Source organism: Myotis daubentonii, chromosome 13 (genome assembly GCF_963259705.1).
Source record: "Myotis daubentonii chromosome 13, mMyoDau2.1, whole genome shotgun sequence".
NCBI lineage: Eukaryota > Metazoa > Chordata > Mammalia > Chiroptera > Vespertilionidae > Myotis > Myotis daubentonii.
This window is the reverse complement of record NC_081852.1, coordinates 23,267,015-23,319,414: the sequence shown is the minus strand read 5'-3', so window position 1 is coordinate 23,319,414 and position 52,400 is coordinate 23,267,015. Positions and strand designations below refer to the sequence as shown.

The 52,400-nt window shown below is 39.9% G+C and overlaps 3 protein-coding genes and 1 pseudogene across 4 annotated transcripts in view; 3 read left to right on the top strand and 1 right to left on the bottom strand.

The window, feature by feature from the left end:
- DDX21 (DExD-box helicase 21) overlaps positions 1 to 4,507 on the top strand; it is a 25,526-nt gene extending 21,019 nt beyond the window's left edge. Inside the window, exons 14-15 of the mRNA XM_059662520.1 lie at positions 902 to 946; positions 1,774 to 4,507. Of these exons, the coding sequence (XP_059518503.1) occupies positions 902 to 946; positions 1,774 to 2,040 (312 nt within the window). The 3' untranslated portion in view covers positions 2,041 to 4,507. The remainder of the gene's footprint in view (positions 1 to 901; positions 947 to 1,773) is intronic.
- A 2,804-nt stretch (positions 4,508 to 7,311) lies between these two features.
- On the bottom strand, positions 7,312 to 7,856 carry LOC132214649 (cell division control protein 42 homolog; annotated as a pseudogene).
- A 1,772-nt stretch (positions 7,857 to 9,628) lies between these two features.
- On the top strand, positions 9,629 to 41,523 carry KIFBP (kinesin family binding protein). Of its 2 annotated transcripts, XM_059662517.1 has the most exons (7): positions 9,632 to 10,138; positions 14,060 to 14,158; positions 19,365 to 19,444; positions 19,744 to 19,927; positions 22,855 to 22,939; positions 34,143 to 34,258; positions 40,009 to 41,523. In XM_059662517.1, the coding sequence occupies exons 1-7, from the start codon at positions 9,707 to 9,709 to the stop codon at positions 40,882 to 40,884; spliced, it is 1,872 nt and encodes a 623-aa protein (XP_059518500.1). In that variant the 5' UTR covers positions 9,632 to 9,706; the 3' UTR covers positions 40,885 to 41,523. The 2 variants fall into 2 exon arrangements, with proteins under 2 accessions (XP_059518501.1, XP_059518500.1); XM_059662518.1 differs by lacking the exons at positions 19,744 to 19,927; positions 34,143 to 34,258 and having other exon boundaries at positions 9,629 to 10,138.
- Positions 15,091 to 18,295, top strand: LOC132214890 (prothymosin alpha-like). The gene has a single exon (XM_059662519.1). It carries the CDS (start codon positions 17,789 to 17,791, stop codon positions 18,095 to 18,097), a length of 309 nt encoding a protein of 102 aa, XP_059518502.1. The 5' UTR covers positions 15,091 to 17,788; the 3' UTR covers positions 18,098 to 18,295.
- Positions 41,524 to 52,400: the final 10,877 nt, after the last annotated feature.

Genomic DNA, 52,400 nt, shown 5'->3' with positions numbered 1-52,400 from the left:
TATAGTGTCCTGAATTTAATTTTTTAGAAAACTTCATAGGAGGCTGAATTATAAAAATACTAGATTAATCATAGGTCATTTATTTTTCTGCTTTAGTTCGGCCATCTTGAATAGTTGACACTCTTTCTGATGAAAGGCAGTGTTTTAGACTATAAGTTTTGGAGCCATACTGACCAGAGTTCTCAAACCTACTCTACTTACCAGCTGTGGGGTCCTAGGCCAGTCAGTTAGCCTATCCAGTCTTCTGTTTCCTCAGCCATAAATGTAGCTAATAGTTACTTGAGGATGAGCACAGTGCGATAGCTAAGAATGACCTCTACTCAGTTCTAAATAGTTTTTGAGTCATATATATATATCCTTAGCTTTTTGCTATTGTGCTTTGGGAGGTACAGTGTAGTGTGTTGGTCTTCGTCTAAAGTTTACCTTAAATTAATACTTTTTTTTGACTCGATAATGACAAATTTATTACTTTCCATGGCTTCATTTCTGTGGACACTTAAAAGAAAAAAGTCTAGTACACTCCAAACTATGCATTTAATTTTTTTTCAAGCATTTAAAATATCTTGCTTAGGTACATAATATTTATCCCTTCCAGAGTTTTCCTGTCCATTATTATCTTAGTAAATAACAAGAAATATGAAAAGCTATAAAGAGATAATAAAAATAGAGGACACAAGAAGCATTTCAGAACATTATTGATGGCAAAAAAGAGGCCATTTATAAACAGTATTTGCTGGTTATACAATTTTTAAATATCTTAATGCGAAATGTGATATTCCTTTTTTTAAAAAATATCTTCTTTTTAAAAAAAAACAATACCTGGTTATTCGGTGTATTACTTAATGTGCATTTTATAATTCAGGTCAAAGGCTGGATTAACTGCTTTTGTTTTGATTTCTAGGGTGTTTGCTTTGATGTCCGTACTGAAGCAGTCACAGGAATACAGGTATTCTTTTTCTTGGATTTTGAAGTTAACATATCTAAATTGTAGAATGTTTGTTATTGAAAATACAGAATAATAGAAAGGAAACAATAGCTCTAGGCCCTTCACTAAAAGACAATTAAGAATTTTAGGATTTTTCTCTCCTAACATTTTATTCTGATATATTTTTTTGGTCAGCCTGCTTGTTTTTTTTTCCTACAGAGTATATCCAGACTCCCCTATATATGTTACATGAGGTTTACATAAACTTTTTTAATTTCTATATCTTTCTTTATTCACTACTGCTGTGAGAAACATGTTTGTACAAGGTATATTTATGTTTTACTGCCTGAGAGCTTTGGATACCTATAGTAATTGAATTGAATAAATGATACTGTGATGATGCTATACTATGAGGCTACTTCTCTCTCTTTTTAAAAAATATATTTTTATTGATTTCAGAGAGAAAGGAGAGAGAGAAAGGTAGAGACATCAATGATGAGAGAGAATCGTTGATCAGCTGCCTCTTGGGGATCAGCCCGCAACATGGGCATGTGCCTTGACGGGGCATCGAACCATTACCTCCCGGTTCTTTGGTTGCTGCTCAACCACTGAGCCTTGCTGGCCAGGCTTTGAGGGTACTTTTCATAGTGAAAGTTATTTTTCCACCCTTCAGTGACTCTGGCTTTTGGGCCATGAAGGTTAGTATTTTTGACCAGTGACCTTTTACGCACTTAGGTTATCAATCTAGTTTTTCTCTTTGAGAAAGGGCAAAAAATGTCTTTCTCGTGTCTTTTTAAACCAAATTCAGTAAAAATAAAAGAGGAAAAAACAAAAGCATCTCTCAACAGGAAAAATGGCATGATTCCCGGCGCTGGCAACTCTCTGTGGCCACGGAGCAACCGGAGCTGGAAGGACCGCGGGAAGGATTCCGAAGCTTCAGGGGACAGCGGGAAGGCAATCGAGGCTTCCGGGGACAGCGGGACGGAAGCAGAAACTTCAGGGGACAGCGGGACGGAAATAGAAACTTCAGGGGACAGCGATCAGGCGGTGGCAACAGAAATAACAGATTCCAGAACAAAGGCCAGAAACGGAGTTTCAGTAAAGCGTTTGGTTAGTAATTGAAGTAGACGATTTATATGGCAAAACAGAACTATGTTTGGCAACATGGAACTGAACTTTTTTTTCCCATGCAAGGTTAAAAGCACATTGTGTTTCCTTCCTGACCACTTGCCCTGGCCCATCTCTCCCAGAGAGATAAGCTTCATGTAAATCACTTCATCTGATTGTCATTTATAACTTTATTGCTACTTCTGTATCAGGTTTTCCTTTTGAAAAGGTATATGAATTCATTGCATTTTATTCTAATGCATTTTTTATATATTATAAGATAAGGTCAAGGATGTATCTGCCTATACTTTTAAGTTGACCAGTCTTTATACTTTAAAGCAGTGGTTCTCAACCTTCCTAATGCCCCGAGCCTTTAATACAGTTCCTCATGTTGTGGTGACCCCCAATTTCATTGTTACAAATTGAACATAATTAAAGCATAGTGATTAATCACAAAAATAATCTGTAATTATATATGTTTTCCGATGGTCTTAGGCAACCCCTGTGAAAGGGTCATTCGACCCCCAAAGGGGTCGCGACCCACAGGTTGAGAACCGCTGCTTTAAAGTATCTCTGAATAGTGTTCTTCCCTAAGTACCTATGCAGAATGCAGCAGTCTCTGACAAGCGCTTTCTTCTGTAACTGGCATTCCTCAGCCACCTCCTAACGATTCCTCCTGTGATCCTGTAACACGTCTTCTGAGAATTAACACAGCGATGTTTTGAAGTAAGATTTCAAACAGCTTGATGTAATAGTGTTTATGCCAGCATATGCTATAGATTTGGAGGATAGTGATACATATGATAGAAGACAGTATGTAGATTAGCCATCATTTTGTGCACTTTGATACATTTTTAGCTTCTCAATATAGAGTGATTTGTGCTTCAGTGAATTCTTCATAGATTTTATACATCTATAAATCTCTATATATAACAAAATGTTTTTAATAGAGAGCAAGTGTCTCTAAGGAATTCTAAATGTATGAGATGGCTCCATAACTTTCTTTGTAAGTAAGGAGGTTGGATATATGGGCCTTGGTGACAGTGTATTACACTTCCTATTTACCAAGAAGGAGTTAAGGGAATAGGGGGCAGAGATTTGCATTGCTGAAAAATCAAAACAAAACAAAGCCACTGAAAATACTTTTCATATGCAAGAAGGAAACATCTGTTAAGAGCAAAGAGAAGAGCAAGTGAAGATAAAGTATCTTTAATTGGTAGAAACTTAATGGGTCATTAATGTTTCTGGCAGTTAATGTCTAATGGGCAAACTGGAATTTTTAGGTAGAATGATCTGGTTTAGTTTCTCAAAAAAGCCTATTCCTATATCCACAGTATAGGAATCTTTATTAAACTGCTACTCCATTGGGAGGTTTTAAAGACAAGCTATGTGATTATTTTAAGTTGTTGCTTTGAGGGAATTGGAGAACTTGACATAGCCTCTGGCCAGGTAGTTAACTGAGTTCTCAAATATTACTTCTCTGAGAAACCTTCTGCATGGTCCAGGAGCTTAAGAATGGCATTGTCTTCTCGCCTTCATTCCTAGAAAATCTGTACTGGGAATCTCAGGGAATAAACTATGATGGGAGAAGTTAAACTGCGTGGCCTATCTTGTTTTCATTTAATTATTTTGAATAACTGAACTCTTTCTAGGACCTGGTTTTTCTCACTTAGTAGTGTCTTTGTATCTAACTGCCTTTTACTTGGTCACTTTGCAATAAGGGGCTCAGATAGCCACCTCACCCCTGATTCTCCAGGCTATGTCCTTTTTCTATTTGGGCTGCAGTTCCCTCTGCATCCTGACCGGATGTTTCTCAGTTCTCAGTTTTATTTCTTGATCCACTTGTCAGTGTTACCACTTTTCCTCCTGTTCCTCGTGGCTACCTGTCAAACCACAGGAGTTTAGGGGAAGGTGTTTGGTGACAGAGAACTCATGTGCCTTGTGGATTATAATTAATAAGAAATAAGACATTTCATAGTTTAGATAGAAACGGGTACTTTATCAAGCAGATTAAAAGGACATAGTACTTGTCCTTTATTAAAACCTTGATGTGGATTAGCCTAAAGAAAAATAATCAGACCTAAATCAAGAATAAGGGGAAAATTATTGGATATTTCACTTTACACAACTTAATTTTAAGGAAAGCATGGCTATGGCTGTTTTAGTAAATGAAACTAAAGTCTCTTCTGGATCCTAGAATTCAAACTATATTTATAAATGTATAATTCAGCTACTGCTCGGTTGAAATGGGCTTTTGCGCTAGCCTGGGGAATGTTACCACTTTTACTATTTTCTACAGAGAAAATATTTTCTAATTTATGAACTCAATGAACTTTTAAAAGCCAGCCCATTTTTACATTGGTGTTATCTATGCAGTGGTTTCTTTACAATTGTACATAAAATGTTTTTATTATAAAATTGCGTTAATGTATAAAATATTGCTTTATGCCATAATAAAGGTATTAGTACTTTTTATGTTTTTGGTGACTTTTTTCCTAAAATTGAAAATAGCTTGAAATTTTTATTTTAAAAATAAATGGTGCGTATAAAAGTTCAAACATAGAAGAAAAAACCTAACAGTCACCTCATATCTAACATTTTTGTGAGCATTTCTTCCAGGAATTCATGTACAAAATTGGAACCATTTTCATTCAATTTTGTGAGTTGCTCTCCCTGCCTCAACATGTAGTGCACACTTCAGAAAGTATAGATGTATGACATTTTGAGACTACGTATTATCTCACTGTATATTTAGATGGCTATGTTGGTTATTTGTAAGTTTTCTCTATTGTACACACCCTAAAATGAGTGCCCTCGTGTAAATCTTTGCCTACTTGTCTGATTGTCAGTTTAGGACAAATCTTCTAAAGGAATTTCGGGGTCAAAGTGAACATTTATTAAGCTCTGGTGCAAGTTGCTTGTCGATGCGGTACCAGTTTACAGTTCCACCCTACAATGAATGAGAACCTGTTTCCCCACATCAAGGGGGCCCTGGATTTTGGCTTCCTTTTGTCAGTTTGCTAGGCGCAAAATACCATTTTTATTTCAATCTCTTAATTGAGTGGGGGGTAATATTTCCTATTTATTGACAATTAGCATTAAAAAATTACCATATATATTTGTCTTTTTTTCTACTGGTGTCTGCCTCTTGTTGATAAGTTCTTTGTTTATTAGTAGTGATTGTATGTAGCAAATACTCTTGAAAATTTTTTTGTCTTTTAATTGTGTGGGATGTTTTGACAAAGTTTTTATGCAATTGTAACTATCAATCTATTATCATTTCTGGCTATATCTAATGCTTAGAAAAGTATTCCCCACCCCCAAGGTTATACTAGTAAAAGTTTCATTTTCTTCTAGAATTCTAACTTAATCTTTACACTAAATCCAAGATTAATTATAGACTGAAAATTTGATTTTTTAAAAAATATAGTTTTCTTACTGATTTCAGAGAGGAAGGGAGAGAGAGAGATAAAGAAACATCAGTGATCAGAGAGAATCATTGATTGGCTGCCTCCTGCTTGCCCCACACTCGGGATCGAGCCTGCAACCTGGGCATGTGCCCTGACCAGGAATCAAACCGTGATATGGTTCATAGGTAGACGCTCAACCACTCAGCTATGTCAGCGTGGCTCTCATTGATGTTTCTATCTCTCCCTTGCTCTCCCTCTAAAAACCAATGAAAACATATTTTCTTAAAATGTATTCAAATAGTACAGAGTTTTGTATACTCCACTCAGTTTCTACCAATGTTAATATTTTTAAGACAATATATATTTGATTTTTTACAGAGAGGAAGGGAGAGGGATAGAGAGTTAGAAACATCCATGAGAGAGAAACATCGATAGCTGCCTCCTGCACACCTCCTACTGGGGATGTGCCCGCAACCAAGGTACATGCCCTTGACCGGAGTTGAACCTGGGACCTTTCAGTCCACAGGCCGATGCTCTATCCACTGAGCCAAATCAGTTAGGGCCCAATGTTAATATTTTATATAACCATAGTACAATGATCAAAACCAGGATATTAAGATGAAGGGTGTCATTCTATAGGTACTGCTTTGCATTCCTTCACAGAATACCCTGGAATCACTCCACATTGGTTCATAGAAACCTTACTCTGTGCATCATACTCCATTGTGTGGGTATAACATAGTTTATTCAACCTTTTTCTTATTTCTTATGTAAGCAAAATAGATTTCCTATAGTTTGCAGTTACAGACAATGCTGCAGTAAGGAATCTTGTGTGTCTGTTTCATACTGTTGAAGGTATATTTTCAGGGTAGATTCCTAGAAGTGGGATGGCTTGGTTAAAAGGTAAGTGAATATGTAGTATTTTTATTTATTGACAAATTCCCCTATAGAGGGGTACTTTTTTCCTTGCAATTTAGTTTTTGAAGAAGCCAAGTCATTTGTTTTTCATTGTTACTGTTAATTATTTATCAATTTGTAGATTTTTTAAATTTAAATTATTGCTGAAAGAAGTATTATGTGTCTCCTTTCTCCGCCATTGACCTCTCCCGGCTGCTCCACCCTTCTACTGTCTGTGTCCATTGGTTATGCTTATATGCATGCATACAAGTCCTTTGATCACTAAATTTGTAGGTTTTAACATGTGATATACTTTAACCTATTGCAGTTATTTCATCCTCCAATTGTCCATCTCCTCTTTGAACAGCAAGCGCCTACTCCCCCTCTCCCCAAGATAGTGATTTATTTTCATAGTTTTTGTTTATTCAAGACCCTAGATCGGCTGAAGCAGTCCCTCCAGGAATTGCCCCTCCAGAGGCCGTGACAATAGGTCTTCTGTGGAGGGAAATGCTGGGAGAGCGGTCAGCTTTAGTAAAGGCAGCTCAGAGAAAGCGGGAGTTGAGGGGCCGGCTGCCAAGATTTTAATAAATTGCTTCAGATATTCTCTCTTGTGGACAAGGACCTCTTTTATTGCAAAAATGAATTTTAATGTTTATCTTGAGTTTGATTTAAACATTGCTTTTATTTATTTATTTTTTTAAATATATTTTGAGTTTTTTTTTTACAGAGAGGAAGGGAGAGAGATAGAGTTAGAAACATCGATGAGAGAGAAACATCGATCAGCTGCCTCCTGCACATCTCCCACTGGGGATGTGCCCTCAACCCAGGCACATGCCCTTGACCAGAATCGAACCTGGGACCTTTCAGTCCGCAGGCCGACGCTCTATCCACTGAGCCAAACCGGTTTCGGCTAAACATTGCTTTTATATGATGCCGACACCAGCTGTGCAGAAAGGGCTCTGGAGAGATGTTTTATGAACACAGCAACACACACCTGCAGCTCTTCTGTTCTGGGGGCTCCAGGGCAGCCAATTTGCTTCATCAAATACGTTCTTCAGGCCTTTTTGGCTGAGTGCAGAACGCTCCACATATTTGACGGCCTTCAGGTCACGGGCCAGCTTTTCAGCAGTCTGGAATGATAGGCTTTTGTTTGTTCTTGGCAACTTTCTCAATAGTAGAGGGGTCATCTCAGATCAATTTGGGTCCCAACAAGCAAGGAAGGAGTCTATGGACAGTGAGTTATTTCAGGCACCCTAATGAGGATGGAGAGACCACTGAAAAACAGACTAGAAATACATCTGCTTGTGGATAACTCAGCAGTCAAAATCTTGTCATATTCTCTTGCCCTGCTGTATCAAAAAGTCTAAGAGTATATGGCTCTCCACCAATCACAATTGTGACTACATAGTTGTCAAAAACAGTTGGTACATAGTCAGATGGAAATTTGCTTATTGTGTTAGGAGACATGTTTTACCAATGGCACCATCGCCCACAATAATGCACTTAATTGTCTGCATTGCTGAAACAGTTTTCTACCCAATTTAAGTATTTCAAGTCTGATGATGACCTCAGCTTCTCCGCCAGGGTGTTGGCAGCACTGCCCAAGAACCTCTTTTTAAGTTGGCACCATTTCAATTCTTTTGAACTGACCCTTCTAGTCTTTGACGGTTTCTTTGATTTCTGGTGTGACAAGATAGCCAGACTCATCCTGTCCCAGGACCAGAATTAGCATTTTTTTTTTTTGAAGGAACTGGGTTTCCTTATAATTTAGGTAATGCTGTTTAGGGCTTACCATCTGGGAAATAAGACTTAAGTCTTATATTCTTATTTTTATTTCACTAAAATGGTTAAGTTTATGCTAGATATTTGTTGATGTTACTATTATGAAAGTGGTCTTTTTCTCCATTGCATCTTTCCTCCAATGAAAGGTTGTTGATTTTTATACCTTTATTTGTGACCCGCCTGTTTACTAAACTTTTTTTTACTTTTTCTGTTTAGTTGTTTTACTTTGCTTTTTCAGGAAGACAATCAATCATACCATCTGTAAAAAATGATTTTTCCATCTTCCCAATCATCATACTTATTTGTTCAAAAGAATGTCCAATTGCATTTTCCGGCACTTTCAGATCAATATTATATACTACAGATGATGATTACCCTGCTCTTAATTAATGAGTTTTCCATTAAGTTGGCTCCCTGGTGTAAAGACAAATTAGTGCTCTTCTTAGTATCTTATTTTTACTGGAGTGAACATAAATGATAGACACTAGCTGTGCTCTGGCCAAACAAGTTAACTCCGTTTCATCACAACATGCCTTATACTTTCCCCTCTCTTCTAATTACCATCCACGAGCTTGATCTCGGGTCACTGCATTGCTCTGTATACCACTCACTGGACAAATTCCACAGGGACTGCTTTATGACATCTCACAGGGAACATCCCATGACCTTCAATACTCAAAATACTGGTGTAAAAAGAAGGCCAGGAGAGGAAATATTGTCAGCTAGAACTCTTCCATCTCAAGTTTCCTAGTCTGATGTCTTGATTAGGTGTGTGTCTGTGTAAGGATTTTTCAGAAATCTCTATTTTAGTTTTCACCTGGCTGTTCTACCAGCTAGATCTTTAGAGGTCAGCACCATGTGTCATGGTGGTTTATGTATTGAGCTCCTACTAGGAGACAGTATAGCATAATAATTAAAAGTGCTCTCCCCCTTCCCCTCAGTCCGCCCTGAATTTGGCTAGTTTAGGAAGGTGTGTAGTGGAAAAAGTGTCTGAGGTGCCTGCCACAGCTCTGGGATTTAACTCGTGTTACTTTGGGAAGTTGTGCACATCCCTACAACCTGCATTTCAGGGTTGAAGTGCTTTTTACGTTCATAGCTTTCACTCAGGCTATACAGTAATAATAACCCGATCCTTGTTATATTTTTATGGTGATGGACTAAGTTACACACTAATGCCAAAAGAGTTATGCCTTTCGGCTTATATCAATTAACAAGAGTAGTTAGTAGATATGTTCGTTAACAATATTTCCATATGTTATATTAAAGTCAGCCGGTAGTTTTATATCAATATAACTTTTACCGGGCCAAGCGAGAGAGATGAATTCACCATTACGGAGGGCGGGGCTGGGAGGTGGGGCCATCCTCTTTGGCAGCTTCGTTTCCATGACAACGGTTGCTACGGTAAGCACTGCGCCTTCCCATTGGTCACTGCTGAGCATATTGCGGTTCCCTTGGCGGACCTCATTGGTTATAGTGATGCAGTGCCCGGACCTATCAGGGGCCGTAAGTGAAGTGTCGTAAAGCAGAAAGGAAGGCGGGAGTCCGGATTGGAAACATTAGGGAAACCTGAGCAGCGGAGGCCGCTATGGCGAACGGCGCGTGGGCCGAGATTCGTGAGAAATTCCAGGCCGCGCTGGCTCTGTCGCGGGTAGAACTGCATAAAAACCCCGAGAAGGAGCCGTACAAGTCCAAGTACGGCGCCCGAGTTCTGCTGGAGGAGGTCAGAGCGCTGCTGGGCCCCGCGCCCGAGGACGAGGACGACGACGAGCGGCCTCAGGCCGAGGACGACGTGGGCGCGGGGGACTCCGCCCCGGGGCTGCCGGCCGAGCGGGTGGCGGTCGAGGGGCCCGTGGCCCAGGGCGCCGTGAGGCTGGCGGTGATTGAGTTCCACCTGGGGCTGAACCACCTCGACACGGAGGAGCTGTCGGCGGGGGAGGAGCACCTGATGAAATGCCTGCGGCTGGTGCGCAGGTACCGGCTGGCGCCCGACTGCGTCTCGCTGTACATCCAGGCGCAGGTGAGAGCCGGCTGCCGGGGCGAGGGGCGGCCGGGGCGGGCGGGGCGGGCCCCGACTCTGCCAGGGCCGAGGGCACAGGTCACGGGGCACAGTCTGTCCCACGGCTTGGAAGCTTCGGGATGAACGGCCGGGAAACCCCCACCCTCGTCGCCCTCTTCAACGTCGCTTGCTGCTCGCTTAGTCGTGGTCGTTGCCTGGGTTTCGCCCCCTTGTAATCGTAAATACCTTTTTCAGCTCTTCTCCACCAGTTCTGATCCTGTCCATTCTATTAAGAAAAAAAATCTAAAGTAATTTTAACCTTAATTTAAGGTTGACCCATTTGTCCTCAATTTGCTAAAATTTTGTTAACGTTTTTTGTATCTATGTTCATGAAGGGTATCAGTCTGTAGTTTTCTTGTTATGTCTTTGATTTGGTATGAGATGGGAGGTGTTCTTTCCTTATTTTTCCAGAAGAGTTTGTGTAGAGTTGGTATTATTTCTTCCTTACGTGTTTGGTAGAATTCACCAGTAGTAGTACTTTTTTAGCTGTTTTTATTTTATATTCAGCTTTTTTCCCTACCTGGTCTGATGCTCTGTGAATGATACAATAGTTTCTGTTGTGTTGTAGGATTTATATTATACTTAAAAAACAATTCATGTAGAATGTCAATAGTAGTTATTTCTGTGGAGTTAAAAATCAAATCAATTCTAGGTCTTTTGCTCAACTCACCATTAAACTCTAGGGTTTCTAAACATTTTTTGTGGCATATTGCAGTCTAGTGAAGCCTGTCCTATATAATAAAAGGTTAATATACAAATTGTCCCCTCCACTGGGAGTTGACAGGGAGTTCACCAGGGGGCAGAGTGGCTGGCCAATACCTGTGGCCCCTCCCCCCAGCCCGCCCACCCAGTGGCCCTCATCAGGGTGGGGGGCTGGACCCCACCCCGCACACGAATTCATGCCCCAGGCCTCTAGTATTGCATAAAACAGGAATGATTTTAAACGTATAAAATAAAATGTAAAAGAATATTAAAGGAACCAGTAATATAAAAGTTATCAACACACATATATATTTTAATCCTCACCTAAGGATATGTTTTCATTTATTTAGAGAAAGAGAGAGAGAGAAACATTGATATGAGAGAGAAACATCAATTGTTATGCACTGCAACCAGGAATCAAACCCACAACCTAAGTATGTGCCCTGACCAGGAATTGAACTCATAACTTTTTGGTGTATGGAACAACACTCCAACCATCTGAGCAATCCAGCTAGGGATCAAAATATTTTTTTAAAACAAATGTATGATGTAGTAATATGTGTGCTTCTTTATTAATATGTTAAACAACATCTAATGATATGTCTAATGTCCATAATTTTATTTTATTTTTTAATATATTTTTATTTCAGAGAGGAAGGGAAAGGGAGAGAGAGAGAGAGAGAAACATCAGTGATGAGAGAGAATCATTGATTGGCTGTCTCCTGCACACCCCACACTGGGAATTGGACCATGACCTCCTGGTTCATAGGTTGAAGCCATGCGGGCTGGGCAATGTTCATAATTTTAAAATAGTAATGAATATAAATATTTTGAGATCAGCAAATTGTAACATTAAGATTTTTCTCACTTTTATAGGTCACAAAATCTCAGGTACTATAATACTGCTGCTTATTTGTTGTTGTTAATCTTCACCCAAGGATATTTTTCCATTGATTTTTTAGAGAAAGTGGAAGGGAGGGAGGAAAGGAAGGAGGGGGGGTGGGGAAAGGAGAGGGGGGGGGGAGAGAGAGAGAGAGAGAGAGAGAGAGAGAGAGAGAGAGAGAGAGATACCGATACCGATTGGTTACCTCCTGCACATACCCTGACCTGGGCAGGGATGAACCTGCAACCCAGGTTTGTGCCCTTGACCAGAACTCGAACCCACGACCCTTCGGTCCTCAGGCCGATGCTCTGACCACAGAGCCACACCCCCCAGAGCATATTGTTGCATTTTTTTCCCTGCTTTCATAATTAAAAGAAATGCTAAATTTTAGTAGAACATAGTGAAAATAAATTGAAATGATTTTTCCATCCATATTCTTAGACTCTGAATTCTATTAATGGGTACCTTGTGGTTCTGTGGACCACAGGTTAATCTGCATTAAAAACTCTTTGTGCCCGGCTGGTGTAGCTCAGTGGTTGAGCATCGAACCAGGAACTAAGAGGCCACCAGTTCAATTCCCAGTCAGGGCACATGCCCGGGTTGTGGATTTGATCCCCTGTGGGGAGCATGCAGAAGGCAGCTGATCCATGATGTTTCTTTTTCATCGATGTTTCTATCTCTCCCTCTCCCTTCCTCTCTCTAAAAAATCAATAAAATGTATTTAAAAACACACACACATCAAAAACCTCTTTCTTTATCCTGTGCCCCTCCCTAGGGAAGTAAGCAGAAGGTGGTAGAAACCCAGCCTCAGAAGTTTCCTTGTGCCTGAAGGACTATCCCACTATCCCATGGGGTGGGAGGCAGTCTAACCCTGTTTTCTAAAGGTTAGCTAGGCATCCAGTCTTGAGTTTTGACCATCTAAACAGTCCTGATTTGCTCTGTACAGCGCCTGACAGAGTCACATGCCAGGGGACAAACTGGCTTAGTTTTAAAAATGTTATTTAGCATTTTACCCCAAATCTAATCAATTTCTTAGCACCTTCATGGTAGCAGAAGGAAGTTCGTGCTATGGAAATCAAAAGGAAGTGATCGATACAAGAAAAGACACTACAAATGAAGAATTTTTAGTTGACTAGATATAATTACAAAGCTATATAATTTTAAGAACTCTGGAAAGTACAAACATGTTTCATTGTTTGAAATGGTAAACATTGGGAATCTGACTTAACTGATGAGTAAAGGCATATAGCATCTTCAGAGTCTTCATAACATAATTTGAATAATTGGAATTTGAGAGCTCACCTCCCTTTCTTCAGGCTTGAACCAAACAATAACTGTTAAGAGGACTCTGGAGATTGTAGATACTTGAAAACATGTTTCTGGCTCATCTTTGTCTCGATGTATACTACCTATTGCTATGTAAAATTTTACCCCCAAAGTTAGGATCTTGAAGAAACAACTTTTATTTCAGGAATCTAGGCATGGTTTAGCCGGTCGCCTCTGCCTCAAGGTCTCTCATCCCATTGTTGGCCTGTTGAGGCTGCACTTGAAGGTTCAACTGAGGGAGGATCTTCCTAACGCTCTCATGGGATTGTTGGCAGGTTTCAGTTCCTTACAGGGTGTTGGTCCAAGGGCTTCAGTTGACCTTGCTCAGTTCCTTGCCGTGCGAGTCTATGCACAGCCACCACATCGCAGTGGACTTCCCTCAGAGAGAATGGGAGAGGAGCACCTCAGATGGAACAGTGTTCTGTAACTTAATCTGGGAAGAGACCTTCTATCGCTGTTGCCATATTCCAGTGATGGCGAACCTATGACACGGTGTGTCAGAGGGGACATGCGAACTCATTTTTTTGGTTGATTTTGTTGTTGTTGTTAAATGGTATTTAAATATATAAAATAAATATAAAAAATATAAGTCTTTGTTTTACTATGGTTGCAAATATCAAAAAATTTCTATATGTGACACGGCACCAGAGTTAAGTTAGGGTTTTTCAAAATGCCAACACACCGAGCTCAAAAGGTTCACCATCACTGCCATATTCTGTTTGTTAGAAGCAAGCCACTAAATCCAGCCCATACTTACAGGGAAAAGATTATACAACAAGGTCATGAATACCAGGAGGCGGGGATCATTAGGGGTCCATCAGTAGCTGTTTACCACTACATAAGGACAATGTTGGGAATAATTCATTGTTAATCAGACTCCAGTACTGTTTGGTAGGTAAATTTTGACTTTGAAACTAAAAGTTACTGTTACTAGATGATTTATATTGTCATTATTTCTCTTTATTTTCCAGAATAATCTGGGTATTTTGTGGTCTGAAAGAGAAGAAATTGAAACAGCACAAGCTTACCTAGACTCATCAGAAGCACTATATCTTCGGTATATGAAAGAGGTATGTTGCATGTCAGATAAATTTTAACATTTCATTGAAACTAGTGAAGAACTGATGTTAAGAATTCCTTACTCATAATATGTGTATGACTCCTCAGTATACTTAGGGACCTCTCTATAGAGCTGTCTAGGTGGTCACCTAATAGCTGTACTTGCAGACACTGTTAAAAGTGATTTACAAATTTTAACTCATTTAATCCTCACGGCAATTTCTGAGGTGGGTACTTTTATTATTCTTAATTTAGAGGTGAGAAAACAGATCACAAGGAATTAAGTTACTTGTCTCCACACACTAGTAAATTGTGAAGTTGGGATTATAATCCACACAATGTGATTCCAGAACCCGTACTTTTAACCTAGACTCTGCTGCCTCACTTAGTAGTTGGACTTAGTGTAGAACACAAGTGCTCAGTGCTCCTTTAAGAACAGTGTAGTGTCATAATGATGATAGCAGATAGAAGCAATGCACTGTAAGCAGAATGCACAGATTGAGCATTCCTATTTGCTTTGTAATTTATAATTATTATTATTATTATTTTCATGGGGTGGGGAGAGCACAGACTTTGTATACATATCTGAGTTTGAATCCTGAACCTATTAACCGTATAGCTTTCTGATAAGTCACTCTACTTCTCTGGGCCTTAGATTCCTCATATGTGAAATGGAAATAATGATACTTGCACCCTGTAGCATTGGTCAAAGAATGAACTAACATAGGTATAAGATGGTACTTGGCACATAGTAGGTGCTCAACTAAAACTGGTTTTACTCTCCTTCCTGCTCTCTTTTTAAAAAAATTTATCTTTATTGTTGAAAGTATTAGATACACCCCCCCCCCCATTAACTCCCTCTACCCTACTCCTGTTCCTTCCCCAGTCCTTCACTGCACTATTGTCTGTGTCCATGCATATCTATATGTATAAAAGGCTGTATCCCTCTGACCGTCCGACTGGTAGCTATGATGTGCACTGACTACCAGGGGCCAGACGCTTAACACAGGAGCTGCCATGACATGCACTGGCTGGCACCACGGACCTGGCGCCGACACACCAACACTCGGCTTCCCCCAAGTGGGACACAGGCCCCGCCACCACCCCAAAGTGACACTCCACCAAATTGCAGCCAATGCTGCCAAGACCCCATGGCGCAAAATGCAGCCCATAGCCCAGCCCAGCCCGGAAACGATTGCTGTGGGTGCTAAGTAATGACGTCAAGTAGCAACACCCGGCTTCCTCTCCCTAGTGACTAGCCTCCTTGGAGTTTCTTCAGCCCAGGAACACGACTTGCTTTATAGCCAGGTGCAAACATTTTACACTTTAACCAAATGTTTGTGAAGAGTTTTCCCATGCCTCATCTCATTTGATCCTCACAGTCTGCTTCGTGTTGATATTTACTGCTGTGTTGCTGACAATTACTTGAAAGAGAAGTTGGGGTGCTTCACTGAGCTGGAAAAAGTTTAGCTAAATCAGAAAGTAGGTCTAATTAAGCAAGTTTATTCTATATATATAAAAGGCTAAGTTGACTCACACATGCATGATACATATAAAGCTCTTGCAGGCACCAATAGCACACATGTGTTTCGATCTGTCATTGTCGATTGTGAGTTTGGTTGACACTTATATTATAGAGAAAGGGCGAATAGTGATATTAAAATATTTCTTCTAATTAATTTCCTTTCAATGTGCATGAATCCATGCAACAGGCCTCTAGTATGCATATAAGTTCTTTGGTTAATTTCTCCCATCCCTCCTTTTCCCTCTGAAATGCATCAGTCTATTGCATGCTTCAATGTCTCTGGGTCTGTTTTATTCAGTTTATTTTGTTCATTAGATTCCACATATAAATGAGATCATGTGATACTTGTTTCTCTGACTGGCTTATTTCACTTAGCATAATACTCTCTAGGTCCCTCCATGCTCTTAAAAGGTAAGAGATCCTTCTTTTTTACACCTGCATAGTATTCCTTTGTGTAAATGTAGCACAGCTTTTTTACCCACTCATCTACTGATGGGCACTTGGGCTGTTTCCAGATCTTAGCTATTGTAAATTGTGCTGCTGTGAACATAGGGGTACATATATTCTTTGTCATGGCTCTTCTACCTTGGTGTTATAACTTTCCTCCTTAAGAACTAAGAAGAGCAGAGAACCACAAAGCCAAATTGAGATGTTAATCTCTGTTTATGATTTTAGGCTCACTCTTAATATATGAATTTGTTAAATTAAAATGTAAAGATACCAAAAACCTATAATATTTCATTCAAAACTAGTATTAATAAGGAAACATAAAACATGTAGCAAAACACTGTGTACTTAAATAAATGTATGTATTGATTCAAGAGAGAGAGGAGGGATAAGGGGAAGAGAGAGAAACATCAATCACTTGCCTTCTGCACACCCCCTGCTAGGGATCGAGCCTGCAACCCAGGCATGTGCCCTGAGAATGGAACCAGCGACTTTTTTGGTGCATACGATGACACCCCACCAACTGAGCCACACAATTCAGGCCACTCTATTTTTATGCCTCTGTTTTAGTTAAGAGACTGATTTAACTGCCAGTGTTACACATAAAGTGTGATAGTCATAACAGTGAAGTATGTACATAAAATAATACATTGACTAATTCCCCTCATTAAGACAGGGGTAAGCATACTAAACAGCCCTTAAAATTGTTGAGATGGTCTTTGCAGAATTAATTAAAAATCTATTGTGTTTGCCTTTGGCCTTGCTTCCTATCTTAGTCATTTTTACTTTCTATGAATTCTATGACCCCAAGTCATGATGCTTTTATTGTTTGCATACAAAATGTAAGATTTTTTTTTTCACGGGAAGTATTGTTGCTATTTGGAGTTTAGTGAATTCAGTTTAAAGTATGGATGGGCTTGTAGATGAAACTGTTCTCAAACAAGTAGAATTAGGCAGAGGTTAAGTAGCTGGTTTTTTTGGAAGACTTAAGATGGGGTTGTAAGTGACTTACACATATTAACTCACTGAATCCTCCTAGCATCCTTATGAGGTAGGTACACTTTTATCGTTTTTACCGAGGAGGAAGCAGAAGCTCAAGGCAATAAACAGTGGAATCACTGTTTTGTTGTTTTATAAAATATATATTTTATTGATTTCAGAGAGGAAGGGAGAGGGAGAGAGATATAGAAACATCAGTGATGAGGGAGAATCATAGATTGGCTGCCTCCTGCACACCCACACTAGAGATCGAGCCCACAGCCCAGACACCTGACCTGACCGGGAATTGAACTGTGACCTCCTTGTTCATAGGTCAGTACTCAACCACTGAGCCGTGCAGGCCGGGCAAGAATAACTGTTTTTAATGTCCCTGTATTGAAAGAGGGTAATCAGCCCTGGCCTGCTCAGCTGGTCAGAGCATCGTCCCAATACCTCAAGGTTTGGGATTCGATCCCCAGTCAGGGCACATACAAGAATCAACCAATGAAACTGGCTGCTCTGAAAAGCCATCTTTGCATTGTTCTGTGGCTGCCTCTCCGCTGGCTACAGCTACCTCAACCACGCGCCTCCTCTGCCACTTTGGACTCCAGCAACTTCTACGCCAGAGTCCTCCAATTCTCATTTTTTTAAAAAAAAAATTGGCTGCATCGGATCACTGGCGTGCCCCACCATGTCAGACACGGCTGTGGACACCAGCTCCAAGATCACCACCAGGGACTTAAAGAAGGATGTTGTAAAGGCAGAAAATGGAAGAGATGCACCTGCGAATGGAAACGCTAATGAAAATGGAGAGCCCGAGGCTGACAATGAGGTAGAAGAAGGAGGAGAGGAGAAAGAGGAAGGTGATGGTGAGGAAGAGGGTGGAGATGAAGATAAGGAGGCTGAGGCATCTACGGGCACACGGGCAGCTGAAGATGATGAGGATGACTCGACAGCAAAAAAGGAAAAGTTACACTTAAAAGAAAAAAGGACTCCGTGACCTATTCTCCCTCCACTTCCCATCTCAGAATCTCAACATGGTCACCTTCAAGTAGAGGCTCCTGCCTGCCGGCCCAACTCGGGCAGCGCCACCTGCAGGTGACATGCACTCTTCACCACCCAACCAAAACCACAACGTGAATTTGCAACGGGAGGAAAAAAAGAACCAGAACTTCCAAGGCCCTGCTTTTTTTTTTTTTTTTTTTTTTAAGTACTTTAAAAAGGAAAATTTGTATTTTTTATTTACATTTCATATTTCTGTACATATTGTTGGGTTCGCCATTTTTAATGATCTTGGGATGACTAAACTAGCCTTTGGATCATTCTCTGTCCTTTTTTTTCCTTTTTCTTTCTGTCCTACTTCTGACTTTACTTGTGGTGTGAAAAAAACCTTGTAAAAAAAAGCAACAACAAAAACAGTCTTATTCCGAGCATTCCAGTAACTTTTTGTGTATCTACTTAGCTGCACTCTAAGTAGTTGGTTTATATGAGATGGTTAAAAAGGTTTCTTTCCCCCCTTTTTTTTGTCTATAAAGTTGCTATTTTTTTTGGCTTGTTTTGATGTATGTGTGAAACAATGTTGTCCAACAATAAACGGCAATTTTATTTTGCTGAGTTGTTCTAACAACAAAAATCAACCAATGAATGCAAAAATAAGCGGTACAACAAATTGATGTTTCTCTAAATCAATAAAAATTTTAAAAAGAGGGTAATCTATATACTTGTTTCCTTGAGAAAAAAAATATTAGAAAAATTGTTTAAAGCTTTGATTTTTCATTAGTGGTCAGGTTAGAACAATATTACTCTAAGGATGTATACATTTTTTCTATTTGTCATGCTTATGTAGGTTTTAAAAGAATATCAGACAGAATTAAGACAAAATACCTAGCAGGTCTGGAGGGGCACGGTGGAAGGAAAAAAGGGCACATCTGTAATATTTTCAACAATAAAGATAAATTAAAAATAAAGACTTAAAATACCTAAAAATTATTTATCTAAAATCAGGGTGGGTTTTTTTTAGTTTATTTGAAGTTCACCTGAAACAGCCATTAAAATTTTGTCAAGCGTGAGCTTGTAGGAAATCTTTTAATTCTTTGACTCTTTTAGATTTTATGGGTTAAGAAAATTACTTCTTGGGTAAAATGAAAGTGAATTAGTGAAAAACGAAGTGGTGTATTGGGCTTTTAAATTTTGATTTCTCCAGTCCTTCCAGAAGAGGGCGCTTGGTGTTTACAGTGAAATTTAGAGTTGTTTTTCTTTGATTGTAGATTGGGAGTCCTCCTCTTGATCCTACTGAGCATTTTCTTCCTGAAGAAGAGAAACTTACTGAACAAGAGAGATCAAAAAGGTGAGTAGGTATAGAAATCAGCCCTCACAGACATTTTCACATAGTGTAGATGATTGTTAAACACATTTTCTCTTTCAAGGCACTCATAAAAGTTCTAGAATGTGGATTCTGAAACGAATTAAAACCTTCATTTGCCACTTACTTAGATATGTGACTGTTCATATCTAAGGATCAGTTTCCTTATCTGTCAAATAGCCATTCCCGACTTAAAGGGTTGGTGAGAGGATTAAGGTACATATATATGAAAGTTCTGTATAAATTGTAAACCATTATGCAAATATTGGTTTTTTTCTTCATAGATTTGAGAAGGTTTATACTCATAACCTGTATTACCTGGCTCAAGTCTACCAACATAAGGAAGTGTTTGAGAAGGCTGCTCATTATTGCCACAGTACCCTAAAACGCCAGCTTGAGCACAATGCCTACCATCCTATAGAGTGGGCTATTAATGCTGCTACCTTGTCACAATTTTACATCAATAAGGTAAGCCTTTTGAAGTTGTTATCTAACAAAGTTACCGATAGAGTATATGAAATATAGAACAATAAATAGTACCTTGAAAATATAATCTTTTAAAACTCGGTAGCTTAGGGACATCTGTAATAGAATTCAACGACGACAACAGAAGCATATCCACACAACTGGCATCCAGCTAGAATGGCATGGGCCTTTCTGATAGTTTTAACCAAAAAATGGGATATAAAGAAGCCAACCAGTAGCCCATACTCTCATCTCAACAGCAGTAACAATAAGAATTTATAATTAAACCTTGAAAAAAATAGGTAGCTTATATTTTGATGTAAACTAGAGAGAAAAATATAGCCCGGTTTGCCAGTGTGCTAAAATTTTTAAACTTTTGTTGCATTAATCTATTAAATCTTAAAATACTGAGTTTTATCATTATCTTACATGTTTCTAGCCTCTAAAATTACGTTACCTAAGACCAAATCTTTTTTGTTAGAAGCATGCTATCTCAATTCATTTTAGTGAGATGTTACCTTAACTTGCAGATTTTGTAGATATAACTTTATCTTTAGACAATTGTAATCTGCTAGCTATGAGAATTTGAGGAAGTTGACTGTTAAATGTGGGCTTTGATAAAAGCATGTGATGCATTTCAGTTATTTAGAATTTCTTTATAATAATTTCTCTATATTGGGAATATCTCTGCTCAGTTCCAGAGTTCCAGGTCTTTAAGATATACTTCACAGGGACTTTTAGCTTTTTAGTTGTTTATCAAAATTATTAAGAATCATGTATACTTTTGACTTATTTGTTCCTCTATTCAAGATCTTGTTTTTAATGCTAAAACACTTTTAAGCCACCTTTCCCAGCTAGATATTTTGTTAATCCTCAGTCAGATATCTCAGCAATAGAAATTACTTTTATTTGTATTTCTGATTCACAAGTATTTCTGAAGTTTTGGTAATTTTTGCTTATCAGAGTTCCTTCTTAGATCTCTGGTTGCCTGCTGCGATATCCTTATTGGGCCTTTATCCTTTCTAAGATTTTTGTTAGTGCTGATTCTGTAAATGCACCCTATGTTTAAAGCATCGTCCCACAGAATTTCATTCAGAAAAGCTATTAGTAGGAGAGAAGGGGCTGTGGTGACTGCAGCACTGCGTCTAGGACTATGGTCTAAGTAAGTAATGCTGCTGCATATATCAGAGCATTCAGTTTAATCTAACTCATGCAACCATTTCATTGTGGCCATCATCAAAAAGTGTTATCTTGTGCCTCTGCTTGTGGCACCATTTTTATAACTTCTGGGCACCTCTTATTTTTTTTGTTTAAAGTTACATATTCACTGTGATTTTGATTTATCACTTAAAACAATGTTGGTATTGATAATACTTAGATATCAAAATGTAATTTAAAATATAAAGTTGTTAAACATTGCTTATGTGGAGCATGCAGTAGTTTTCATGAGTACCTCCACTACCTTGTGCTTTTATTTTTTTACCAAGATGGTTTATAAGTTTTTGTTACAGCTGGTTAAGTTGTACTGCAAAGAGAGAGATTTGAACCATGTTTTTAAAAAAGCAGCTGTCATTTATATCATCCTCATCTTCATCTGGTTCCAGAGGTGAGGTTTTGCTACCTGGTGAGTCCCTACCTGGCAGGTGCTAACGTCCCACATTTAGCAGCCACCTAGAGGGCACAAAGCAAGACACTCACTGTTCTAGTGGTTGCTCACAGGAACCAAGCTGGGGAAGGCTGAAGTGGTAATGAAGGCTGAGAGATTGTGGAAGGACAAGTAAAGCTGTTTATGTAAACGAACTTTTGGTTTTTTGAGGTTTAACACTAACACTTTGATCTGTAGATGTTGCTGGGCTAATACTACACATGGTCCCCAGATAGTCTCAAGATGGCTCCTGAATTTGCCATTAGGGAGGGCTACATTCAATGTTGAGATTTTAAAGTCATAGCTATTAAAAATCTTAGCAAAATCAGGTAGGTATATCTAACATGAAATAGACATATTTATGAGGATGGCTTTCATCTAAAAATTGGACTTGAACTTAGTACTTTTGCTGGGTGGTCCCGTGACTTACATGATAAATGCAAAGTGTTCACATTAACAAAGAGATCTTCTCCAAGCATTTGAGAAGTTTACTATGCCCAGATTTGAATTATGAAGTCTTCAAATGTGTTGATAAAGCAGTTTTATAAAATTTGTCTGTGGAAAGTCGTTGAGAAAGTGGTGGGAATTCTCATAAATTTGAAGATTTTTAGAAGACAGGAATCTCTTATCATTATTTTTGCCTTTGAATGGTAGGACATAAAAGGGATCTCTAAACCTAAAAAACATCAAATCTTTAAGTCCTCTGACAGAATGTAAATGGTCTAAGACAGTGGTTCTCAACCTTCTGGCCCTTTAAATACAGTCCCTCATGTTGTGACCCAACCAGAAAATTATTTTCATTGCTACTTCATAACTGTAATGTTGCTACTGTTATGAATCGTAATGTAAATATCTGATATGCAGGATGGTCTTAGGTGACCTCTGTGAAAGAGTCGTTCGACCGCCCAAGGGGTCGCGACCCGCAGGTTGAGAACCGCTGGTCTAAGAAGTTGTGCACTTTGGCTATTTGGGCAGAACCTAAAGATGATCTGAGGCACTTTGAGTCTATGATGATAGCTATTGTTGTATACTTACTGATTACCTGAGGAGAGCCAACTCAGTCAGCAGCTGTCTTCCAGTCAGTTTGGCTTTTTAAGAGTTTGGGGGCATTGTACTTCTTTGAGGCAGCCTTGTAACTTGATAATACCATAACATGTCTTCTTAATGTTCGGCGACTATACCGGGTCTCCTTAGTGGTTTTTACTGATTTTAATAGCTTTTCCCATATCAATTACAAATAAGGCTGTGGGACAGTTGCATTTACTCTTGTTTATTTCCTTAACAGCAATGCTTTATGGAGGCCAGGCACTGTTTATCAGCTGCTAATGTCATTTTTGGTCAAACTGGAAAGAACCCAACCACAGAAGACAGTAAGTTTATATGTACATGTTTTATTATATATAGCTTTTTAAAACTTTATTTTAAATAATTTAACTTTAGAAAATTCAAGAACAAAACAAAAAACTACCCACTACTATTATATGACCTTCTAAATTCACCTGTTTTTAATATTTGCCTCATTTGCAGTCATATTTTATTTTTGTTTCTGAACCATTTGACAGAAGATTGCATACATTAGACTTCTTTACCCCTTAATACTTAAATGTGTATTTCTTAAGGATAAGGATGTTTTATGTAATCATAGAAAAAGAAATGATACAATTCTCTTATCTGTAATGCATATTTCTATTTCATTAATTGTCCTCATAATGTCCTTTATAGTAGTTCTTTTCTAGTACCAGAATATCCAGTTCAAGATTGCATATTGCGTTTAGTTTTCACACCTCTTTAGTCTTTTTAAATCTGGAATGTTCCTCAACCTCTCTGTCTTTCATCATATGGACATTTTTGAAAAATACAGGCCAGTCATTTCATAGAATTTTCATCAGTTGGTATGTTGATGTTTTCTTACACTAAGATTCAGATTACAATAGTACCCCCTTACCTACAGGGGATATGTCCCAAGACCCCCAGTGGATGCCTGAAACTGTGGTTAGTATTGAACTCTACATCTACTGTGTTTTTTTTCTTGTTTATATATACCTACTACAAAGTTTAAACTGCTCTTGTGCTTTGGGGCCATTATTAAAATGAGGGTTACTTGCACACAAGCACTGTGATACCAGCAGCAATCAATCTAGGTGACTACTAAGTGACTAACAGCAGGTCATGTTTACACAGCGTGGGTACACTGGACAAAGGGATGGAATAGGACAGTATGAGATGTCATCACACTACTAAGAATGTCATGCGATTTTAAAACTTATGAGTTATTTCTGGAATTTTCCATTTAATATTTCCAGACCATTGTTGAACTTGGGGAACTGAAACCATGGAAAGCAAGACCACAGAAAAGGTGGCACTGCTATATATACTTTTGGTTGGAATACTACATAAATGATGTGTCCAAATAGCTAGTTTTTTAATTACAGTGTTTTAGTCTTAAAAACCACAGTTAACATTTATATCTCACACTTGTTAGATCAAAAAGTCATGAAATAAGTGTTGGTGAGGATGTGGAGAAAGGGGACCCTTGTGTACTTTTGTACAAATTGGTTCCACCTCTGTGGGAAAACAGTATGGAGGTTCCTCAAAAAATAAAAATAGAGCTACCTTATGAACCAGCAATTCCACTTCTGGGTATATATCCAAAGGAAAGGAAAACACTAACCCAAAAAGTATCTGCCCTGCAGCAGTATTTATAATAGCCAAGATTGGAAGCAACCCCAGTATCTATCCGTGGGTGAATGGATAATGAAAATGTAGCGTACATATACAGTGGAATATTATTTAGAAGGAAATATTTTTTTGGAGAAAGGTACAGACTTCCAGTTTTAAAATAATTACATTATGGAGTTGTAATATATAGCATGGTTAACTGTATTACCTATTTGGAAGTTGCTAAGAGTAAATCTTAAAAGTCCTCGTCACAAGAAAAAATATTTTGTGGCTGTGTGGTGATGGATATTAACTAGACTTGTGATCATTTTGCAATATGCAAATATCAAATCACATACATCTGAAGCTAATCCTATATAATAAAGGGGTAATATGCAAATTAACCCTCATGCCCTCACAAGATGGCTGCCTACAACCGGGCCGGCAGGGGGGTTAGTGAGGGACAACCAAGTGACTGAACAAGCAGGCTGCGTGGGGCAACTAGGCTGGTGGGGTGCAGTTGGGAGCAACCAGGCGGGCAGGGGGGGCAGTAAGGAGTGACTAGGCCGGCAGGGAGGGGGCAATTGGGGGTGATCAGGCCAGCAAGGGGGGGCAGTTAGGGGTGACCAGGCAGGTGAGCAATTAGGAACCAGTGTTCCAGGATTGTGAGAGGGATATCTGACTGCCAGTTTAGGCCCGGGGATCGGGCCTAAACTGGCAGTCAGACATCCCCCAAGGGGTTCCCCCCGCATGAATTTTGTTCACCGGCCTCTAGTATAATAATATATGTCAATAATACCTCAATTAAAAAAACTTCCCAGTATAAAATCTGTGACATGCTTACACAGGTCTCTGAACACATTTTCGTAAGGTATCGATCCAGTAACTTTTACTTTCAAACCTTAAGGAATTCAAGAACCCATTTCTGTAGAGGAAAGATTAAGGACTTCATATCTAAGTGCAGGTTCCAAAGTACAGTCAATCCTCATCATTTGTGGATTTCATATTTGGGAATTCACCTACTTGCTACAATTTACTTGTAACCCCCAAATCAGTGCTCAAGGCACTTCTGCAGTCATTTGCAGACATGTGCAGAATAGCAAAGAATTTGAATTGTTCAAGGTGCACATTCCCCAGTTGAGGTTTCAGCTCTCATACTGTAAAACAAGTGTCCTTTTTGTGGTCTATTTAGTGTGACATTTTTGTGCTTTTTGTTGGTGATTTCATTATTTATAATAGCCCCCAGATGTAGTGCTGAAGTGCTGTCTAGTTTCCTCAGTACATGAAGGCCTTATGGAGAAAATACAGTGTGAAATAAGCTTCATTCAGACACAAGTGTATAGTGCTGTTGGCCATGAATTCAATGTTAATGTATATTAAATAAGGTGTCTTTAAATAAACACTTGTATGATGAGGTTATATATTGATCAGTTGACAAAAATGTGACCAGAAGCTCATAGGAACCTAACCCTGTATTTCCTGTAGGAGCAATGTTTCAGTATTTGCTCATTTATTGTTCACAGTGAGAATCAACTGTTTTCTTAAAAGAGAATTCAGGTAGAAAGCTTTACCATTTAAAAATCCCTTTTTCTATTGAAACGAATGTTCATCTGAAGGAGACAATCCAAGCCACTGGTAACTTACATCAGTGCCACCTTCTGTGTCGCTTAGAGGAGAGTTGATTCTCTCCCTGTAGAACTGGTCAGTGCTTCTGTTGTACTGGGCATTGGTGGTGTTGATGGCACACCCTTATTGATGGAAACTACAGAGGAAAGTATGTGGATTAATAACTATACTGTTATTTCATGTTATAAAGGGTTTTGTAAAATACTAGTGAAAACCAACATAATTTAAACCAAATTTATTTATAATTTTAAGTTTTTCCTTGTAAAAGGGAATACCTTCCACAAATGTAACAATATTTTGGTAAAGCTGGACATAGGACTCATGTTACAAAATTAAATAATTGGCCCTTTATTAAACTGCCACTATCATTCTGAACATTATTTTGGAGGATGCTTTCCACTAAGGGATACTTTTAATTCATTAGAAATCTATTTCAATTTGGATTCCCCTAATTTGGAATTTTTGATAAGTTGGTTAGGAGCTATGCTAACCTTCACTTGTTTAGCACTATTTCTTCATTAACAGAGACCACAGCATAGGGAAGATGGTAAAAGCAAATGTTTAAATAATTAAAGGAAACTGCTTTCCAACTACCTCATAAGGATTCACTTATAGACATGAAATACAGAATTCATATTTTTATTAAAGTAGGTATTCTAAAAACCTGTATGAGTGATGCTTTTCTTAGTCCAATTTTATTAATAATGATGTTGAGCACCTGCATGTACCATATCCTGTCCTACATTCTTTGTGGGTATCATTTCATTACATCCTCATAGCAATACTCTCTGACAGTCACTGTTACATTCTGTACTTTACAGGTAGGGAACTGGAGCACAGAGAGCTCCAACAGCTGTGCAGTGTCACATAGTAAGGGGCAGAGGTGGCATTCAGATGCAAGCAGGATGGTTCCAAGTCCAGAACTCCATTGCTTGAGCCAAAAGACCACTAACTTGACCCTTCCCTACCTCATGCCCCTCCAACCTCCTCCACTGGCTGGAGATGAAAAAGCTTCTCTCTGGAGAGTTGGGGATGGGGCGTGGGGGACTCTGCAACCTTGGGAAGGCTTGGAATTAAGGCTCAGATGAAATTAAACATAGGCCCTGGCCAGTGTGGCTCAGTCGGTAGGAGTATCATCCTGTACACCAAAAGGTTTTGGGTTCGATTCCTGGTCAGAGTACATACCTGGGTTGCTGTTTCAATCCCCGGTCCCAGTCCAGGTGCTTATGGGAGGCAACCGATCAATGTTTCTCTTATGTATGTTTTTCTCCCTCCTCCCCACCTCCTCTCAAAAAATCAATGAAAATGTCCTCGGGTGAGAATTTCAAAAAAACTTATACTCAATATTAAGTTTTGGAACAAGTCTGTGATCATGATAATAAACATTCGTTTCTAATAAGATGCTTGAAATATCTAAGACATGCATTCTGAATAGGGTAAAAATTGTTTTGTAGAGCCGGTTTAGCTGTGTGGATAGAGCATCAGCTTGCAGACTGAAGGGTCCCAGGTTCGATTCCAGGTCAAGGGCACCTACCTAGGTTGTAGTCTTTTTTTTTTTTTTTAATATATTTTATTGATTTTTTACAGAGAGGAAGGGAGAGAGATAGAGAATTAGAAACATTGACGAGAGAGAAACATCGATCAACTGCCTCCTGCATATCTCCTACTGGGGATGTGCCCGCAACCAAGGCACATGCCCTTGACCAGAATCGAACCTGGGACCTTTCAGTCCGCAGGCCAACTCTCTATCCACTGAGCCAAACCGGTTTCGGCTAGGTTGTAGTCTTGATGATCCCTGGCCCCAGTCTCTCTCACATCAATGTTTCTCCTTCTGTGTCTCCCCCTCCTTTTACACTCTAAAAATCAATGGAAAAATATCCTAGGGTTTGGATTAACAGTAACAAAAAAAAAATGTTTCTTGGGAAGTGAAAAAAAATTTTATTTTTAAATCTTTACCTGAGGATATGCCCACTGATTATTTATTTATTTACAAATATATTTTTATTGATTTCAGAGAGGAAGAGAGAGGGACAAAAACATCAATGATGCCCTGGATGGTTTGGCTCAATGGGTAGAGCGTCAGCCTGAGGACTGAGGGGTACTGGGTTCGATTCCAGCCAAGGGCACATGCCTGGGTTGTGGGCTCGATCCCCAGTGGGGGGCGTGCAGGAGGCAGCCAATCAATGATTCTCATCATTGATGTTTCTCTCTCCCCCTCTCCTTTCCTCTCAAAAATCAATAAAATATATTTAAAAAAAACAACAACAAAAAAACATCAATGATGAGAGAGAATCATTGATTGGCTACCTCCTGCATGTCCCCTACTGGGGATTGAGTCTACAACTGCAAATTAGACCATGACCTCCTGGTTCATAAGTCCATGCTCAACCACTAAGCCACAAAGAGTGGAAGGAGGAGGGAAGGAGAGAGAGAGAGAGAGTTATGGAAGAGAGAGAGAGATGTGAGAGAGGTGAGAGAGAACATCAATTGGTTGCCTTCGGTACATGCCCCGACCAGGGATTGAACCCACAACCTAGGTATGTGCCCTGACTGGGAATTGCACCTGCAACCTTTCGTATGGGGGACAATGCTCCAACCAACTGAGCCACGCTGGCTAGGGCAAAAATATATTGCTATTATAATGGTGGTAAAAAAGGGAGGGCGGGGGGCGCCTTGGCTGGTTTGGCTCAGTGGATATAGCATCGGCCTGCAGACTAAGGGGTCCTGGGTTCTATTCCCCTTAGAAGGAATGCAGGAGGCAGCCAATCAATGGTTCTTTCATTATTGATGTTTCTATCTCTCTCCCTCTCCCTTCCTCTCTGAAATAAAAATATATTTTTTAAAAAGGGGGGTGGGAATCTTTGTGATAATATAAGTGGACATTGAAGGCATTACGCTAAGTGAAATAAGTCAGACAGAAAAGACAAATCCTGTATGACCTCACTTATATGTGGAATCTAAGAAAAAGTTGAACTCAAATACAGAGAACAGATTGATAGTTGCCAGAGGCAAGGGTTGGGTGCGATGTGTAGGGGTTCAAAAGGTACAAACTTCAGTCATAAAATACATGTTATGGGGATGTAACATATAGCATGGTGACTATACTAATGAAAGCATAATGTGCTAATTAGACTGGACGTCCTTCCGGACAACCTTCCAGATGAAGCTGGGACTGCGAGGGAAGCCCAGGTCCCGGGTGCCAGAAGGAAGCCGGTGCCGGCAGCCAGGGGAAGGAAGGCCTACTCTTGCACAAATTTTGTGCATTGGGCCTCTAGTCCTATATAAAAGGCCAATATGCAAATCAACCAAATGGTAGAATGACCAGTCACTGTGATGCGCACTGACCACCAGGGGGCAGACGCTCAACACAGGAGCTGCCCCCTGGTGGTCAGTGTGCTCCCACAGGGGGAGCACTGCTCAGAGAGAAGCCAGGCTCACAGCTGGCAAGTGCAGCGGCGGTGGCGGGAGCCTCTCCTGCCTCTGCGGCAGTGCTAAGGATGTCCGACTGACAACTTTAAGCTGCCAGTCAGACATCCTCTGAGGGCTCCTGGACTACGAGAGGGCGCAGGCCGGGCTGAGGAACCCCCCCCACCCCCCCCATGTGCACGAATTCCGTGCACCGGGCCTCTAGTAGTTAATAATGTATTGCATACTTGAAATTTGCTAAGAGAGTGGGTCTTAAAAGTTCTCATCACAAGAAAAATAATGTAACTGTGTAGTAACTAGACTTACTGTGATCATTTTACAATACAGTGGGACCTTGATTTACGAGTTTAATTCGTTCCGTGACGGAGCTTGTAACTCACTCATATGTCAAATCAAAAAGTGAACGAGTGAGACACGTGATGCTGGGCTGATGTTGTGGCGTTCACTGTGATGTTCGCTGCGCCAACTAGCGGTGGGGTATCTTAAGCTGACTCGTAACCCGAATTTTAGCTCGCAACTTAAAGCAGAAAATTGGCCAAGAGATGGCTCGTATCTCAAAAAACTCGTAAGTTGGGACACTCGTAAGTCAAGGCCTCACTGTATATATAAACTAGAGGCCCGGTGCACGAAACAGGGCCCAGCCTGTGCCCTCTTACAGTCCGGGACCTCTCAGGGGATGTCTGACAGCTTAGGCCTGTTCCCCACAGCAGTCAGAAATCCTTAGCGCTGCCATGGAGCCAGGAGAGGCTCCCGCAAGCTGTGAGCCCGGTTTCTGGCTGAGCGGTGCTCCCCCTGTTGGGAGCGCACTGACCACCAGGGGGCAGCTCCTGCGCTGAGCATCTGCCCCCTGGTGGTTAGTGTGCGTCATAGCGACGGGACTTTCTGCCTTTCGGTCAATTTGCACATTAGCCTTTTATTATAGAGGATAGAATATTTGAATGTCACATACCTGAAGCTAGTATAATGTTATATGTCATATCTTAATTTTAAAATGTGTATTTGATCATGTAACAGGTTTTATAATAAGGTCACAATTTTCTTTATCATTGTGGATCAGAAGAATACAGAGGCTATGAAGAGTTAGAGGAACACACATTATATTAAATACAGGTGACCGTTGAAAAAGTCAGGGGTTCTGACCTCCTACAAAGTAAAAAATTAGCATATAACTTCTGACTCCCAAAAATCTTCACTATAGCCTACTGTTGACCCAAAGTCTTACCAATAACATAAACAGTTGATTAACACAATATGTGTATTATATCCTATATTCTTACAATAAAGTAGATAGAAAAAAAGAAAATATTAAGATCATAAGGAAGAGAAACATGTATTTATAGTATTGCACTATAATACATTAAGCACCATAAAGTTTACAAGATTAATCCTGTCAGTACCTACATCAGTATTGTCTTATATGATACAAAACACTGTATGTTACACATATTACATTAGACAACAAAAATGAAAAGATAATTTGAGAAAGAAATTTACATTTATTTACAGGTATGATTCATGCATTGATAATGAAGCAAAAATATTGATTGCTTTATGGTAGTTTAGTGTAATTGATATGATTGCTTTCACGGTAGTCTAACTTATCCACTAATGAATGAATCATTATAAAATTTTCATAGCATATAGTATTACAGTCATAGTCATAATACATATTGAAAACATTACATTTTTTAAAACCACTTACCTGTGATTAGGTGATACCTAGTTTCTCCAATTGCGAGAGAGAGAAGCATACTGTATGTTAATGTAATTCTTTGAAAGCAAAGTTATGAAACAGTAAGAAAATGAAAACATTACTAATTTTACACTAAATATCACTCACCTTATGCCTATGTAAGGATAGGCTATCCTCTTCAGGTCTTGCACATGATGTCCTTACACAATGAATACTTAGGTGATAACAAAAGTGTCTCATACAGTTATTAGGTTTTCACATGAAGACAGGCATACACAGAAAAGTTCATTAGCTTTGCATCATGATAATGATTTACTTACTATTCATTAAGTGGAAGTGGATCATCATGAAAGTCTTCATCCTAGTCTTCATGCTGAGTATGCTGAGGATGGGGTTAGTCTTGCTGTTTTGGGTGGCAGAAGCAGAAGAGGTGGAAGTGTAGGCAGGCACACTCTAACTTCATGGAAATACCTTTATTTTCTGTCTGACTTTTCTGCTTTTTCATTTCTCTAAAATGTTTCTATTAAGAACCAATCCTCCCACATTTGCTTTACTGTGCCTGTATCATAGAAGGGTTCTTGTCATGAAATAAGTAAAAAGCAGTTTTGAATAATCAGACCCTTCTGCTAGATTGACGCAGGTCAGTTTGCGTTCTGGCACTGCCCCTTCATCTCCCTCTTCATCTGCCTCTTCTGCATCTTCCTCTTCCTCTGGCACTGGTTCAGATGCACTAATCTTCATCATGTTGTCTTCTGATGTGATGTCTTTTAACTCTTGAATTTCTCCAAGATTCTTACCCCCTCCCCCCCCCCTTTTTTTTGCAATATCCACAATCTCATGATTTCCTTGATTGGCTCCGTCATAAATTCTGTGAAGTCATCCACATCATCTAGACGCAGTTAACAACAGCAGGACTTTATTGTTTTGGGCTTGATGGCTTTCATGGCTTTTTCTGTAACAACGATGGCATCTCCAATGGTGTAATCCTTCTAGACTTTCTATCGGTGTCCACTTCCATAGAGTGACAATCCTTTCCATAGAGTACCATGCATGATACAAAGACCTTAAAGGTCTTTGTGACCCCCTGATCTAGAGGCTGAATTAGAGATGTGTTTGGGGGCAAGTAGATCACTTAGATGCCATTGGTGTTGAACTCATAGGGCCTGGATGGCCAGGGGCACTGTGCAATATTAAAAGAACTTTAAAAGGCAGTCCCTTACTGGCAGGTTAACTCTTGCCTTTAGGGACAAAGCATCAGTGGAACCAATTGAGAAAAAGTGTTCTTGTTGTCCAGGCTTTCTTGTTGACTGAAAGCTGGTATTTACTCTTTCCCTTCAAGGCTCAGGGTTAGCAGCACCATATATAAGGGCACTCCTGATCATAAACCCGCCTGCATTTGCACAGAACAGTAGAGCTAGGCTATCCTTCCTATCTTAACTCCTGGCGCTTGCTTCTCTGCCTTATTAATAAATGTCCTTTGTGGCCTCCCCTCCCCCCCCCCCCCCGATTAGTGCACTTTCACCTGCATTAAAAAACTGTCCAGGCAGATATCCTTTCTCCACAATGATTTTCTCAATAGCATCTAGGAACTTGTCTGCTGCCTCTTGGTCGACAGAAGCTGCTTCTCTGTTAACTTCAGATTTTAAAACCAAACCTCTTTCTAAAAGTATCAAATCATTCATTGCTGGCATTAAATTCTCCAGCTTAAGAACCTTCACCTTCCTTTTGCTTTAAATTGTCATATAGTGACTTTGCTTTTTCTCAAATCATATTAGTTGTGCCTCACATCTCTAGGTATGCCTTTCTTAAGTAATCCTGCACCCACATAAAAGCTGCATTTTTAGTACTAGATAAAAGGTATTTTGCAAAAAGTTCAAGGTCTTCATGCCTGCTGGTGTAGTTACAGTGACAGCTTCACAATTTATTTTTTTTAACACCAATCCTTATCCTGGATTCATTTATCTTGAAATGGCAGCAGTTGCAGCTGCAGAACTCCATCTACAGTACTTATCAAGCAGTTTTTCTTGTCATGTCTTTTTCTCTGCTTCTTGGGAGCACTTCCAGAGGCAGTGCTAGAGGCACTTCGTTTGGCGCCATGGTGTTATTCAGGGCTTACAGTGCTGCACTAAATATGACAAAAAATACGTGAGACCCTGAGAGGTCACTTTTTACTGCAATATGCAATTTACCGGGGAAATGAACTGCTCAGAGATGATTAGCATTTACACAGCATTTTAAGAAGATACTTGCAACACTTGAGACCACCACAATAGCAACAGGAAGTGGCTATGAAATTATACAGTAGTATAGTATGTATTACAGCTATTTTACATTTAAAATCATATTTTACAGTTATTAAATACTGCATCTGTAGGTTTACATTTCTCTCAACTGCGAATGGCACTGTGTATGGTCTGTATTAGTGCATAAGTTTTGGTAAAGTTTAATTTTTTAAAATATATTTTTATTGATTTCATAGAGGAAAGAAGAGGGTGAGAGAGAGAGAGAGAGAGAAAAACCATCAATGATGAGAGAGATTCATTGATCGGTTGCCTCCTGCATGCTCCCCACTGGGGATTGAGCCTGCAACCCAGACATGTGCCCTGACCGAGAATCGAACCATGACCTGGTTCATAGGTCGATGCTCAACCACTGAGCCATGCTGGCCAGGCGAAAAGCTATATTTAAAACTGAATATATATATATCTTGACCTTAGTTTTCACCTACAGATAATACATAAGAAAAAACTAGAAAGAAATATGCAAAAATAATATCAGTGAGTACCTCTGGGTGGTAGGGATTTGGAGTGGGGTATTTTTCCCAGTGCTTCAGTAAGAATCTGTTACTTATATAGGAAAAAGTGATATAAAAAAGACTCATGCCCAGCTGGCGTGGTTCAGTGGTTGAACATCGACCTATGAACCTAAAAATCACGGTTCGATTCCCGGTCAGGGCATATGCCCAGGTTGCAGGCTCTATTCCTAATTTGGGGTGTGCAAGAGGCAGCTGATCAATGATTCTCTTTCATCATTGATGTTTCTCTCTCTCTCTCTCTCCTCTCCCTTCCTATCTGAAATTAATAAAAATAAATTTTTTAAAAAAGGAATGAATAACAATGAACATTATAATTGTGACCATTAACTTAGACAAATCATGTTTGTAATTGTAGCTACTGAAACTGAAGGAGATGTGCCAGAGCTTTATCATCAAAGAAAAGGGGAAATAGCAAGATGCTGGATCAAATACTGTTTGACACTCATGCAGAATGCTCAACAGTCAATGCAGGTAATGCAGTCAGAAGTCGCCTTTTCTTAAATGAGCAGGACATAAGTAAAAGCTTAAAATGGGGATTATGCTTCTTGGGCTCATTCATTGCATGTTCATTATGCAAGACATGCAGAATGCTCTAAGTATTTCTTACTCTATCTTTTAAAATCTTACCGTTCAAGGCCTTTCTCAAATACCACTTCTTCCTTGAAGACTTTCCTTTGGATAGAATATAATTCCCTGAGAAGTGGGATCTACATCATATTTATATCACCATCTTTAGGTATACTAGGTTCTCAATAAATAATGATTAAATGCATAATTCTTCTCCCCCTTCAGATATCATCTCCTTCCTGTAAACTCCATGGAACTTTTCTTACCCCTTCCTAAGTCACTTAAATTCTGCTTTGTATTATCCCTATTTATGTTCCTTTACCTCTTTCGACTATAAGCACCTTGAGGGCAGGAAACAATTCTTACTAATCTTATATATTTTAAGCAATATATATATAATATATGGTGGGGCAAAAGTGGGTTTACAGTTCATATGGAAAATAACAGTAATTAACACAATAGTTCATAAATAATAATATAAAATAAACTTTCATGTACTCACAACTGTAAACTTACTTTTGTCCCACCCTGTGAATATGTGTATTTATAAAAATAAATATAAATATATTTGAAACAGCCCTGCCAATTTGTAGCTATGTGCTCTAGGCCAGCGGTCGCCAACCTGTGGTCAGTAGGTCTGAAAGGTTGGCGACCACTGCTCTAGGCAATTTACTTAATCTCTCTCTGCTTCAGTTTTCTCACTGTTAACCATAGTATGTACTTAACAGTGTTGTTATGAGAGTTAAATTGTGTGTGTGTGTGTGTGTGTGTGTGTGTGTGCGCGCGCGCGCGCCGGGAGCCGGTCCATGCTTGCTGTTTCAAGGGACCTGGCATATATGGCATACTGTTCTTAATATGTTTGCTCACCTTCTTGGCACTATGTGTTTTAACCAAGGTCTCTGATAAAGGTTGTTTCCCCAGGTAGGGATTTTCCCCTGAAGTTAGGGAGGGAATAAAACCTCTTAAAACTAAGTGCCAGGCAGGTAATTAATCACTTTAACTACGAACAATCATGCTTAAGCTACATAATCTTTACTCCCTGGAATGGAGATAAGAAACGCCCTAACCTTTGGAATAGAGATTGATAGGATTGGAATCAACTGGTATAAATACAGATGTAACAACACAACTTAGAACACAGAACTTAGAACACAGAACTTAGAACACAGAACTTAGAACACAGAACTTAGAAGAACCAAGAGAGACAGAACCTAGGCACAGAACCTACACACAACGTTCTCTAGAGACAGAAGAACTTCGCTGGAGAGAACATGGCAAAAGATCCTGGACAGAAACTGGCAACAGAGCCTAGCGAGAGAACATGGCAAAAGATCTTGGACTGAACCTGATTATAGAACATGGCAAGAGAACCTGACTAGAACCTGGTGACTGAACCTGGCTGGAGATCCTAAGCAGAACCTCTCTGGAGATCCAGACCAGAACTTGGCTGGAGATCCTGGCTGTAGATCCTGGCTAGGCTGCTGATCAACTGAACACTGTCTCCGTGTCCTTCCTTCTTCGCCGACTCCGTCTACGCCTTTGGGAACCCCTGGACCTGCTGGGGTTTGACCCCGGCATGTGTGTGGCTCAGAAAAGTTCCCGAGATATACCAAGTCCTCAATACATGTCAAACATCATCATTATTACTGATCTATACTGGATCCTAGTTTCTAACCACTAAAGAGGAAAATCCTTCAGATGCAATACACTAAGTTAGATACACCGACTTTTCCTAGAGGAGTTAACTATGCTTTATTTCTACTTGCATTCATTAAAGTAAAATGATTTTTACTAGTAAATAATATAGAACCTTGTAAAACTATAAACAAAATAAAACTGAACAAACCACAAAACCCTAGAAGCATAGCTCTTACAAAGATGAGAACATTTTAGAGATGGGGAGGGTAAAGTAGGGAAAGCAGGGGAAAGAAGTAGGGGAGTTTTGTATTTAGAGAAGTTGGAGCCAGGAAGAGCTGTCTGCTTTCTTCTCAAAAAGCAGCCTAGAGCCGAAACCGGTTTGGCTCAGTGGATGGAGCGTCGGCCTGCGGACTGAAAGGTCCCGGGTTCGATTCCGGTCAAGGGCATGTACCTGGGTTGCGGGCACATCCCCAGTGGGAGATGTGCAGGAGGCAGCTGATCGATGTTTCTCTCTCATCGATGTTTCTAACTCTCTCTCTCCCTTCCTCTGTAAAAAATCAATAAAATATATTTAAAAAAAAAAAAAGCAGCCTAGAATGCATGTAAATAAACAAGCAGCCAAGAAGCAAGTCAACAAGATTTAGAGACGTAGGGCCTGCATTTGAAGTAATTGTGTCAAGCAAAATGCACTGTGGTTTAACTCTTACCCTTCAGGTAGTTGATGTTCTCCACACTGGGCACCAGGACTACCACCCGACTCCTTTAAGCTCAGATAGTGGCCCTGCTACAGAATGACTCAGGTTTTCCTTACTCTGACCTTTTGTGTTTCTTTAACTTCATCCTTTGATCATATTTCAAAATGTTTCAATTAAATTTAAACATACACACACTTATTTAAGTATTTATGCCATCTCTATGCTAGTCATTGTACTATAATGAACAAAAAAACAACCCTGTTTTTTGACTTCATGTACAAGTACAACTTTGATAAGTTCCACAAAGAGACACGTGGTGTGAGAAGATATAATAGGAGGAAGTAACATTTGAAGGAAGCTCTGGGACAGAGTAGGGATGACCTGGGCTGGAGAAAGGGGGAGCACTGCTCCCAGGGGCTGACGCAGCGTATTAGAAAGTTCTAGGGCGTAGGGAGCATGGTACCAGAAGGGAGGAAACCGAGGCTCATGAGGCTGCATGAGAGAGAGAGAGGATGTGATGGAACAGAGTTAGAAAGGGGCTAAAACGTGCAGGGCCTTCAAGGAATGGAAGGCTGGAAGGGTTTTGGAACAATCACTTTGGTAGTAGAATGGAGAGCGAATTGAGGGAAAGCAAGAGTGGATGAGGGAGATTAGTTACAAGACCACTGCAGCAGTCAGATGAGATGTGAAGGTAGCTTGGTCTAGGGTGGTGGCAGAAGAGATGGAAGAAGAAGAAAAGAATGGATTCAAGAGGTATTTTAGAACAGTGGTTGCCAACCGGTGGTCCACGGGCCACTGGTGGTCCGTGAGATCCAAAAGGTTGGCGACCACTGGTTTAGAAACCAAAACATTAAGGACCTGGTGATGGATTTGAAGTGTGGGGTAAAGGGACGAGAGAAACTTGTCAAGGATGATTCCTAGGTTGCTGGCTGTCCACATGGATGAAGTGTTCTTCCCTAAGATAACACTAGAACAGGAACCCGTTTGCTGGAGAAGCACAGGAGTTCCATTGTGGACGTGCTGAGATGCCTCTGAATCAAGCATGTCAAACTCAAAGGCTAACACGGGCCAAATAAACAAGGCATGCGGCCTGAGGGCCGAGAGTTTGACATGCTTGCTCTGAATATTCTGAGAGGAGATGCTGCACTCGGAGCTGCGCTTATGGGTCTGAGCTTGAGAAGAGGTCTGGGCTGAAGCTGTACACTTGCGAGTCATCCTTACACGAAGGCAGTTGTAGCCATGGCGTGGGTGGAGTCACCTGTTTAGAGCAGTGCTGTCCCATAGAAATGTAATGCTAGCTATGTATGTAATTTCAGATTTTCTAGTGGCCACATTAGAAAAGGGGGGAAAAGCCCAGCCGGCATGGCTCAGTGGTTGAGGGTCGACCTATGAACCAGGAGGTCATGGTTCAATTCCTGGTCATGGCACATGCCTGGGTTGGGGGTGTGCAGGAGACAGCCAATCAATGACTCATCATTGATGTTTCTATCTCTCTCCCTTCTGCTCTGAAATCAATAAAAAATATATTAAGAAAAGGAAAAAAAAAAGTGAAATTAATTTTAATTCTATTTTTAATCCAGAAAAAAAAAAATCCTGTCATTTCTATAGGTCATCAATATTAAAAACTAAGAAATATTTTAAATTTCCAATTGAAAATTTATACAAAAATTTCTTGGGAATTAAGTATTATTTTAGCCCTAGCCCGTTTGGCTCAATGGGTAGAGCGAACCTGGAGGGTCCCAGGTTCGATTCCAGTTAAGGGCACATGCGCGGGTTGTGGGCTCGATCCCATTGTGGGGCATGCAGGAGGCAGCCAGTCAATGATTCTCTCTCATCATTGATGTTTCTCTCTCTCCCCCCCTCTCCCTTCCTCTCTAAAATCAATAAAAACATATTTTTTAAAAAGTATTATTTTACTTAGCCCATGTCTCAGTTTGGACTCGCCACATTTCAAGTTCTCAGTAATCATCCATACATGGCTCTTATTTTGAACAATGTAGGAGAGAGAGAAAATCAAGAGAAAAGAAGGAAAGGCCTTGAGGTTGAACATTAAGGGATCTGACCATTAATTTTATTGGTCAGGAAGAGGAGGGTGAGCTTAATTTTTGTTGTTGTTCCTCACCGGAGGATATTTTTTCCAATGGTTTTTAGAGAGAGTAGAGGGAGGAATGGGGAGGGGGGGGGCGAGAGAGAGAGAGAGAGAGAGAGAGAGAAACTTGGATCTGAGAGAGACATCGATTGGTTGCCTCCCGCACGTGCCCTGATTGGGCCAGGGATTGAATCTGCAACCCAGGTACATGCCTTTGATGGGAAATCGAACCCTTGACCTCGACCCTTCAGTGTGCAGGCTGATGCTCCCACACTGGCCAGGGCTTACTCTATTTTTAAACCATTTTAGTTATATATGGTTTTTTTTGCCCCAGGAGGTAGAAGAGAGAACTTTTAACTACAAAGTTAGATTTAACTCTATCTTCACTTTAATGTCTTTAAAATACCTAGAGTATTTCTCTGTACTATATTTCTCTAAATAATTTATCTGTAGCATAAACATCATATCATTAATCTTAATGACATGTCTGAAATATTTTTAGGATTTATATTACAGTTTTACTCTGTTAAAATCTAATAATGTCTTACATGTATATACTGTTTCACAGTGTTTAAAGTTCTTTCATATGTATTTATCTTATCTGAAGGAATAACTATAAATGAGTTTGAGTCCCAAAAGAGGAATTAATATGTCCTGGCCATTGTACTCAGTTGGCTGCAGTGTCGTCCCATAAACCAAAAGGTGGTGGATTCGATCCCCAGTCAGGGTGCATACAGGAGGCAACCATCGATGTTTTATCTCTCCACTCAATAAAATAAAAAAATAAATAGTAATAAAAGTATATAAATGGTTAATCTATTTAAATACTTCTTCCAAATTTCTTGTGTTTTTAATATAATTGAAATACAGTTTCTCAGAGAAAAGGTGGGGGAGGGTGGGTGGGTGGGAAGTAATCAACCAAAAAGCTTGTATGCATATATGCATAACCCATGGACAAGACAAAGGGTGCTGAAGGCCTGGGACAGGGGAACCTGGGGGTGGGCTGGAGCCTGCGGGCCAGCTAGAGGGGGTCAAAGCAGGGGGGGGGGGCATATGTTAAAAAAAAATACAATTAGAAGAAATCTTCTAAAAGATGCTTAAGATTATTATATGTCCCTAAACCAAGCTAGGAACTAGGAGAGTTCTCTCTTTTTTACTCTTCAGTTTGCTCTAATATTATTTGGCAGCAGGAAATCAGTACCCTACTTAGCCATAATTATTTTTTCTTTCAGGACAACATAGGAGAACTTGATCTTGATAAACAATCTGAACTGAGAGCTTTAAGGAAAATAGAACTCGATGAGGAAGAAAGCGTCAGGAAGAAAGCTGTGCAGTTTGGAACCGGTGAGCTCTGTGATGCCATCTCTGCAGTGGAAGAGAAAGTGAGCTACTTGAGACCTTTAGATTTTGAAGAAGCCAGAGGACTTTTCTTACTGGGTCAGCACTATGCCTCTGAAGCCAAAGAGTTCTTTCAGATTGATGGTTATGTCACTGACCATATTGAAGTTGTCCAAGACCACAGTGCTCTGTTTAAAGTGCTTGCGTTCTTTGAAACTGACATGGAGAGACGGTGCAAGATGCACAAACGTAGAATAGCCATGCTAGAGCCCCTAACTGTGGATCTGAATCCACAGTATTATCTGTTGGTCAACAGACAGATTCAGTTTGAAATTGCACAGGCTTACTATGATATGATGGATTTGAAGGTTGCCATTGCTGACAAGCTGAGGGATCCCGATTCACACATTGTAAAAAAAATAAATAATCTTAATAAGTCAGCAATGAAGTACTACCAGCTCTTCCTAGACTCCCTGAGAGACCCAAATAAAGTGTTTCCTGAGCATATAGGGGAAGACGTGCTTCGCCCTGCCATGTTGGCTAAGTTTCGAGTTGCCCGTCTCTATGGCAAAATCATCACTTCAGACCCCCAAAAAGAGCTAGAAAATTTGGCAACATCCTTGGAACATTACAAATTTATTGTTGATTACTGTGAAAAGCACCCCGAAGCTGCTCAGGAAATAGAAGTGGAGCTAGAACTTAGTAAAGAGATGGTGCGTCTTCTTCCAACAAAAATGGAGAGATTTAGAACCAAGATGGCCCTGACTTAATAAACTTCATTTTTAATGAAAAAAAATGTGCAATAGTGAAGATATTTTTTCCCCTTAGTCAAACGGGCCCAATTCCATTATTATATTTACTTTTATAGCCAGAGGAGTGTAATTCGAACTTGAGATACAGTCAGACCAATGTAGTCTTTACTAGGACCTTAATCAACATAAATGTAATTAATAATTTATATCTAATTATGTAGATTGACTTGTTAGTGTGACATGTGATTGGTATTTTAGAGTGTATGTTCCCTATTTAAATAAAACTTTTCCTGCCTCATTTTCTAAAGGTAGGTTCTTCATTGTCTAGTACCTGATGGATCCTTTGAGAGGAAAAATGCTGGTTAATATATCTTGTAGACCAACCTATTATTAAAATTGAAAAAGTAACTTCTTGTAATACTTTCAACAATAAAGATTAAAAGAAAAAAAGTAACTTCCTATAGTTATTTTTTCCCAATTTTTTCCTAAATGTTTACTTTCCTAAATTCCCAAAGAAATATTTTCATTTTGAAAATATTAAAAAACTAAGTTATGTTGTTTTAAAGTATTGTAGTTTGTCTCATCTATAGGGGATAAAAGCCTTGTTGGAAATACAAATTTACTTGTTTCACTAATAAAAACTTCCATTTACTCTTGTTTTCTTGTAAGAATTGAGTTTTGCAACTTCAAAGGTATTGCCTTATTTGAAGCCAAAGGATATTTCTTCAGTAACACTGCACATATAGAAACATTAAAATCTCAGTCATTGAATAAATATTTATTATAGTACTACTAAGTGCCAAAAAATTCTTAATTGGCTGCAGTTTTTCATCAGAGGATCCTGGTATATTTTATAAACCTTTGAGCACTGTTAGAAAAGAATATGTACTTCATAATATTGTTAATACATGTGAGTTATTTTAAGAAATGAAGACCCTTTACAGTGCAGAAGTCAAGATTAGTGGTAAAATTTGATACAGAGAATAGTTGCGTATGTTGCTTGCCTATTAAATTGCTTTGGGAAGCTTAGGACTAGGTCACCTCTAAGGTTCTGTAACATTTTTAAAAAATATATATTTCTTTATTGATTTCAGAGAGGAAAGGAGGACAGATAGAAACATCAATGATGAGAGAGAATCATCGATTGGCTGCCTCCTACACACCCCCTACTGGGGATGGAGCCCGCAACCCAGGCATGTGCCCTTGGCCGGAATCAAACCTGGACGCTTCAGTCCACAGGCTGAGGCTTTATTCACTGAGCCAAGCCGTCTAGGACGGGTTCTGTAACGTGTATGTATGTGTAACAATGTCTGCCACGGGACAAGCATTGTTCTCACTCTTCTAAGTATAGAAGATACAGTGATGAACAAGATAAACATGGTCCTGCCCTCATGGAGAAGTGAACAAGTAAGCAAGCTGATTTCAGGTTAGGAGTGCTCTTCAGAAAGGAGCCAGGGTGATGTGGTGAACATTTGATGGGAAGGGGTAGCTGCAGTGATCTGGGGAGGCCTCTGAGAAGATGGGAGTGGACACTGCACTGAGAACTAGATGCCTCTGAGCCGAAAGCTGAAAAAAGCAGAAGCATCAGGAAGTTTTTTTTTAATATATTTTTATTGATTTTTTACAGAGAGGAAGGGAGAGAGATAGAGAGTCAGAAACATCGATGAGAGAGAAACACCGATCAGCTGCCTCCTGCACATCTCCTACTGGGGATGTGCCCGCAACCCAGGCACATGCCCCTGACCGGAATCGAACCTGGGACCCCTCAGTCCGCAAGCCGACGCTCCATCCACTGAGCCAAACCGGTTTCGGCAGGAAGTTTTGTTTTTTTAAAAAAATACTTTATTTTTTATAGAGAAGGGAGAGGGATAGAGTTAGAAACATCGAAGAGAGAGATCAATCAGCTGCCTCCTGCCCGTAACCAAGGTACCTGCCCTTGACCGGAATCGAACCTGGGACCTTTCAGTCCACAGGCCGACGCTCTATCCACTGAGCCAGACCGGTTCGGTGTTAGGAAGTTTTTGCGGGAGATGTGGAGTTAAAGATTAAGAGTTCTGTTAGGTCATACTGAGTTAAGATGCTGGAGACGAGATGCTTGCTCGTAATATCTCTCAATCAGACTAATTCAGAAGGAAAGGGACGAGGATCATGAGGAGGCAAAGAGGAGAGGCGGCTCCTTGGGCTTAGTGAGACTGCTGCGCACCTCAGCCTTTCCTGATAGAGCCGTTTTGTTGCCAACCTTATTGAACTTCACAACTTATATAGTTATTCATTCATTTAACAAATACTGAGCTCTTCCTGTGTGCAAGTCCTCTGCTAAGCTCTGAGAACATGATCTGTCAGTGCCAGCCTCTGAAATCGTGATAGCTTTTCTTCTTCCCAGCAGTGTTATTCAGAAGATAACATGGTCTTAAAACCAGTTTTTATCCTGCCACCCATCAGCATACTCTGCTATTTGTCACTTGCTGTCTGTAGGGACTTTTCACGTTTTCAGACTTTGTCTTGGTTATCAGCAGAAAATCTCACTGGCGGCTTTGCAATGCTGCACTCTCCCTGAGCCTGTCCCACAGCTGCCTGCCTGAGCATGGCTTCCCGCCAGCTGCCAGGAAGGCGTCGCTGCTTCTCTTGATTTTAGTAGTTGTCAAGCTCTTGGTCTCAAACCTCCTTTGCACTTAAAATTGAGAATGCCAAAGAGCTTTTGTGTGTGCAGGTTATATTTTTTATATTTATCCTATTTGAAATTCAAATTAAGAAAATTTTCAACAACTTACATTAAAATGACAATAATAAACCCATTGGATTTAAACAATCATTATAAAAAAGATTTCCTCCCGCCGAAACCAGTTTGGCTCAGTGGGTAGAGCGTTGGCCTGCGGACTGAAGGGTCCCAGGTTCGATTCCGGTCAGGGGCATGTACCTGGCTTGCGGGCACATCCCCGGTGGGGGATGTGCAGGAGGCGGCTGATCGATGTTTCTCTTTCATCGATGTTTCTGACTCTCTCCCTTCCTCTCTGTAAAAAGTCAATAAAAATATATTTAAATAAAAAAAAGATTCCCTCCCAAAAAAGAGTGGCATAATTTACATTTTTGAAAATATCTTTTTTGTTAATCCTTACCCAAGGATATTTTTTTTTATTTTTTTTTGTTTACTTATTTAAATATGTTTTTATTGATTTCAGAGAGGAAGGGAGGGAGAGAGAGATAGAAATATCAATGATGAGAGGGAATCACTGATAAGCTGCCTCCTGCATGCCCCCCACTGGGGATTGAGCCTGCAACCCGCACATGTGCCCTTGACAGGAATCAAACGCTGGATCCTTCCAGGGCTTTTCAAACCAGCTAGGGTTTTCTGTTTATTTTTAGGGAGTGTGAGGCAGGGAGGGAAGAAGGGGGGGAGAGAGAGTGAGAGAGAAACATTGATGTGAGAGAAGACATCAATTGGTTTCCTCCTTCACTCTTCCTGTGATGACTGGGGTCAGGCATCAAACCTGCAACCCAGAAACATACTGGTGACCATACGTGCCCTTGACCGAGGATCAAACCCTCAACCCTTCTGTGCATGGACAGATGCTCTAACCACTTAGAAACACAGGCCAGAGCACATTTTTGCAAATATCTTTATGGCTAAACAGGAAGCAGGTTGATTTTCATAACTGGAATGCTAGCATGTCATGTAGACTTTGGGAAACTCCACTGTACTACATTTGTGAGAGAATGAGGGTGAAATGTCATCTGATTATGAAACAGGTTCGTAGCGATCCTCTGTCCTGCTCGGTTTCCTGGAAGGCGTTGCGAGCTGGTGCCCTATCCTAGCATATTCTGTTGGGCATGATGTAGAGCAGATGCTGTTGAAGGTTGGCTTAGGAAACTTAAATCAGCGGTGGCTGGTCTAGGTCTCACATCCAAAGGAGAAATTGAAACCGTTTATTCTTTATCACACATTGGTTTTGGATGAGTCTGGAGTCACGGCAATGTCATCTCTTTGTTATTTCATCATAGGATATGTTGGATTTCTTGGCAACACTGGATTCTTTTATTGTTGTTTTATCTACTTGAACTCTGACAAAGCTGAATCGTGTTTTTTTTCATCCCTAATATAATGAACCCTCGATTTTGTGGACCGCGACTTAGTGGACTTTGGATTTAATGGACAAAATTTCCAGTCCATATGTCATATGTGAAAATTAACACCCTATTTTTTAAAAATGCATTTAACCAAGATTTGCATGTAATTAACAGGTTATTATTATTTTTAAAATATATTTTATTGATTTTTTACAGAGAGGAAAGGAGAGGGATAGAGAGTTAGAAACATCGATGAGAGAGAAACATCGATCAGCTGCCTCCTGCACACTCCCTACTGGGTATGTGCCCGCAACCAAGGTACATGCCCTTGACCGGAATTAATCCTGGGACCCTTCAGTCTGCAGGCCGAGGCTCTATCCACTGAGCCAAACCGGTTAGGGCTTAACAGGTTATTTTTTAACAAATTGTAGTGAAATGGCCATATGTTGGGAAAAAACTAGTAATTTTGCCAATATAAATATTACATATCTACAACTATAGTCTACATATTTAAATCCAAGAGTCACCACTCCCAAACAATGTTCGTCAAATGATTAGCTTGTGATCCCCCTGCGTTGCGGCCAGTAATTGGTTCTGTTGTCACGAGGCATGACTTTCTGCAGCAGTTTGAACAAGTGCTAGCGACGTTCCTATGTGCACTAAGCCACGCCCAGGCGTGTGCATTTGTTTACTCACAGTGACTGGTGTATGCACGCCTTTACTAGACCAAGTGTGTCAAACTCAAAGGATAACACAGGCCAAATAAACAAGGCATGTGGCCCGTGGGCCGTGAGTTTGACATGCTTGTAACAGACACATTCAGTGTAAATTTTAAATTACAGTGATACATATAGAAAACTTTTCTGTGAAATTAAACTTTTCATACATACTTAATTACACAAACATGTCTACATAAGTAAAAACAGGTAAACTAATTTGTCAATTTTTTAACATGCATGCGGAAAACCTACTTTATTATATAATGGACTTTTGGCTTTAATGGACACCTCCTGACCCAAATTAGTCCGTTATACCGAGGTTTTACTGTACTGTAGAGTTGCTAAAGGATAACAGAAGCTTTCCCTTACTTTCACAGTCGGCATTATTCTGGGCTAATTTTGCATAATCTTACATGAAATACATATGCCAGAACCTAAATAACCTATCACAGCCATAGATTTCAGATGACCTTTTGTTTCTCTTACCCCTAAAAAAATTATTAGGAAAAGACTACATATTGAGCTAATAAAAAAAGTGATTTTTTTTGACACAAAAATCCTCTGCAATTTTCTTTTTCATCTTGCTAGATTTAGACAACTGATAGTCAAAGGCATCATTTATTTATTCAATTATTCAGCAAGTATATCTTGAATACTACTTATCAGAAGACTGATACCTGTCAATCCTAAGCAGTTGTCTGAGAAAAACATTGAAATTTTTATATGAATTTCAGGGTCTTACAGTGTAGGTTATCTTTTGGAAAAACCCTAGTTATTTATAACAGGTTTGTTTAAATGCCAATCACTTTCCATTACTATTATACTCGGAACCACACTGGGTGAACTATGTAGTCTTTTCCCTGAAGTTTTATTAGAACACAGCCTCGATCGTTCATTCACACATTGCCTGTGCTGCTGTCACAGCAGCATTGAATAGCTGCAATACTGCATGACCTGAAAAGTCTGACATATTTATCATCTGGCCCTTTACAGAAAGTTTGCCAACTTCAAGTAAAAGGAGAAATTTAATTGGCCCAAACTGATAGCACTTGAAATGTGGACATGTGTATTTTCTAATCACAAAAGTGAAAAAAGGAAAATACATATCTATCAAGCCCTTCCTCTCACATGATTCAGGGAGAAGCTGGCGGCTCTGCTTAAAACTGTGATCCCAGGAGCAGAGATGAACAAGATGTCCATGACCTAGAACTCCACTGAGTACAGGCAGTGGCAACAACTTTCCCTGAGGAATTGCAAGGGAAGGTGTACTCTTTTAGGGCAAAAAATAGTCAAATGGGGACCGTAATAGCCACTCACATAGTTGTGTTTTTTTTTATCATTTGTTATTATTGGACTTTGAAAAAAACCTAGAACGGGGGCAGCGGGGGGCTTCAAGAAAGCAGAGATCCCAGAGAAAGTACAGCCCGCACAAAATCTCACCCATGTAACCCATTCAACCCTTATAACCCAACCAGACTTTCTTAGGAATGCCATAACCCAATATTTTCCATCTACAGGAAATTATAAGAAGGCCTTATACATATTCTATATGAAAATAGAGTTCAAAAATAGTTCAGAAAGTCAAACCAGAGAACCTGCTAAATGACAATGAGCTTCTGAATCTGTCATAACCTGTGGCAGCCACATACCAACTCTTATCAGTACAGAGCTCCCTCCACCCACTTCCTTCTGAATTATCTCACTCACTTTTTCTCCACTGGTTATCTTAATCACTTGGCCTTTCCTGTTACCACCCTCAGTCAGGTTTTCTTATTGGGAGATTCATCACCCCCTAAAGCAGTGGTTCTCAACCTTCCTAATGCCGCGACCCTTTAATACAGTTCCTCATGTTGTGGTGACCCCCAACCATAAAATTATTTTCGTTGCTACTTCATAACTGTAATTTTGCTACTGTTATGAATCGTCATGTAAATATCTGATATGCAGGATGTATTTTCATTGTTACAAATTGAACATAATTAAAGCATAGTGATTAATCACAAAAACAATATGTAATTATAGATGTGTTTTCTGAAGGTCTTAGGCAACCCCTGTGAAACGGTCGTTCGACCCCCAAAGGGGTGTGACCCACTGGTTGAGAACCGTTGCTCTAAAGTCATCTGTAATCTTGTTTGAATGATTTTTTTGCTTTTTCACACAAAAACTATTTCTTAAACACTAAGAAAATAGTACAATTACGTAAGAAATTGTAAAAATGAAACAGAATGATCTTCAATCTGCTATAATCATTATGCAAAACTATAAATGGCTTTATGTTATAAAAACTTAGTGTCCTTTTAAGCTCCATAGTTTTGAACTCTGCTTCTGAATATGGAATCCTTCATTTGTTTATTATAGAGCCCATAAAACCTAATTACATTCCACTTAAAGCAGTGGTTCTCAACCTTGGCTGCACATTAAAATCACCTGGGAATCTTTTTAAAATTCTGATTTCTGGGCCTCATCCTTCAGAAATTCTGTTTCTTTGTTACTAATGTTGTGGCCCCACCCCATAACAAAGAAACAGAATTTCCGGAGGATGAGGCCCAGAAATCAGGATTTTAAAAAGATTCCCAGGTGATTTTAATGTGCAGCCAAGGTTGAGAACCACTGACTTAGAAATGATTCCTGACCTCCTCTGGAAGAGTAGCTTAAGTTTCACTTACTGAGAATATTCCACGTGTAACTAAATTTCATGGGCCTGCTTTTACCCTCTAAATTGGAAAATAATCTTACCTGACTTGACACATGCTTAAGCATCATAAAAGAAAGTCAGAGATTCCTTAGGGTTCTTAGAGAACTAGGCAAACACCTTTTTAATTTAAAAAAAATTATTGATTGATTTTAGAGAGAGGAAGGGGGAGAGAAAGAAATACTGATTTGTTGACTCCATTTATTTATGCATTCATTAGTTGATTTTTATATGTGCCCTGACCAGGGATCAAACCCGCAACCTTGGTGTATTGGGGCAATGCTCTAACCATCTGAGCTACTGGGCCAGGGCAGCAGATACCTCCTAAGAGCAGCTGATAAGGTATAAAGCTCGGGTGACACCACTGTTGAGCAGAAATGGTACCCTGCTGCCAGAGAAGACAAATAAGTTTCAAATATGAGCTCCCAACTCAAGTTTTGATTGCTAATTAAGCTGCTTCGCACAGGGGCAACTCTGTGTTGTTCCAAGGTTGGCAGCAGGAATTCTTTATATAATTACTAGAGGTCCAGTGCACGAAATTCATGCACCGGTAGGGTCCTTAACAGCTGCAGGCTGCCAGCCAGGGCACCTCCCTTCCTCCGGCCCCCTGCCACTGCTGGCACCACCCCCTGGTCGGACTCCCAGTCGAAGGGACAATTTGCATATTAGGCTTTTATTACAAAAGATTTAATGATCATTAATGACTATTAAAGAATTGGGATAATTATACTTAAGGTCATATTTTCAATAATAGGTTTAGGGCATTGTTTTCTACAGTCAAGGATACCTACATCAGGATCATGTAGAAGTACTTGTTAAAATGCAAACTCCCAGGCCCTGATTGGGTAGCTCAGTTAGTTATAGCATCATCCTGATACTATACTGCTAAGGTTGCAGGTTTGATCCCCAGTCGGGGCACATAGAAGAATCAGCCAGTGAATGTATAAATAAGTGGAACAACAAATTACTGTCTCTCTCTCTCTCCCTCCCTCCCTCCTTCTCTCTTTCTCTCCCCCTTTCCTCTCTCAAATCAATTTTTAAAAAATTAAAATGCAGACTCCCAGGATCTAACCTAGAACTAATTAGAAATTCAGGAGTTGGGTTCCAGAAATCTACATTTTAATAGAACCACATGTGATCTTATGTACATTAAGTGCAAGAACCTCCGTTCTTAGAATTAAGAGAAGGAAGCTAGAGTGTATTAGAGCAGCTTTTACAGGGAGAAACATCCTGAACCAGAAAGTTACTCTGTGCCTTTGGTTCCCAAGGAGAACCCAACCTAGGGGCAGAGGGACAAAAAACAAACATTCCCAGGAGCTTTAGGTAGCTAAGGAGCTGCAAGTCTCTCCGGTTCTCTCGGCACCTCCTCCTGTACGAGGAGAATTCTGCTGGGTGCATGCCAGTTGGGGGCTGAGCCTGGTAACTGCAGTACTAGGGCTCTCAGGGCCCATGGGGAAGCTCCTAGATATAAGCTAGGGACTTCCTAATGACCCCTGCAGAATATTCTAGAATGCTTCAAGGGAGGCGAGGAAAAGGAAAAAGATTGTTTACAAGCAATCCTTCCTCCTATAATAGACAGCATCCTAGGGAAATCCCCAAACTGCAGAACAGAGATATGTGTTGATAACTTGGACCTGCATTTAATGCCATCTGCTTTTGGAGGGGACAAGAGTCACATGCCAGGTGGATGAGAGCTTGGACCTCTGAGTGAGAAAATGTAACCCTCCCCTCATATCTCTGTAGCCAGGTAGTCCAAGACACCAATATACACACATACAATGCATAGTCCAATACACAATCTATGTGCATACAGCATATGGTGGACTTAGTCATTGGCTAGAAGGGCAGGGACCTCCATACTGCTAAACCCAATGGACACCTTTCACTCATCATTCCTGAGGCATTTGACAGACTGACGTGCCCTCCTTGAAACATTTCTTTCCTCATCCTTCCACAACATTGCACTTTCCCACACTTCTACTTGGCCAGCCATTTCTTGTGTTTCCTTTAAGAGCTTTTAAAACCTATCACTTAGTCCAGCCTGTGTGGCTCAGTGGTTCAGTGTTGGCCTGTGAAGCAGGCGGTCACGGTTTGACTCCTGGGGGCACACGCCCGGATTGCTGGCTTGATCCCCAGTAGGGGACATGCATGAAGCAGCCGATCAATGATTCTCTCTCATCATTGATGTTTCACTCTCTCTTCCTCTCCCTTTATCTCTGAAATCAATAAAAATATATTTTAAGCTGCAGCAATCTTGAGAAAGAAAAACAAAGTTGGAGGAATCACCACACCAGATTTCAAGTTATACTACAAAGCCACCGTAATCAAAACAGCCTGGTACTGGCACAAGAACAGGCATATGAATCAATGGAACAGAACAGAGAATCCAGAAATCGACCCAAACCATTACGCTCAATATTTGACAAAGCAGGCAAGAGCATACAAAGGAGTCAAGACAGTCTCTTCAATAAATGGTGCTGGGAAAATTTGACAGATACATGCAAAAAATGAAACTAGACCCCCAACTTACACCATACACAAGAATAAACTAAAAATGGGTAAAAGACTTAAATGTAAGTCGTGAAACCATAAAATTCCTAGGATAAATCATAGGCAGCAAAATCCCAGACATCTCTCATAGCAATATGCTTATGGATACATCTCCTAAGGCAAAGGAAACTGAGGAGAAGACCAACAAATGGGACTACATCAAAAATAAAAAGCTTCTGCACAGCAAAAGAAATCACCAACAAAATGAAAAGAGAGCCCACTGTTTGGAAGAACATATCTGACAATGAAACATCTGATAAAGAGTTAATATCCAAAGTATGTAAGGAAATCTTAAACTTAACAAAAGGAAGACAAACAACCAATTAAAAAATGGGCAAAGGACCTAAAGAGACACTTCTCTAAAGAGGGCATACAGAAGGCCAAGAGACATATGAAAACATGCTCAAAGTCACTGATCATCCCAGAGATGAAATCAAAATGACAATGAGGTACCATCTCACACTTGTCAGAATGGCTATCATCAACAAATCAACAAATGACAAGTGCTGGAGAGGATGTGGAGAAAAGGGAACCCTAGTTCACTGCTGGTGGGAATGCAGACTGGTGTAGCCATTATGGAAAGCAGTATAGAGTTTCCTCAAAAAAATTAAATATGACACTGCCATTGACCCCGTGATCCCACTTCTAGGAATATATCCTAAGAAACCTAAAGCACCAATCAGAAAAAATGTATGCATCCCTATGTTCATAGCAGCACAATTTACAATAGTTAAGATCTGCAAACAGTCCAAGTGCCCATTAGTAGATGAATGGATAAAAAAAGCTGTGGGACATTTATACCATGGAATACTATACAGCAATAAAAAGGGATCTCTTACCCTTTGAGACAGTGTGGAGGGACCTGGAGAGTATCATGCTAAGTGAAATAAGCCAGTCAGAGAAAGACAAGTACCACATGATCTCACTCCCAGGAGGGATCCTGTTTAACTATCTTTGGTGGTTACCTGGACATAGTAATAACATGTTCGTATCACCCGAGGATATTTTTCCATTGTTTTTTGAGAGAGAGAGAGAGGAAGAGAGAGGAAAAGACAGAGAGAAACATCCATGTGAGAGAATTAACAAACCTTGATTGGTTGCCTCCTGCATGCACCCCTACCAGGGCCAGGGAGGAGCCTGCATTCAAGGTACATGCCTTTGACTGGAATTGAACCCGGGACTCTTTGATCCGCAGGCTGACGCTCTATCCACTGAGCCAAACTGGCTAGGGCCATATCGTTCTTTCTTACTTTATCAACTTAAAACATTATCAATTGACTTCTTCCAATGATAGTAAGGGATTTAGCTTACTTGCAATACCTTAATTCCCCTCCTCACTTTCAATATAGCTCTCAAAATTAACTGTTTTGGGTTACACTATATGTTATATATAATAATGTGTAATGAATGTGTGTGTGTATATATATTTATATATGTGTGTCTCCAAAAATATATACACACTTTGAATCATTATAAAGGCAGTTTATTGAAATACATTTTATTTACAA

What these genes read in the sequence shown, in the direction of transcription:
- KIFBP (XM_059662517.1), top strand. Translation starts at nt 9,707, where the DNA reads ATGGCGAACGGCGCGTGGGCCGAGATTCGTGAGAAATTCCAGGCCGCG. An exon ending in CGCTGTACATCCAGGCGCAG is followed by an intron (nt 10,139 to 14,059) that starts GTGAGAGCCGGC and finishes TTTATTTTCCAG; the next exon opens with AATAATCTGGGTATTTTGTG. An exon ending in GAACAAGAGAGATCAAAAAG is followed by an intron (nt 19,445 to 19,743) that starts GTGAGTAGGTAT and finishes TTTTCTTCATAG; the next exon opens with ATTTGAGAAGGTTTATACTC.
- LOC132214890 (XM_059662519.1), top strand. Translation starts at nt 17,789, where the DNA reads ATGTCAGACACGGCTGTGGACACCAGCTCCAAGATCACCACCAGGGAC.